Here is a 72,089-nt window from a genome sequence, read left to right as displayed (position 1 = left end):
CTGGCACCTCTTGACTTTGTTATAGACATCCTAGAACAACGTAGGCTAGTAAAATCCAGCCTTGAGGGTTTTGTGTGCCATGGTCTTCTAGTTGTAATGGCCTCCACAGACACTTTCATGAAACTCCCCAATCACCTTATGGATCTCTCCTTCCACCAAACATAGCAACAATACCCCCACACGTCCTTCCAGTAGAGTAAGCCATTGGATATGATATATTTTTGGGCTTGCAAAGTCAGGCTTCAATATTTGGAGGCATCCAACCCCAACGGGCACCTCAAGAATAAAAGGTAATGAATGATATTTTTGTACCACGGTGGTCCCTCGTACTTGGCATGGATTTTCTACTTAGATGTTTAAATACCACTCTGGTGATCCTTTGGTCTGTCTTCCTCTGTGGTCAGGTTTATCCCTAGTGCTTGGCAGTTGGATTCAGATAAAACCTTGGCCAGTCCTTGGCCTTTAATGAGCTTGGTAGGCTTTATTTCTAGCTCAAATTCCTATATTTTCGCTATCCACCTACCCCTCTTTCCGTCTCTGTCTCCTTGCACTAGAATGTCCTTCATTGCTGTTGTTGGGACAAACATTATGATCTTTGATTAAAACACATACACATGAAACAAATTTGGAGCCTTGATCAATGTGTAGGATTGTTTCTCCAATATGTTATATCTTATTTCAGCATTCCTTATTACTTGGCTGAAGAATGTGATGGGCTGCTCATTACTTGATTTATTTTTTTGTAGTAGTATTGCGAAAATGGTATGTGGAGCAGTGAAAGAAAAGATGTAGAAAGGTACTGCATAGTCGGGACTGGCTAACATTGGGGCTTCAACCAAAGCTTCTTTGATACTACTAAGAGAATCATGAGGGAAAGGGCTCCACTTGACTTCATTTCCCTTCTCGAGCATGTCCGTAATACCTCTGACAATCTCTGTGTAGTTGGGTATAAATCACCTCAAGAAATTTATTCTGCCCAAGAAGGCTTGGACTTATTTCTTATTCCTGGGCAAAGGAATGTGGCTGATGGATTCAACTCATTTGGGATCAATCTTTACAACCTCCTACAATACTATGTGTCTTAGCAACTTCCCCTCACTTATGGCGAATTGGGATTTCTTAGGATTCAAGGAGAGACCATAACTCATGCACTTCTCAAAGGTGAGTTCTAAGTGGAGGATGTGTTCCTCCTTAGTCTTGGAAAAGATTGTGATTACATCCAAGTATACCACCATGAATTTTTCTCACTCTCCCATGCAAGATATGTCAACAGCTCTCTGAAATGTGACCCCTCCATTTATCAACCCAAAAGGCATGCGAGCATACATAAATCTTCCCCACAAGGTGGTGAAAGTGGTCTTTTCCTGATCCTCAGGATGAAAAACCACTTGGCTATATCCAGAGAACCCGTCAACGATATACATTCTACCTAAACCAACCACCTTCTGAAATATACTATCCATCTTGGGCAACGGGTAGTTGTCTTTCAAAGATGCCCTGTTTAGGTTTCGGAAGTCTACACATAGCCTTATCTCTCCGTTCTTCTTACGAAACGGGACCAAATTCACTACCCAATAAGAGTATCTTAAAGGTACTATAATATTTACCTGTAGAAGCTTCCTTATCTCCCTTTCAATCGAGGGGAGTAAGAATGGATTTATTTGTTTGAGTTTCTACTTGCAGGGTTTCACTCTGCTTTTCGAAGGAATCTTATGCTGTATGATGTTAGTATCAAACATTTTCAAATCATCATAAGACCAAGGAAAAACATCTTAGTAGGCTTTGAAAATATCTAAATACCTTTGTTTATAGTGCAAGGGGATTCCTTTTGAAATCTTGATCATCTGAGGCTCCTCCTCTGATCCAATGTTGTAATATTATACTTGATCATCCATCTCAGGAGCTATTTGTTTAGTGACTATGTCGCATTTATTAAAAAGACTTTCTAGTGGGACTAGTCCATGAGGGATAATGTTCCCTTTTAGTTGCAAAATTTTGTTCCCAGCCACTGCATATTTCCATGAAGTGGCTTCTTGATCTGCTTCTTATTCTTCTTCTTCTTGATCGATGATGGAGTTAGAAAACTCCCCAACAACCTCTATGAATTGTTTCACTTGTTCATCATCTTCGAACACTTACTAGTGCTTGATGTTTTCAGGTACAGAGGGTCCGTACCTGACTTCCACCTCATATCTGAGGAGAGGATTTTGGGGGGCCTGAAAGTACTTGTAGCTACAACAAGAGAGTTCACCATCCTGTTTTCTTCCCTGGGCAGAAACTAGATGTTAAAAGCTAGGAAGAGATTATCAATAAAGTACCATACTTCATTTCGGTATGTCCTCAGTCTAGGGTTTTTGGCCTGGCATTGATTCTTGATTTTCCTTATGACCAACTTAGAGTCTCCATAAACTGTTAGACATTCAATATTCATATTTTTTGTAGTCTATAACCCAAGGAGCAACAATTCATATTCCACCACGTTGTTGGTTGCTTCGAACTCCAGTTTGAATGAGAGGGGTATCAGGTGGAATTCAGGAGATACCAACAATACTCCTAACCCATTTCCCACTATTTAGCTCCATCAAAATATAATTTCCATACTTTTCTTGCACTTGCATGTTGATGTTATGATGGCCATGTTAGGTGGACTGATGTTTCTTTTGTGATAGCCTCATCTTCTTCTAGAAATAGGCAAGATAGGTCACTTTCCTTTCCATAGATTGGGGAGTTCTTTGAGCCTTTAGCTGAGGTCATAGTTTTTACAAACTTGGATTCTCTATATAGCCTCCTTTTCTCTCCTCCAAAGGTGGGAATGGTGGTTTAAGTTAGATCCAGCTTGATAGATCCCTCTACTTGGAACCCCAAGATCTAGATAGCAACATGCAAAAATGAGGGGGTGTATTTTCCACTATTATGTCCATTACCATGCTTTTCATAGGGATCTGAGCCAAGTTCACCACCAGATCCTTTATCATTACCAAACATTTGACTCTCTTGGAGTCAAAGGAGTACATGTCCTTGTAGGGCCTAGTGATTTGCAACCCAAGTTGTTCCATTACTACCAAGGGCATGAGGTTGTGGGAGGCTCTGAAGTCCAACATGCAATTATGTAAAATAATATCATGAATTCCCAGGTTTACATAGAAAGGTGCAGTAGAAGGATCCATTTACTCCACATGCAGCCCAAAGACCAACATTGGCCTCTCTTCTTGAAGATTTAGAGAATCCTGGGTGGGTGATGAAACTGATGGGAGCATGAATTGAGATACCTGAGCTTAAATAGGTAGGCTTATTCAGAAGCTCAGTCAATGGAACCTAAATCTTTACCTTTTCAAGCTCCCTTTGAAGTTTGAATGTAGATTGGGTCTTCTCTACACTTCCTTGCTCAGCTTCCCCTTCACTACCATTGGTGTTTTTCTAGAAAACAAGTGTTTCCTTTGTTGTGTGCTCCTTTGAGTGATTTCTTTCCTTAGTCAAAGGGAATTTTATCCTAGTAGGGTGAGGATTCAACTTTCCTTTTCCTCTGTCCGGTACTGGAGGAGTAACTTAGGGAGCGATTTCCTCCTGTTGCTATAGTTCTCTTGACCTCTTATTTGAATATCTTAGATTATATTTATGTTGTGGTTGTGCCAGCATGAACTCTGAAAACTGTTTGCAATAATAATCCATATCTTTATTATCTGTTGCTTCTCCATCACGACTAACCTCCAGGTGAACCATATTCTCATTTTCTTCTTTAGATAAAGCATAATATAAGTCTCCTTGCATCTCTTGTGTACCTGACCATTGCTCATTAAGATCACCTTCTAAATATAGAATATGAGGGATCTAATCGGCTATTCCTTTCTTTCCCTTGGCAGTATCTGTAATGGAGGCCTTCTATATTGTGGGTTATATCCCCGATTGTTTCCTTGAGCATTTTCTTTGGAGGGACTTTTGTTCTGAATTTCGAGTTTTGCAAACTTATATGAGAAACTCCTGATGATTTGATCCAACTCCTCCAACTTTGGGTGTGGTGATTCTCTAGTTTGACCAGAGGAGGAAGCTTCTTCTTTACCTCTTCTATTCCCGGTAATTTCCTACTTTCCAGTTGACTTCCCTGTGGAGGAAAAATTTTCTTCTACTTCCAGAGCATCGACCTAAAGTTGATCTAAGTTAGGATATTTCCTTTCTCTTAAGGTGAAATCAAAGTCAACTTCAAAGGCTCCCAAGTAACCTACCCGAGCAACATCTGGAGGAGGTTTTATCTCAGCAGGCAAGTTGTTATACTGTTTATTGAATCTCTTATTAAAATCTGAGATATTCTCCTTTGGCTTCTTCCTAATGGCATTGAACTCTGTGAGGAGGCACTCATGATCTCTCTTCTCACCCCATTTTTGTTTGAAGGAGGTTTCCAATTCCTCCAGGTGGTGATGGAGACATCAAGGAGGGTTATAAACCATTTTCTATATTCTCCATCAAGGACTATACAAAATGTCTCAGGACCACATTCAGTTGTTCTACATTCTGGTTCTCAAAAAAAGCACAAAAGGCTTGAATGTGTCTTTGAGCAGGATTATCATCTTCCCCAATAAACCTAGGAAAAACCTTCAAGTAGTCCTGGGACATAGAACTTAAGGGCTAAGGTAAGTCAAGAGGCACATATTTTCTTAGTAAAAAGCCTGGAAGAGCCATCTGAATTGGTGGAGGAGGATTAAAATTCTGTTGAGGAACTGAGGTCAAGACCGTAGGGGTTGAGGGGGAAGGAGGGTATGTCAAGGTCTTAGGAGAAAGTCCTAAATTGTGAGCAACAGTGGGCTGAGAACTAGAGGAGGAAGTGGCAAAGGCCGGTGATATGGTAGCAGCGGCAGGGGGAGTTCTCTCTCTCTATACTTTTCTGAAAGTTAATGATTCAGGGTTAAGAACAAATGGGTCTTTCTTCTATGAGGTGTCTGAGCGAGTATGAGGCCTTCTAAAAGCTAGGGTGATGAATGATAATGAGGGGGGTGTGGAGTCACCAAGTTGATGTGAATACAATCAAAATAGACTTCGCTCACCGAGATGAAGGGTGCTCAAATTGTTGTATCCCTGGGGAAAAATACTTCAATACGTTCCACCAGCAATGGTGCCAAAAGATGTTGTTGCTCCCAGAGATAGCCTTGGATTGCTTACAAGACTAGTGCCTGGGTACATCTAAATCAGTGTGCCTCAAATGATTCTCAAGTAGGAGGAGACATCACCCATATATATCAGAGAGTTAGTTCTTTCATCCAAATATACAAGCCATATGTTTCAGTATTTCTACACACACATAGTTCCCAAAAATATAACAAAAATAGTGGAGGCCAAGCACTTCAAAGATTACAGTTTTAATTAGCTTTATAAGATAAATGAGAGAAGTAATAGAAAAGGACAACTCAGGAAATAGAGCTTGGAGTACCAAGAATTCTATATATAAAATATAGAGCCCAAAACCATGAGATTTACTATAACTACTGAGTGAAAGGAAGATGTAATGGACATAAAATAAATTAAGTGATATGCTTCATGCAATATAGATTGAAAATATGATTTCAACCCCTTACACAGGAATATGCATTAACATTTTAACACAGATGAATTTGTAGACAAGTTTGAAATATCAGTGTATATATTATTTCATAAATTCACAAAGAGGAAAACATACAAGATGAATGAAATAGGGAAATAACACATTGTAATACTTCAAAGGAGGAATCACCACCAAACCTAAAATATTTTGCAAGAGCTATGCGACTAAGTGATACAATTTTCACAAAAATAACATACATTATTTTCATATTTCAGTACCCTTTTTCAGTGTTGCGACCCCCTATTTATAAAAAGAGGGGGTGCTTTTAAGCATGGTTTAATACATAAAATCCTGGGCCAAGTTTTCAGCTGTCAAGTTAGCTTTCTCTCTCAGCTAGGGGAGGTTATGCATCCCAAAAACATTAAGAACAATAATAGTGGGCTCGCAGGTGAAGGCACATCACATAATCATAGAACAGGTGAGACATTAATGTAAAATCCCAATGCCCCATCCCTGTAATCACTTTTGTTTCATGGTTGCATTTGGTTCACAGAATATGCTCCTATTCTACTCAACTAAATCTCATCATTCCATTTTAAAAAACCTTTGGCGCCAACCTTGAGAATGGGTTACGAAGAGCCATTTCTAGGGGGAGCCCATACTTGGTTTTGAATTCTCCCTCTCTTGATTCACTGCTACAGTTGCCTCCAGGACCGACTCTATCATTTCCACCATAAAAATCATTTGAAGTTGATCGACGCCCTGATCTAGCCTTCGGAAAAGGAGAAAGGGCACCTTTGGGTTTCCCCCTTAGCTCTACTTTATTATGGCCCATTTTGTAGTGCTCCACATATCATCAAAGGCTGGGACAAAGGGCTTTGTGCTTCGGTGCTTAGGCTCTCAATAGTTGCACAGGGGGTCTTTTTATTTATATTGCATAAGCCCCTCATCGATGGATTTCCCAAACCCTAACTCTTTCTAAATCACAACTCATAACTTATCGCATCTAGGGGAGGAGTCCCGCATATCGCAATTGCGCTATACCAATGCCTTAAACTGTTTATTTCTCCATAGTGTGGGTCGATAATCTAGACGTGAGATCCTTATAGATCACGACGTAATACTTTATCATGTCTGGGGGTTTCCCACATATCGCAGTCACTGTCTCCATCAACTTTAGTCTTTCCCCTTAACTACTACAACTGTCGATCTGTAGGGTGACATCATCACTGCCACATGTTACCCTATGAGTGGTGACATGTGGCACTGAGAAATGGGCCCATGTCACCCCCGAAAACACTGAAACCAAGTGACACATGTCCTCTTCCATGTCATCAACCATACTGCCACGTCACTACTGATGTCAACTTCCCTGTCAGCTCTAAAGACCAACTGCATGCTGCCACATGGCCTCGAGGAGGAGAGAGAAAGTGGCCTGCTCAGCCCTGGTTTCATCAGCGTTTTCCTTTGTAAACTATTTTCTTCCCCCCCTAACAATGTTACAAAAAAATAACAAATCAATGATTTGTAGGTCTTTAAAGTCTTAGAACCTGCCAATATGCCGAATTGCAAGACTGTTGTGAAGTGAGGTCGCCGAGATGCAAGATTGCGCCACATGGAGGAGAGAGAAAAGAGGAGGCTCGACCCCTATTTTTCCATAATTTTCTTTGGTAACATTTTCTGACCCTTCCCTGACGGTGCAATAATAAATCACAATATCGCCCCCTACATGGTTTGGAGTATGTTGTAACTGATGGACTATTGGATTTGTGGGATACGATATGCGGTATCCGTGTTTGGAACTGTGATATGCCGATAACCTTATGTGTTCCCTGGGATCCTGCTGATGGCCTATTGCAATAAATCCTCTGCCCAGACCCGCCTACTGCCGATATGCAATATCGGCGATCGACGGATCACTGTTTCTCATTTCGTCAGTGCTCCATAGCAATCTGACCACTAATATGCAATATACAATGAGCCTCCCGGGTCCTGATTGCGATTTTTTCTCCATACTTAGCCATTTTCCTCAACCAACTAGATTTTTCAAGGGAAATCTTCTACAAGCTCTAACTTTTGATCCGAGAACCCTTTTTTGGACTTCTATATACCACTAGAAAGATGTTTATGAGAATTATACAATAGATAAGGTCTCATCTAACTCCGATAACTTCTGTGGCTTAGGAAATGTATTAAAATTCACTATTCTCATGCATCCTGGACCATTGATCATTGACAAAGCGGTGAGTGAGCAGTAAATGACAACAGAGGGATATATTGATTATGCTTTATGTGTCTCAATGATGATATATATGTGATACACACCAGTCTATGATTTGGTTATCTATGTGGTTGACTATATGATTTTGATTTCTTGGTATATGTGAAAATGTGATATGATTAAAACCAAGAGCTAACCTTTGTGCATGCTAATATTTCCATAAAAGGTAAGGGTCATGTACCCTAAAGGTTTTGTTCAGCTTCGATACAACAAGCTAGGAGTTAAGGAACACATGTAGGGTATTGATACCTATGTTGGAGGCATCGACCAAGAAGCTTATGATGACATCGTGTTCTTCTTGATTATTGGTGTTTGACTTGATGCAAAACCCATTTTGGTGGAAGGTGTCAGGTCAGTGGCGTATATGGCCCAGGCCACTACAATGAGATTTTGTGACCATCAAGAAGTGCCATCAGTGAATCTGTGATGATAGGTTGGTGAATGATCTATCTGCAACACATGCTGAGAGAATTCTTTTAGAGTACATACATGATGAGGTGATCATCGTAAAAAATAAGTCAAGGTTCATGTATTTACATCCTAGGGTTGAATTGAGTGTTATGGATATAATTTTTTGAGGTAGATCCCACTGATGGGATATTTGAGGAAAGTCCCATCAAGCTCTGCTAACATGTACGCTCCTTTCAGGAGACAATGTTTAACTATATATGAGAATTTTCATAAAGTTTCAAACTTCCCTAGTCCTAAATTTTATTTGGAAGCATCATAGCGAAGGGCTACATCCTCTTCCATGAATGATCAAAGGGTGATATTGTGATCAAAGGAGGCTTTTGTACTCTTTTACATTGCTATGATAGAGAGATTCCCGCTGAATTTCATTGACGTGTTCCAATTGTACTAGCCTTTACTTTAAAGGTGAGGCGTTTAAGAGGAGTTTGATGGATGAGTGTAAGGTAGGGATTTCACACTCAATGGGGAGGATGACCTCGACCCCATATACTAATTGGAAAGGTGTGAACCATGTGGACACCTTGAATGCAATGCTGTATGCCCATATGGATGAAAAAACCATTTGATGCCAATTGGTTTTGTGGTTGTTCACCATACATTGCAACATTGTTTTGAGGACTTTGTTGAAATCTTCTACCTGGCTATTAGACTAGGTGTAGTATGGGGAAACAAACTCATATGAAAAACCAAGGTGCTAGAATAGTTCTTGAAACATCTCATTCTAAACATTTTTTCAATGATCCGAGACCAAGTCCTTGATAACACCGAACCGTGCGATGACATGGTTAAAAAAAATCGGGTAGCGATTTCTGTGGTGTTATTATAAGTGGGCCTGGCCTCTGCCCATTTGGGAAAGTAGTCTACTATGACCACAATGTACTTATGTCTACCTTGAGATTGTGGGTTGCAAGTCATGAAGTCTATGCACCATTTGCAAAAAGGACCTACAACAATGACTAGGTGAAAGAGAGTTGGTGGAGCTCGTGCTTTGTGAGTGTATAGTTGGAAATGTTCACATAATTTTACTGATTGAATATAGTCACGAAACAAAGTGGGTCAAAAATAACTGATGTAGAGGATTTTTTGGGTATTTTCCATCCTAGATAGGTGGTCGCTACAAGCTCTGCTATGGCAGTCATTTAAGACATGTTCAACTTTCTCAAAGGTAAGGCATCGATGAAGAATGGCGTCAATGCCACAACGGTAGAACACATACCCCATAACGAGGGAAAGGGTGGCATGGTGTAAAATGCATCTTCAATTGTTGTGAGTGAGATGAGGGTTAAACTTTTGAGTTTGAAGAAAGAGAAGGATATTTCCATACCAAGGGTCATTGATAGATATGATGAAAGAATCATTGACAGGAGACCCTTAGGATTCTGTGGGGAGTTTTGTAAGGATAAGATAATTCTTGCATTTAGGGGAAGCAAAATGTAAGTTAAACTCTTACAAAATAACTACTGATCAAGCATACTTATGGTTCATCATATGCCGAGTGAGCAAGTATCTCATGGGTTTAATGTTTTCTATTATGATGGTGGTCCACAGGATGATGTAGTGTCGAAGCTTCTATACTGAGTGTATAAGGGCTAGGGATGTTTTTTCTAGTGAATCGCATGTTAAATCAGGATTAGAGGTTTTTTATGATGTAATAGATGATGATTCCTCTATTATATTTTCCTTCTTTAACTGATGCCCCTGTAATGGCTACTTCAGATGCTAATAAGTAGAGGTTATAATTGTTGGTATGGTCAAGAGGGCTTGTCAATGGTGTAGTATTGTTTTAATCAATCCTAATTGACCAGGACTGCAACATTTAATTGTTAACCCAGGGTAGGTTTTTTTGTTTCAATGGAGTTCACACTGTTTGTGTCGATACACTACAGGAAAGAATGAAAAATAGAAAAAACAATAAAATATGTCCCTGAATCAAATTGCTGAAATCAAATCATTCATGTAGAAATAAAAACACTCCACAGAATTGAAATCACACTTTGCAAATACAAAAGTAAGGGCATGCCACACCATGACTAATATATACTCCAACTGGTTACTACCATTCTGTTTGATTACTCAGTGTAACATCATAATATAAATTGGAACAATAACGAATGCAATTCATGATTTGTACAGCAACAATAGGAAACCATATGACAAATAAACAAAAAAATAATGTACACTACCTCTACCACTGCAGTCCCTACCAAAGAAGAGGGCCCTTCCTCCTTAGTAGGGGCACAAGAATAACACAAAATTAATTAACGAATCAGCTGAAGAGAGGTAACAACATCACCGTAGTGATTTAATATTAAAAATAATTCAGAGTTACAGAAGCAGGGTAACAATACTCTTCTATATGTCATCCTTGTACATAGGAAATCAAGTTTCTTTTATAGTTATTACATGCTTGAAATTAGAGACAAATCAATCATGAGAATCTCACGATTCTCATGCTGATAAAAAATAAAAGTAGTTACAACCTATTTCTAAATACAAGTATACATTAGTTAGGAGTACAATCACTTGGGTCCGTTGCTTCCAAAATAAACAATTCCTAATGCCGACTGCTGTTATGTGGAATAATACCCACACTTTCCAACTCCGGTGCAACAACATCCTGTGAATGAATAGCGGTTCGATATGTAACAACAATCACTGGCGATAACACCCTTGGTGTAACATTGGTCCTTTGTATCAGCACGTAGTGTAACAACATCTTGTAAAAGCATCTAATGTGTAACAACAACTTGTAACAACATACGTAACAATGAACTGCTTTATCTTGCTCTGTAATTGATCAGTGCTACCTATTTACTCCATAGCCTTGCTCCTATGAGCAACACTTGAAAAGGAGAAGAGATTGCAAAATACTCCTCCAATTCTCACCCCAGTTAGCCACAAAAAGGAATAAAGTATCGTATTATTAAGAAAAATACGACAAAAATAACATGACAGTGGAATAGGTTATAAAAGTGAGAAAAAGGGTGATTAATCATGTAAAGTTCATAGGCCTGGAGGATAAGAGGATCAAAACTAGGGAAAGAAGGTGCAGAAAATAGGTAAAACATCACACCCAACATCTCCCCTCAACTGAAGCGACTGCATGTCCCCATGTAGAATCTCAGCTTCTCCTGTTATACCCCCGATGCAAGTATGTAAAATTGTAAACACCAGCAATGTCTTCAGCCCAAGCTCTATACCCTTGAATGGCCATCAACTAATGTGGCCAGGATTCTTCTTCATAATAACATAGGTGGGAGTCCGATTGATACTCTTCTACTGGAAACCAAATCAAAGGAAATTTAAATCTGAGCACAATCCATAACGCCCTAAATGTCTGCACGCTCCAATCATACTCAGGCACCCATGTAACAGTAGCCACGAAATTTTTGTATTCAAAAGGATCCCCTTCTTGCAACTCAGTGCTACAGGCTTCGGTGCATTTAAGACACCCTGCAAACACTCGACTTTTCATATGGGCATGCAAATTAAGACAAATCCTCACAATCCTTTTCCTGTAGATGGATGACTATTCCCTGATCTCTGGAGTGCTAAGGAATAGCTTAAACTCATGCATGAGTTCATAAACCATCCTTGGTTCTATTCTGACCCATAATGTAGTCCTTTCTTCATTATTTTCTGTTGATTTCATGGCCAGATGCCACTCAATCTGGGTCCTCATAAACCAAAGAAAGGTTCGCAACTACAAATCTCCCATATAGGAGAAGACACTTGCTACCATTTTCGTGCTAACATACTCACACATGATATTATGCAAAAATAGCTCACAAAGAACCACACTGGTTGGTTCGAAACGCGTCGACAAAAGATTGATTATGTGATTTTGCCGAAGATTACTAAACAAAGCAAGCTTTGTTCGTCAAAATCATAGGAGTGAAAAATATCAAGAAAAGTTCGGGTTGAAGAACCCAAATAAGACCTATTCTCAAAAACTGCTTTTAGTTGAAATAAATAGTATCATTCCCAAAGGAACACTAGATACGATGGTGACATCCGCTTACATGCGAGCAGGTTAAAGGCAAGATCACAGAGCTTGGTCTTGTCATTCGTCAGGTCTGAGACCTGTCGCTGTAACTAATACATTTGCTCATCCTTCTTCTTCATGGCTTCCTTGTGCCTTTGTGCTTCCCATTCTTCCCTTAACCAGTTTTGCCTAAGGGAATCCATCATCCTTTAGTGTTCCTTGAGCATGATCACCCCCTCTTATAGAGAGAGCACATGCTACTTCCATTTCTGTAGCTTTGGTAACAACAACATCTTTTCAAAACACCATCCTTCATAAGGACCCAGTGTTCTCCCACATGCACTATCAATTAAGGGTGTAACAACCTCCCGAGGGTGAAACTACTCCACTTCGGCTGCTGGTTCTTGTGTAACAACAACTTCATCAATATATTTTGTTACAATTTCATTCTCTCCCTAATTAGCTTCCATTTCCATTGTTGGTTCTTGTATAACAACAATGTCATCCATAGAATTTTGTATATCAATTTTCCCTTGGTAGGCTTCTATCGCTATTGCTGGTTCTTGTGTAACAACAATGTCCTCAATGAGTTTTTGTGTGTCAGCCTCCGAGATTATAGTTTGTGTTTCCCTTGAGGTGGTGTCTACTACAAATACTCTAAACCCCGCTGTCACTAGCTTCTCAACACAAGCCGTCCATAGAGTACCTGGTACATCTCCCTTCCTGGCCCTGTCCATGGCCTCAGCCAAAGTGTATAACCCTGGGGCTTTTGCATCTGCCTTCCCCTCTACTAGTTGTTCCCTTAGCTCTCTATTTTATTTTTCTAATTTTTCAATTTTTAACATCAAGGATTGAGTTTTTCTTTTAACAGGTGAAGAAGGTTCCTCTGGCTGAGCCCGCTCCTCATCCTTCTCCTCTACTGCCTCTTTGTTCTTCTTTGACATGGATAGGGACTCTAGGTGCCTGGTAACCCTTATTCTCTTCTTTGGGTGCTTATCACCAATTGGTTTGTTGACTGGCATCTTACCAACCCTTACTGTCAAATGCTGGGGTTGCTCCCTTGTTGCCACTGGAGCTTCCTCAGACATCCCAGTTTGTCTCCTGTGGGTGATTTTGGCCTTCTTCCTCATGAAATCCTCCTAATTCCTGCCTTGGCATCTTAAGTCGTCCAACACAATGAGCTTGATGAGGCCATGATTGGTGACACATGTTTCTAGATGTGCATCTGTTTTCACAGTCATGACCATATTCTTAATGTTTCCCAGAAAGAAGTAGGGAAGATTTATCAGCTGTCAATGTCGAAGGTGATTTAGTAACGGAAAGTGGTAATTGAACATAATTGTTGCCCTTCCCTCATAGGTGATGTACTTGATGAGGTAAAGGGAAACATCAGCCTGTCTAGTCAATTTAATGTCTTAAATTGCTCTACATAAATTATCAATCCGGGTATCGTAAACTGATGAAGTGTGGTGCACCATATGTGCTTAGTTAACCTTTCTCTTACTTCGTTGTTTTATAGTTTATGTTGTTTTTGGGGTTTTGTTCTTGTTGGTTTTCTAAAGTGTTTAATGCAAATGGAAATCCTATTCTAAGGTCTTAAGAATACTTTTAAAGGACAAGTATGGATAAAGATTTCAAGACAAGGCCTATGTCCCTAATGGTAATTTCCAAAACTTAGCACTTCAAAAGAACTTAAAACATGTTATTGATGGAGTTAGTATTTGAACAAAAGTGTAAATATACAATTAGTTCAATCAAAATAAAATGCAATAACCAAATAATGAGCTAATGACTATGAGACCCAGTATCCATGCTGCTTCAGCAAAAGGACAAGATGATTCTATCACGTCATTAGTTCATTAAAAGGCTATGTGCATCACTAATCTACAATCAACTTGAAAGCAATTTATGTACAGCTAATATACATGAGAAAAATGTAAAACAACAGTAATCAAAAAGCTTTGTTATGTACAGCTAATATACATGGTGAAATAAAATGCAAAATTAAATGACAACTATACAAGGCAGGGGCCCTTTGCCACCTATTAAATCAAAGCAAAATTGAACACACTTGCATGAATGAAAAATCTAATCTATCAAACTTGAAAGCAATCAAATCAAATCAAAGCAATATTTACAAAATGAAATCTACTCTACCTTACATTCTAATATGCTCCATGACATCTACTTCACATCTCCTTCCATGTTGAGAACATCAAAGCTTTATTCAATTCTTCAAAAGCACAAAGTAAAACAAAGTTCTCCAAAGCTTTCAAAAGCCATCAAGGAAGAACTACAAACTTAAGAACTAGGGACTAAAGACTAACAAATAAAGGAGAGAGATCTCCTATTTATACAAAAAGATGAGAGCCATCTCATTAATGATAGTCCATGAATCTCTCCCTCTATCTCTAGAGTCCTAATCAAAATAGGAACTGATAAGACACATGTCTTTTTAGTGTTACAATACAATTAGGAGATGTGACACATATCCTCATGATCCCATGATTCTTTCCAACCAAATTCGAATTTGGCCTTAGAGTGCCACATAAGGGTCTTCTAGAAGCCTCCTTTCAACCTACACTTGTCAACAATCTCAACCCATTTGTTAGGTATAAGCATATGCACATTATTTTCTAATGTTTAACCACAAATTCACTTAAAAGGCTTAGAAATAATAAAGATTGGAAAAACATAAAGGTGGCCCAATGATAATGAAAGTGGGATGAATGTGGTGACATAGTAGTGAAATGGAAGTGATATAATGGACATAATAGTGAAAGTGTAATGGAAATGAATGACATTTTCAAGACTCAACACAGCCCATCGCTGGGGAAGTGACAACCTGTTAACCCCCCTCCCTTTCTTCACCAGCGACTCTCCCTCTTTGAGGAAATCCCCCTTTAGGGAGGGGTCATTAACCTTCCTGTTAAACCACCTCTTTCCTTCCACTGGTAATATTGTCAATCAGGCAACCACCTCTTCTGTAACCTCCAGCTTCAACCTCCTAACCTCTGTCTGATTTCCCTCTAGATTCTTCGCAAATTCCATGGCAACTCCCCCATCTAATCCCTCCAACCTTTGGAAGAACTCAAACTAGCCTACATCCTTGAAAATCTGGCATGCTTTGGGGCAATTCTCCAAGGTCTCTATTGAACTTGGATCATGCCAAATTCCTGCTCCACCCATTGCTACGAAAATTTAGTGCTATTTTCCTTCCTTTTCCTTTCCTTCAGAAGTTCTAGAGTAGTCAACACACTAATTAGCTATTTCAGCCTGATTTTTCCCACTTCTCTGAGCACTCTAAATGGGGATGTAATGCTCCAGCAGGGGTAAATGGTAGGGTGGTGCAGGTGAGAATTTCAAATTAAGATTTTTCAATCATGCTTCATACTACAAAGTATTATTGCCTTATTAATGTTGGGTTATGGGAGGTCTCGTCAAAGATACACTTCCCTTTTTTGGTATGATCGGGCATTAAGTAACAATGATTACCAGATCACCATGTTTTAATTATGGGTTTTTTAAATAATCATAGGTCATGCAAAGGTCATGTTGCAATGTGATTCGCCCCCGTGGCTTAAATGTGACAGCCGACCTCGACCGTCAAAAGGGATGTTGTGTTAAGTTGCCATAATTACCGAATAAAGCAAATAATGATATTACCTTTGTATGACGTACCTAGGTGACGTGGGAAGAAGTCATTGGTGGTTAGATGTGCAAAATTAGCTTTGGTGATGAGAACCACAATGATGCTTGTTGTTAATTGCAATAAATATCTTATTCCACTTATTTCTAGAAGTTGTCGGCTGTTACAGGTGTAACAGCCACGACGACTATTATATATTTTTAATTTTTATTGATCCGAGTGGCTCCAGAGACACAAATAGGACAAAGAGGACTCAGGAAAGCTTAAAAATCAAAATGTTTGGATTATGCTCAAACTAGGACCAGAGCGTAGATCTCGTTGTCCTGATCGTAGCAATGCAATCGGTTCATCAATACGAGTCCGGATGAGGAAATTAGAAGTAGTCAAAGTTGGGTTGACTTTTTGTTGACTAGGCAGGCATAAGGAGGCCACAATTTGGATAGAACTAAGCCACCGGATTCTGGCCAACTCCAGCCAGATTCTAGGTGAAATTGTGGCCTAGTTAAAAGGACTCCTACAACTTAAAAACGAAATTTCAAAAAATGCATGGTTTGTTTTAAATAACAAAAAAAAATATATAAAAAAAAGGGTGGCGAGCCACCAACCCCGCCACCCCAACAGAATCCACATAAAAAAATAGTTGTTAATGGAGGGGTGGGCCACGACCCTCGATGCCTCCCCACATCCCGCGGAACCCCTAAACAACCTAGGGGAACTAATGTGGGTCGTTGCCATGGAAGGTGGGCCGGCCCTTGGGGCGCGGGACCCAACCTCCAACCACAAAAAACCATCTGCTGATGAAAAGTGAATGCAGGCCGTTGGAGTGGAGGAAGGTATGGTGGGCAAGCCACCCAAGGCAAGCTCGACCCAACCATTAACTTAATTTTTAAAAATAATTCGTTGCAATGTATAAAAAAAGGAGGAGGCGAGGTTTGATCACCCGACCTACTCCATATTAATTGAGAGCCTTAACCAACTCCGCCAATGGAAAACTTGGGAAAATCCATCGGCCAAGTTTTACGTAAACGTAGTCTATCAGTGCACTGAGGGAGAACAAGGTAGGGCACATGATTTGAGGCAAGATTTTGCAATAGGGTCAAAATTTCACTTTGTCAAAATTTGACAAATTTTATATGGTTTCAGTGCTTCTCAACGATGCGAACGCAATGGCGCTATCTATTTCTCCATCATAGTTCTGCATTTTTCGTCCATTTTTCAGTATGTAGGGGGAACCATGACTGCTGCAAAAATAGGAAGCAGAACCATGATCCTTGTAATTTTCCTGAGGAGGTAATTAATATAGTCAAGTTTACAATCGTCTTTCATGGTTTTCTGTAGGGATCACAATGGTGAAGTTAGATTGGCCTTTGGAGTTGTAGATTTCCAATCCACCCATGGAGCAGATCTTTGAGGAATCTAGGGGGAATCTAAAAAATTCCTTAAGCCATAGATTCTCAACTTCTCAGAATTAAAAAATTGGACAGTCGATTTTGCACTATTCGACGTCACAAATCTGATGGTGAGTTCAAATTTCTCATTCTCTCATTCTATTCTTCAGCCACTTTTCTAAGTGGAATGCAGGTGTCAGCATTTATGTGTGAGTAGCCATTTCCATGTGATTGATGCCATGACATCTGCTTCTTCAAATGGCCCTTGGTTGTGAGGTATATGCAGTGTGTTCATGTACTTCTTTTGCTATGCATTGTGCTGCACAGATCCCTGTTTGATGCTTGATGTGGGATCTTGTTTCTAAATCGTTTTCATGATTCCTGCTTGATGTGATGCGGAATCATTTGTCGGATATACTTGTTGTCATGATTCGTTATGTTGTGTTTTGAGATCCCTTTGTTGTATGTTGATGGGATACTCATGTTGTCGTCATGCATGTTTGCATTGAGATCCCTTTTATGCCATGGTGGCAGGATGCTCATCATGCATGAGTTTGGTGTCATACTGATAGGAGTATTTTGACTGAGAGTTCTTGTAGCGGAACATCTCTTTGAGCCACTTCTACGTGAGGGAATTTTCCTTGTATGACAATGACATCACCTCTATGTACATCATCATTATTGATAGCACTTAATGCAGTGGCCTACACCATCTTAACACTGGGGCCCAGAGACGTAGTCCCTCCTAGACAAACTCCGTTATCGACAACTTATGTTTTCATGTGCTGATAATTGTCACGTTCCTCTTCTTTACAGCATGCAGATGTATTCATTTACGTTCTTTTAAAAAAATGCAATTTAACACGTCACGAAAGTAAAAGGTCTTGGAAGGGTCCTTTGTCACACCTGGACCTAGACAATTTACAAAAATAGAGAAGAAAATATCATGTAACAACACTATCATAAAGTATGCTCCGAAATAACAAATTCTGTTATAGAGTGTGTAATAGCCGCCACAAGGTGGTTTTCAACTGCTACAAAAATTGTGTGTTTGTGCTCGGAAAAGGTTTTCACAGGAAGATTGTTTTATTATGTTTTTTTTTGAAAAGTTTGAAGGTGTAACAATGGCCAACTGTGGTTGATTTTCAGTTGTTACACTTAATGGAAAAATTAGAATTTTTGCAGCATAGGGGGCTTTCCCCTGTTCCTGTAATCTGAAGATCCGAATTTGTGACAATGTTGATGAATGAATCCCTTGAAGCAGGTTTGTGATATAACCGAAGACGATGCCCATTTGCAAGCAATGGTGTCCTCGCATTGTCAATGGTCACCAAATTTACAGTCCCATTGTCAAAGACTGCATCTACCTCATAGGGACCTAGCCATCTGGTGCAGATATTACCCTTGAAGTCTTTGAATCTTGAGTCGTATAAGAGAACTCAATATCCTTTCTGGAACTTCTTCTCCTTGATGAATATATCATGCCACTTAGCTCTCTGCTGCTGGAAAATCTCTATTTTCTAGATAACAACTAACCATTTCTCCTCCAATTCATTGAGCTAGTTCAATCTCTACTTTTGTGCTGTAGCCAGATCCAAATTTACCTGTAATGTTGTTCTCAGTGTCTTGATTTTGAACTCAATAAGGAATAAGGGATTTTTTCCATACAAATGCTCACATGGTGAGAATCCCGTGGTATTCCTACATGTAGTCTTGTATGCCCAAAACACTTCTAGAAGTTTGTCAGCCCAATTCCTTCGATGACTGGCCACAATCTTGGTAAGGATCCCCTCAATGACTTAAGGTGTTGTGATTTTATGATGGATTTTATATTTTTCAACCAACTTTTGGATGATATGGGATGTAAACTGGGGCCCTCATTCTGTGACTATCTCCCTGGGTATGCTAAATCAGACAAAGATGTCTTCAAACAGAAAGTCTAAAACAACCTTCTCTGTGGCTCTGGTTAGTAGCTTTTCCTCAACCCATTTTGTGACATAGTTAGTGCAGATCAAGATGTAAGATTTATGTTTAGAGGAAGGATTAACTTGTCCCACGAAATCTAGGACCCATTTCTCAAAAGGTTCTAAGATGATTTGGGGTTGTAATGGCATCTCATTTGATTGCAGTGGTTGGCCCATCCTATGGCAACTATCACATCCATTCACAAACTTCTTGGCATCCTAAAATATTGTTGGCCAATAATACCCTATTGAAATGACTTTGTACCATGTTTGCTTGTTTGTGAAGTTCCCTCCATAAGGTTCCTCATGACAAGCTTTAAGGATGTCAAAGATCTCATCTTCTCTAACACAACGTCTGATCTGGAAATTTGGTATAGTGTGATAGAGATTCCCATCTATCCAGGTATAGGTAGCACTTTTCTGTATAATTTTTCTTTTCTCTTGGCAGACAAATATTATGGAAACTTCCCTGCAACAAGATAATTGGCTATATGTTGGCTTGATGGGCCCTGAACTAGGTTCAAGATTAAGCACCCAAGAAAATCCCTACACTATTGGTCCTTTCGACATCAATCCACAGAGTGCGGACTAAAGTCTCACCCGAAGCAGTATGGGGGGATGCAGGAACCAAGTTTCCGCACCCTGAGATGGTTGTGATGTCAATTATATGCCCTAACCCTTCCTTTGTGTAGACTGATAAGCCCTTTAGGGCTTATCAATGTATGTCTCTTATTCGTCCTTGAAGCCTCCACAAAAGTCTTCGATTGTCCTTCGTGAACCCTAAATAGATAGTTTAGGCACTTATGCACTTTTGTAATTACTATTAATTTTGTATTTTGGGCAGCGCCAGTTTTGTATCAAGGATGGTGCAACTCTTGGGCTACCAGCTTTACTTATCAACCCAGGGTCCGTACAAACTTGGAGGTGACAGTGCTGTATGCACAAGTAAAAGAAATGGTTCTTCCTGTTGTCATTGTTCAATTGGCGAGAGACCGCTTGGGTTCCAAGCTAGAATTCTATGGAGTCGGAATAAGCTTGATTATTTGATGGAAGGAAGGTAAATCTACTCTAAGAGAGATTTTCTCTACTGCAATAATGGAGAAGGTTGATGTGTAATGCTAAATCACACCATTTCCTAATTAAACATTTAAGAAGCTATGCTAGGCAGAAATGCTAAATAAACCTTAAACAAATGCTGCTATCTAAGTTGTAGAAGTAATAAGCGTCAAAAAACACTAATGTGCAAGTAAAGAGACTAAACTAAATCTTTTTTTGATCTTTTTTCTTTTTATGCAAAATCAAGTATGAAAACTAATTGTTCTTGTGGATGTGGCAGGTGAATTAAGGGTGTTTGAGGATGGATGGAAGGGTTATGAGATGGATGGATGGTGTAGAAGACCATTTGGAGGCTTTTGGTGACTTCCTAGAGGTTTTCCATCAATTCGGCCTCAAAACAGGCCGTTTTAGGAAAGCCTACAGGATGTGCTAGAAACCTATACGATGATCTTGTAGGAATTACAGGGAACCTACAAGATATAGCTGAGAGATAAATGCGAGGTGTTGGAGGTGATGGGAGGCCTAGAAAAGGTGTGTGATGGGTGGGAGAATGTCTAGGATCACTCATGAGTCAATATCCAAGATAACAGATGGCTAGAGTCGCTCAATGTGCTTGGAAGAATTTCTATGAAAAATGATGAAAAACTTGTGAAGGTGATGGTGAAAACAAGGGATAGATATGGTGGATGGAGTGGAAGGTGGCTACTGGCTATAAAGTCTTAGTCTCCTCCTGAAGCACCTACTTTGCATAAAACATGTGTGCCTTCCAAAAAGCTATGCAATAAGATACATTTTCATAAACTAGAAAAGCAGAATTAATGAATCAACTGCCTATACTATGCATGAAGAAAGTTGCTAAAAGGAATGAAAGCATGAATGAGATCTATTGTAGAAATGGAGATGAAAAATATGACAATGGAAATCTACCTTGCAAAACTAACCAAATACTAATTAAAGACAACAAACTCCAAAGCTCATAAAAGAACTAGAAATCTGTGTTTTTGGGGCTGCTTATGTGTCCCTTCCTGAAGTCATGATCCCAAAGGGAGGAAGTGAGGCTGAGACACCTGCTGAAAACCTTGTGGTGATCCTTTTTATCCCTGCTAACCTGCTACTTGAAATAAGGCACAAATGGAAGAAAACCATTAAACAACCAATCTAATCTACACTACTTGTAATGGAAATGCATCTAAAAAGCAAATGAATAATGAAGTTATGAAACTACACCAAACATACATGCACAATGAAGAGGAGCCTTGGCTACTAGGGTTGTGCCATAACGCAAGAGCTTTATCCCTCTAAGTTAACTCAGTGCTGGCTCAAAACACAACTCATTCTTATTACCAAAACAACAAATTACATCAATATAACATTCACAAGTCTTGCAACTCGAAAATAGATTAGAGTTTTATAATAAAAATATGAATCCTACTAAGGTCCTAGGCCTCTCTACTTATACATATGAAGTCCCCAACGAATTCCTTAAAATTAGGGAGGCTTGGCTCCCAAAATCAAGATAAATTGGTGCTTTATCTTTCACTTGCTTGGCTGCCTTCTAGTCCTCATGATTTGGCTGTTTGTACTCCGAGTTGATGTGATGAATGGAGGAATATTCGAATGGAGGAGTAGTAAATGAGAAGGATTTACCTCCTACAATCCCTCTCCCTTGTCCCATTCGAGTTTTGACCTTAGTCTTTGCCAAAATTCCTTGATTTTCTCCCTTAATCCTGCATTCAATGCATATTAGTCCACAAATCATAATATCCCACTCTAGCTCACCTCATAAACAAAATATAATAAAAAAACATGTAATAAGTTATGATAAAAGTTGGTTTGACCAAGCTAGGAGGTGAATTAAGGCCCATATAATTACCCAATGATGAGGCTCATCATAACCCACCTACTGAAAGTGTTGCTCATCCTTTGAGAAACTTAATCAATATCCATATCCTTCATGGCTCTAGTGGCCTCTTTGACATCCCATGCCTCTACTGTGGTCTCCTCTTCTTGTTCATAGAAGCCTGCTTTCTTTTCTACCTCCTCCCACTACCTCTTTTCTTCTTCTTCCTTTCTCCCTTCTAGCATCCCTAAGAGTAGTGGTGGACTGAGTTTTAGGCCAAGCCAATTGACCTTCATTATTTGCATAGATTGCTTATGCATAGGTGTCCTGTTGAGTGCCTCTCTCAACCTTTGAGGAGAGTGATACTCTCTTATCTTTAAGTTGTATGGCAGTGTGTTCCATCTCCTTAGGCAAGCATGTATGCTATCATCTCCTAGCAACCTAAACATGTCCTCAAAATGTGAAATTGCTTGCTCTTGGGCAGAAAGATATCTAGGTTCCAAATGAGGATCATTTGGAATAAAATTATGGGTACTGTTGAGGGCCATCGGATTTGATTGTTCAGATCTGATCACAAGAGGTTTAGTTTGCTCTCTTGCCAATATCCTTTTCATCTCTGCAGCCCTTGGCTCCTCATGGTTCATCCATGATGCTAAAGCCATTAATTTTAAATCTCCTAGCTTGGCATTAGGGTCCCATACATTCATTTCTGTTAGGGCCATGTTGTGTAAATAAAACTCAGCCATTTTGGCCCTATCTTCTAGTGTACTTTGATCACAAAGATCAATGAACTGCATGTAGTCCTGAAATGGCATGGTGCCTCTCTGTGCTAGGGTCTTAATATGAAATTGCAACCACTATTCTTTGAGGTATAGAGCATAGGGTTTAGCTGGCATCCTACACCGGATTGCTTCCAAAGAGAGACTGGACATATATGCCAATTGATTCTCTCTTTCCTATAGCTGTCCCCTCAACCATGCATTTTCTATCTCTAGTTGATTTCTCATTATGGCTTCTCTGTCCCTCAAGCCACTTAGCTCTCTACCCATCTCCTTGAGTTTCTCTTCCATGTGTCATATGTCTTCCACCCCATTTGATTTGGCGATCTGCATCCATCGGTGAGTTCTGGCCCTCTCCCTCTCAAATTTTTGAGGTATGACCCTGCCTCCTTAAATAAACCAGTAATAGGAGTCCATGTTAGGTTGGGGGCTGGGTTCTTTTGTCTCTGTGTCCTCTTCTTTAGTTTCTTGCTGCTCCCCTGCCTTCCTTTCCGATTTCTGTGCCTCTTGTAGGTTCAACAGTGTATCTTGTAGGACTGTTTTTGCTTCCTATAGATTTTGCTGTGTATTCTGTAGAATTGCCTTTCCCTTGGAGGAAGTTTATTTAGTAGTAAGCCTTCTCACATAGGTAATAGGGGAATTATGGGAAGGATTTTTCTCTTTTTGTGTAGGGGAGTCTTCAATCACAATAGGAATTTTGGTTGATGTTTGGGGTTTCCCCTATCTTATTCTTTTGCTTTTTCTTGTATTGAAATATAATGGGGTCTTTCTCTGCCTTTTTCCTTTTTTCTTGATGGGGGTGCTAAGAGGAGTGAGGGAAGCTGTTGCCTCTCTCTCAATGGCTTTTGGAGACACCCTAGGTGACTTCTCCTTGTTTTCTTTCCCCTCTTTTCCATTGCCTTCTTTCTCTATGTCCTTCCTATCTTCTTCTTCTTGTAGATCTTCATCGTCTCTATCAGTTTCCTCCTTAACATCCTCTGTTTCTTCATCATCCTCCTTCTCTTATCCCTCTTCTTCTTCATCTTCATCATTTTATTCTATGTCATCTCCTTCTTGATCCATCTTATCCTCATCTCCTTCTGTACCTTCCTCTTTCTGCTTTACTTCCTCTTCACTGATAGTAGGACTAACATCATATGTGAGAGCTTTGATGTCATCGTCTGCTGGCATGTCTCTGAAAACTGACCATGTTATAGGAGTTATGAGGTTTTGGAGGGAATCTCCTATAAGGATCCTAATTAACCCATGGTGAGATAACTGTTGGGAATTTCCCTTCTTCACTTTGATGCTTGAGTCTATTAGTGATTGAAGTAGGAAGTATGGTATGCTGAGCCTTTGGTGAGGGGGTGTTTCTGCTCCAAATCTAAATTCTTAAATGATCCTAAAATGATAACCATAGACCACATATACCTACCCTCACACGAAATGTATTTGATCAGTTGGTAGCTTACCTCATTCCATGGATATGGTAGACTTTCCCTCCTTCATTTTTGTCCTCAGTGGGTTCCTCGCCTTTTAGAAAGAATTTCCTTTTGGCAACCTGGATATCTCCTTTGTATTCTTTCCTCCATGGCATTCCTAGGGGAAGTTTGGTGACTCTACTGATGAGCTCAGGGATGATTTCTATAGAGAGACCCCTTATTACAACAGTGGCATGGATTCTGGTGAGTGGTGTGAGGGAGAGAGCAAATTCTTGAGCCACCTCATCATCATACCCTCTGATTTTTCAAAAAGCCCATCCAATTATGTCTTATGAATATTTCAAGCTCTTGGGGGAGTTATTGGATTCTCATAGTGTTGGTGGGATCCCTCCTATTAAACCCCCTCTGTCATATTGTTGGTGAAGTTTGAGGAGATGAGAGGGTTGAGACAATTTCAAATTCAGAACCAAAACGGAGATGACTGTGTATGTAATATCCTTACATAGTTGCTAAATTTGCTCAAACTTAGAGGATTTTTGGTTGAATTACTTGTAAAGAGGGATGTAATTACGGAGCCTACCTCTTTAGATTGTTTGTGGTGGCCAACTCTCATGTTATCCCTTCTAAACTCTTCTCTGCCAATCCTGTAAACAGTCTTTGTGTATCCTGTAGGAATTCTTGTACATGATCCTATAGGAATTCCTGTGCAATCCTGTAGGAATTCCTGTGCAGTAAAACGATGGAGTTTTTCTTCCGATGGGTTGCTTGGGTATGAGAGCGACCTGAGAGAGTGAGTTTCGAGGAGGTGAAATGCATGAATGCATGGGAATGATGTTTTATTTCCTCTTATGGTGACTCGGGGTGAGGTGGTGTGCTAGAAGAAAAGGTATGTTTCCATTTTTGGACCGTTGGTCCCCACTAACACCTCATCATTCCCCACTCCTTGTAATTAGCTCTCACCTCATGCATCCGTAGTTTAACCGCTTTTGTGCTACTCCCTCTCTATCTTTGAGTTGACTACTGCCACATGTGAGAGAACACCCTGTTGTGTATATGTTTACTGAACGAAGGTGGCCAAGTTAACTGGCCACCTTTTTTCTTATAAACCAACTATCTCGCAACCCTTAACTTTTTTTGACTACATGATGCATATGAGGGAGCAAGTAGGATACTTACCTATGGTTCCAATGCTATGCTACAGCTGTTGAAGACCAGGGGTGCTGCTGTGTGTATTTGCTGCATGCTATTATTCTTCCTTTTCTTGTTGTCTGCTAATGGCTTCTTTGTTTGTGTAGGTACCTGTGGTTGAAGATATGATGCTACTACTTTGGAGCTCTTGGATCATCATGCTGGAGACTTGTTGCTGGTATGATTGGTATTCTATGAGATAGGCTACTACATGATTTCCAACAGGATGTCTTGTAGTTGCTTCTCCCTCAGAACTCTTGATCATTATTTTTGTTGGGGTTGTGAGGATGGTGACATGGATGGAGAGAAAGAATGGGAGTGTGGAGAGCAAGGAATATTCAGGTGATGCTCTTTATTCCTCCCTGTTTTCCTTTTTTCAAAGACTGGAAAGAAAATACTCTTGAAACTGATTTTTTCTTTTAAATGGTGAATGCATGGGTGATGATGGTGGACAAGGTGTGGTGATTGATGATGAAGAGGGTGAATTTTATTGGCCTAGAAAGTCATTTACTTTCCCTAGGACTACTTCCTGTAGGCTTTCTGGGTCACTATAATTCCTACAAGATCATCTTGTAGGTTTTCAGGAGATCTTGTAGGAATACATGGGTTCCTATAGAAAACACAGTCCCTTTGTAAACTGAATCAATTGAGTGGAAAAAATGACATAAATGATGGAGGAATGAATGGTAATGAGTGAAAAAATAAGACAGGGGTCTGTTGGTGATCCTCCTTTGCTCCTTGACCATCCTTCTTGCTGATATGCAAATGGAAGTTTCATGATTTAAATTTCAAATTTTTTTTTTATTTTTTATTTTTTTTGAAAAACAACTTGGATGCCACTGAGAGGTTTTCACCCTAGCTGTTTGCCCTGGGTGCCTTAAGAGAGGTTTTCACCTAAGGATCTTTCTTATTCTCTCTCTTTTTTTGTTTTGACACCATTGAGCCGCCTCAAGAGGTTTTCAACTCAATGATGGGACTCAAGTGCCTTGTGGAGGTTTTCACCTGAGTCCTTATTCTTTTTTTTTCTCAGTGATTTGATGAGGGAGGCGCTGGAACTTGCTCCACTATCATCACTATTTTATTGATATCATCAATGAAATCTTGTTTTGATAAAGGTCTCTTGTAAATTTTCAATCGGTGTCCATTAACAAGCAAAGGAATGGCCTCTTCATCTATGGTTCTGATTTGCACTGAACCATTATCATGGCATATTTCCACAACATAAGGTCCTAGCCATCTTGTCCTTAACTTTCCCTTGAAGTCTTTATACCTAGAATCATATAGCAATGCCCAATCACCTTCCTGAAATTGCTTCTCCTTGATATTTTTATCATGCTAGATCTTCGTCTGAAGTTGAACTACTTCTCTATGTAGGAGGGCCTGCATTCTAAATTCATCCAAACTATTCAACTGGAACAATCTCTCTTTCAGTGCACTACCGAGATCCAGCTCTAGTTGGGCTGCCATCCTTAATGGGTTACACTCAAATTCAATGGACATCAAGGCCTTTTTCCCATAGACCATCTCATAGGGTGTGAATCCAGTGGTGGTCTTCCATGCAATATTATAGGCCCAGGTGGCCTCAACTAGTCTATCTACCCAATCCTTCGTATTGCTACTTACCAATTTGGTCAAGATGCCCTCTAGTGATCTGTTGGTCACCTCCACTTGCCCATTAGATTTTGGATGATAGGGAGTGGAGGTCCTATTCTTGATCTTGTGATGGCTGAGCAGGTCTTCAATCATGTTGGAGGTAAACTGGCTACCTTGGTATATGACTAGCTCTCTAGGGTACCCAAATTTGTAGAATACATTCTCCCTTAGGAACTCAGCACCTTCTCCTCTATTGCTGCCTTAATTGCCTTGGTTTTATCCCACTTAGTCAAATAATCAGTGCACACAACAATATGCTATTTTTTCTTGGAAGGAGGGTCAATAGGCCCAGTGAAGTCCATGCCCCACTTGTCAAATGGCTCGAAAGTCACTTGAGGCTCCAGAGGCATTTCATCTCTTGGAGTAGGCCTTCCCATCCTTTGGCACCGATCATACTGACTAGTATATTTTCTCACATCCTGATAAAGAGTGGTCCAGTAATAGCCTACTTGTAACACTTTGAATGTTTTCCTCTTTGCTTCAAAGTGACCTCCACAAGGCCCATCATGATAGGTTAGAAGGATGTCAAAGACTTCCTCCTCCTTGACACACCTTCTCAAGATTTGATCTAGGCCAAGTTTGAAGAGATTGCCCCCAATCCAAGTGAAGGGGGAACTCTTCCTTACTATCTTGCTCTTTTCTTTGGAGGACAAGTTTGGTGGGAACTGTGTTGATACAAAATAGTTTCCTATATTAGAAAACCATGGAGAGAGAGGTGAAATAGAAAATAAGTGCTTGCTTGGTAACTGGTCATCAGATGTTCCTTCTTCACCTGTAGGCAAATTTACCCTAGACAAAAAGTCTGCAACAACATTTTCCTTACCAGGCTTATCAACAATGGTTAAATCAAACTGCTATAATAAATGTAACCATCTTATAATTCGAGCATTCACATCTGGTTTGTTCATTAAATATTTGATTACAGCATGGTCAGTATGAACAAATGTTTGATAACCTATAATATAATGCCTAAATTTGTTCAATGAATGCACAACAGCAAGGAGTTCCTTTTCGGTCATTGTATAATTTAGTTTAGCCTTTGATAAATTCTTACTGTTAAAATAGATAACATAAGGCAATTTTTCATCTATCTAACCTAGCAATGCTCCTATGGCTTTGTGTGAGGCATCAGCATCAATATGAAAGGGGAGGGCCCAATTTGGGCCTCAGAGAATTGGTGCAGTGGTTAACTTATCCTTTAGGATGTCTAAGGCCTCTTGGCAGCTTTTGACCATACAAACTTAGAGTCTTTGGCCAACAGACCAAATAAAGGAGAGGCCAACTTGCTGAAGTCCTTTATGAACCTTCAGTAGTATCCAGCTAGCCCTAGGAAGCTTCTGACATCCCTCTGCTTTTGAGGATGTGGGACCCTTTGGATGATAGCTATTTTGTTTGGGTCCACCTGTAGTCCTTGCTTAGATATTGAATGACCTAGCACGGTCCCTGCAGTCATTAAGAATTCACATTTTTAAGGACTGAGAGACAGGTTCATTTTAATGCATTTGTGCAGCACTTTGCTTGGGTTAGAATGGGTTTCTTGAAAATCACACCCATAAGGTGTAAAATCATCCATGTAAATCTCCAACACATCATGGACTAATTTAGTGAAAATACTCAACATTGCTCTCTAGAAAGTGGCAGGAGCATTGCATAGGCCAAAAGGAAGGACCCTATAGGCAAAAGTACCCCAAGGACAAGTGAATCTGGTTTTATCCTAGTCTTCTGGGTAGATCTGGATTTGGTTGTACCCACTAAATCCATCTAGGAAAGAGAAAAACATTTTCCCTGCCAGGCCATCTAGCACTTGGTCAATGAAGGGTAGAGGAAAATGATCCTTCTTTGTGGCTTTGTTCAACACCCTATAATTGACACAAATTCTCCACTTACCATTTTTCTTAGGAACTAACACCAAAGGAGATACCCAATCACTATTGGAGATAGGGTAAATGAATCTTGCATCTAGCAATTTTTGTAGTTCTTCTTTGACTATATCTTTAAGAGCTAGATTCATCCTCCTTTGTGGTTGCCGGACTGGCTTGCAACCTTCTTTGATGTATATGTGGCGAGTACACACTGAGGGGTGTACTCCCTTCATTTCTTTGTGACTCCAAGTAAAGACTTCTAGATTTTCCTTTAGCATGTTGGAGAGAAAAAAGAGATGGATTGATTTTCAAGGTCCTATCTGGGCTGAATTCTATGGTTTTGACACAGAGTGGGTTGGAATCGGCCAAGCATAAGTCAGTTGGATGATTGTTCTGGGTTTCCTTTACTGCTTCTTCTAGGGAAAATGAATTTGGACTTTGGAGTAGGTGTTCAATCAAGTCATCCTGATCCTGCTATCCTCCTCCCATGGTTTCTTCTAAAGTATAAAGTTGGGTGCAATAAACTTCATCTTCTTCCTCCTCCAACCATAAAGGTAAGTCATGCTCTAGAGAAGGTTGAGCAGGAGGGTATAGGACTAACTTCTTGGACATATGCCCATTCTTGATGGTCATATTCCTAGCTCTGCAGCTAATGTAAGCATCGACAATGGCCAACTATGGCCTCCCAAGGATGAGAGAGTAACCAGTAAGCTTAGCCTTAGGATGGAGAACTAGGAAATCTATAGGGTACTCCCAAGAGTCAATGGAGACCATCACATCCTCGACAATCCCCTTAGGGGTTACTCTGGAATGGTCTACAAGTTGTAGAACTGTTGTGGTCTTCCTCAATGAACCTTAGAGGTTGAGCTTGACCATTTTTTCCTTGGAAATCACATTAATGGCAGCCCCAATATCGATCAGAGTGTGTGGGACAATGGTGCCATTAGTGTGCACATCCACTATAGGGCTTCCAGGGTCCAAATATTTTGGACAGATTACTTGCCCCATCATTAAGTTAGACAACTGCCCAATGACATTAATGATAGGGGCATCCATTTTTCGCCTCCCTAGATGCTTGAAGAACTTATCCTTAATCAAATTATTGTAAATAGGAACACCTTTTATTGCTTGGAGAAGTTGAATCTTTACACATATATTTTTCAATTCTCCCAGAAGTTCAGTCTCTTCTGGGGTAGGCTGGAATGGTTGGGCTAATCTCTTAGGAAAGGGTGGATTTACTTTTTGATTGCTTTCCTCTATTTCTTCCTCAACCTCCCTAGGTGGAGGTGGAGGTTGGTTATCCAGGGGAACTCTCCCAGATCTCAGATTAATCTCCTGGATTTTCACATCATAAGCTGGATATGATGTGTCTCCAATGTATACTTGCTGAGCTTGTCTATTGTTCGGGTTCATATTTGGCTAGGCAAGCATCTGCAGTTGCTTCGGTGGAGCAGAGTGTAGGAGTTGTGGTTGGGTAGGTGGTGGAGGCAATAGAGCTAGAGCATTGTTGTATTAGGGCCTCCACCCCTGGGGCGATGCATTCCACTTAGGTTGTGGTGGAGCATAAGGTTGAAATGACTGGTTGGCTGGCTGGGAGTGATACTGAGATGCAAAGGACCAAGGAGGGGGTGTAGACCAGGAAGGATGAGTAGGTGGTCCCCAAGAAGGTATGGCTATGGTTTGGTTGGGGTTGTAATATGCATGGAATGACCCTTGCATGTCGTGATGGTATGGTCTAGGGCCACGAGGTCTACTTTGGTTAATGTAGCAGAGCTACTCAGTGACCCCTTCAACTCCTTGATATACAACGTTGAGTTCGAGCAAAGAAGGGAACTTGTCTGTGGAGTGGTTTTCTTCACAGTCTGAGCAAATTTCAATAGAGTTCAATGGGCATTCATTCCTAGGATGCCTCCTGGTGCATCTAGGAGAAAAATGGCCAAGGCTCTCTTTGCTTCCTTCTGCTTCCTCTTAATGTGCATGGTGTCCATTTGCAAGGCAAGGGTTTGTAACATCTCACTTTTGAAATCTTCCAGCATGTTTACAATTTCACCCTTGAAGGATGAGTTGGAAGCTGATGTACTGACCATAGGTTGACTAACCCTACCCTTTTTCATAGTTGCCCTAGAATGGTTTCTAACGACAGTCTTGATATCCTCATAGGATAATTGGTAGATATCTCCTCCTACTAACAAATGTAATGTATCCAGAAGATCTACCCTTACTCCCCTAAGCAGGACCAACTTTACTGACTCAGGGTCAAGTGTGCACCTGGCCCTTTTGTATCTAAGCTAGAATCTTTCTTCGTAATCCTCTAGGGATTCATTATTGCCTATGGTCATCCTAAAAATTTCTTCTTTAGTATCCTTTTACTTACAGTGGTCTTGATATTTGTTGTTAAAGGCCTACTGCATCTGAGCCTAATTTGTGATGATATCTCTAGGTAAACCCATGAACCAGCGCAATGCTACATCCTTGAGGGTAGATGGAAATAGTTTTAACTTTTTCTCATCATTTGTATAGTCATAGGTTCAACATATAACAACGAACTCAAATAGAAGAGTGTCAGGGTCCTCTATGGCTAGGCCATGGAAATGCGATAGGGAAGAGGGGTTTATAGTTTTCATCTTAGTGTCCCCATTGGTTTCCTTGATGGGGAAGGCACCCTTAACTCTCTCTATATTACCTTTTTCATTTTTGTTTTCAGGCATTAGTTCAGTGGGAATGGATTCTTCTTTTTCTTCTTCCTCTGTAGGTTCTTCAAATATGTCTAGTTGCTCACCTAAGATTTCCTCCAATTCACAACCACTGAAGATGAGGGAAGGTTGGTTGTTTGATGCAGTGGGGGTATTTGGCAAAAATTTCCCTAAGTTGTCCCTATTCCTATGAGGCATGAAAGGAAATATTTTTGGTTTGGTTTTGTATTTTTTTCAAACTTGTAAAGTACTTACAGAATTTAAATTGTTGATTGAATGAAAATTACTAATAGAATGAAAAATCTCCTTGCTGAATTGAAATCTTGCTTATGAAATGGAAAGGAAAGTAGAAAATGCAAAATGGAAGAAAGGAAACAACTAGGTTACTTTTGCAGAAAAAAACTAATGGCAGAATATTGAAGACAAGAAATAGAAGAAAAGAAAGCAGTAATAAAATTATACTCAGACACCTGCATGGCAACGACACCAAAAAGTGATGAGCACCAGTATTGCAGCTAGGATGCTGCAACTCCTAGGCTACCAACTTTACTTATCAACCCGGGGTTCGTACAAACATGGAGGTGACAGTGTTGTATGCACAAGTAAAAGTGATGGTTTCGCCTGTTGTCATTGTTTAACTGGTGAGAGACCACTGGGGTTCCAAGCCAGACTTCTATGGAGTCAGAAGAAGCTTGATTCTTTGATGGAATAAAGGTAAATCTACTCTAAGAGAGAGTTACTCTACTACAATAATGGAAAAGATTGACATGTAATGCTAAATCACACCATTTCCTAATTAACCATTTAAGAAGCTATGTGTTATGCTCTTAACCTGCAAGACGATACCAGAATACAGAATATGCAAAGAAATATACCCAGAACATAGAATAGTGGAAACAACAGTAAGTATTTTATTATTCAGAAAGAAATGTTCACTTGCCTCTTTGAGGGGACAACCTCCAATAGAGCAGAGCTTGATTACAAAATAAGACACGATGCTCCTCGCAGGGAGTCTCTATCCTTTATATATGACTCATACATGCAATTCCATGGTTCTTATTAATACCATCTATCTAATACCATGGCCCATTTGCAACTAACTATGGCCCCGTCATTAAATGCAGGTTAACCATTTACAATTATTAATATGGGATTTATTGACTCTTTACTTAACTATAACTATGACTCGATCCTACTACATAAATAAGGGGGTTAGGGTGGGACCCTAACATGCCCTCCCTCTTAAGCATAGCCTTGTCCTCAAGGCTGAAGCTATGGAAACTACTGAAGAATAGTGGTTGGTTCCTAGGTTGCATCTTCTGGAGAGGTGTCTTTCCACTTGACGAGGACTTCCTTGATCATGCGGCCACGCAGGTGCCGTTCTCGTGTTTCTAGGACCTGGTCAGGTTGGAGCCAGATTGAACCTTCTTCATCCAATTCAAGTAGACTGGTTTGAATTCTGCAATTGTTCCCAATCGCTTTCTTGAGGCATGAGACATGGAAAACTGGATGGATTTTTGCTGTGGGTGGAAAAGCTAGCTTTTAGGCCACTTCTCCATTGTGCTGAAGCACTTGATACGGTCCATAGAATTTTGGAGATAGTTTCTGACAACCCTCGTCTTTGAGTGATGTTTGCCTATATGGTTGCAGCCTCAAAAATACCTAATCCCCTTCTTGAAATTGGCGCTCTAAACGATGCTGATCTACCTATTTCTTCATGCAGTTTTGAGCTTGATGAAGATTCTCTATAAGATGGGCGAGCATGGTTGTGCAGCTTTCTAGGAGTTGATCCACTGCTTGTACCTTTGAGCACCCCTTGATATAAGAAGTAGGGGAAGGAGGGAGTTGACCATAAACTGCTTCATAGGGAGTCACTTTGGTGGTGGCATGATAGTTGGTGTTATACCACCATTCAGCTAGAGGTAACCACTGTACCCAAAGATGTTGCTTTTCTAAAGTGAAACACCTAAGGTAGGTTTCCAGACATTTGTTGACTGCTTTCGTTTGTCCATCCGTTTGTGGATGATAGGAAGTACTGAGTTTTAGTTGGGTACCTTGTAGCTTGAAGAGTTCCTCCCAAAAATTATTGGCGAAGATCGGGTCACGATTAGACACAATAGAAGTGGGCATGCCATGAAATTTGAAGATCTGATCCATGAAAGATTGAGCGACCAAAGTCGGCGTAAAAGGGTGGGGTAGGGGACAAAAATTAGCATACTTAGAAAGTCGGTCCACAACCACCATGATGACTGACTTGTTTCCTGACTTTGGAAGACCTGTAATGAAATCCATAGAAACCTCCATATGGTTGTAATGTGCCTGGTGCTTTGACTGTCTCCCCTTTGTGGCATTGACAGACATCGCATTCCACTACAAAAGTAAGGATGTCCTTTTTCATGCCTATCCAAAAAAATGGTCTTCTAGTGCGAGCATACGTCTTCTGAAAGCATGAATGTCCTACAGTGGGGGATGAGTGCAATTCCTCCAAAATGTGGCTTTTTAGGGTGGATGCTGGTGATATTATGACTCTATCCTTGTAGCGAAGAATCTCCTCCTACCACGAGTAGCCCTTGGTGGAATTTGGATCCGCCTGCAAGTGAGTAATCAGTTGGGAGAGCCAAGGATGTGAAAACCATTCCCTACGAGCCTCTTCAATCCATTCTGGAATGGGAAGGGAAATTGCAAGTAGGGTACTTTCCTCCTCAAATTGGCGAGATAATGCATCTGCTACAATATTTTCACGCCCTTTCTTGTAAATGATCTCATAATCATATCCCAGCATTTTGGCAAGCCATTTATTTTGTTGTGGGGAGGATAGGCATTGCTCCAAAAAATATTTGAGACTGTGATGGTCTGTGTGGATTTGGAAACGTCGCCCCAATAAGTAAGGTCACCAGGTATCTACTGCATGTAAGATGGCCATCATTTCCTTCTCATAGGTAGATTGTCCCAGATTCTTCCCACTTAGTTGTTGGCTTGTGAATGCCAAGGGTCGACCTTCCTGCATTAAGACCGCCCCAATACCCGTACCCAAAGTATCACATTCAATGACAAAAGATTTGGTGAAGTCATGTAGTGCTAAGATTGGAGTGGAACACATGGCATTTTTGAGAGCTGTAAATGCCTATTGTGCTTCATCATTCCAGAAGAATGAATTTTTCTTGAGGAGTTGAGTGAGGGGCTTCGCAATGCGACCATAATTGTAGACAAATTTGCGATAGTAGCTTGTGAGACCCAAAAATCCTCTCAGGCTCTTCAAGGTCTTAGGTTGAGGCCAATCCTGCATTGCCTGGATCTGTTTGGGGTCCACCTTAACACCTTCACGCCCCACAATGTGGCCCAAATACTCAACTTCTTCCATGCCAAAAGAACACTTGGACATCTTAACAAATAATTTATGCTTGCGAAGCAGTTGCAAGAGCAGATCTACATGCTGAAGATGTGCAACCCAAGTGCAGCTGTAGATGAGGATGTCATTGAAGAAAAGAAAGACAAATTTCCTGAGATATGGTTTGAGAAGGTGGTTCATAAGGTTCTAAAAAGTATATGGGGCATTACAAAGACCGAATGGCATGACCAGGAACTCATAATGGCCTTCATGAGTTCTGAAAGCAGTGTTTGGAATGTCGACTTCCTTCATGCGAATTTGGTGGTAGCCTGAGCGAAGATCCAGCTTAGTGAAGAATTGAGCCCCATTGAGTTCATCCAGCAAATCATCAACAGCTGGGATGGGAAATTTATATTTGACTGTCAACTTATCGAGAGCCCTGAATTTTGGACACATATGCCATTCCCCATCTTTCTTGAGCACCATGACCACCGGTGATGAATAAGGACTAATGCTAGGACGAATGACGCCTGCTTCCAAAAGTTCCTTGATTATTTTTTCTATTTCATTCTTTTGGGTGAACGGATATCTGTATGTGTGCACATTTGGTGGTTGGGCCCCTGGGACCAAGGTGATGCTATGATCATGTTCCCCTCTCGAGGGTGGAAGCTCATGAGGCTTGTCAAAGACTGGCAGATGGTTATTTAAAATCTGTTGCATATCAGGATGAATCGGCAGAGAATTGGGTTCGACGGCCTAGATGGCATTAAATTGAGCTATAACTCCATGATGGCCCTTTTTTAACAATTTTTTCCATCCTATGTGAGCTAATGATAGAGGGAGCTCTTGCCTGGAGTCCGCGGAGGGTATGTGTGGAGTTGTTCTGCTTAAAGCTCATATATAACACCTGAAAATCCATTATGATTGGCCCAAGTGTGCGAATCCATTCAACACCGAGGATAATGTCGCACCCTCCCATGTGTATGGAAAACATGTGGGTCTTCAACTGATAATACCCCATTTGACGTTTGACATTTTCATAGCGGCCTTCACATTTCATTGTTTCCCCATCCGCAATTTGGACTTGGAAGTTAGACACTGCTCATACAAAACAATGCACTGCTTCCACGACTCTTTGATGGATAAAATTATGTGTACTTCCACTATCAATCAAGACTACTACTGGGCGATGCTTAAAAAAACCTTTGATCTTGAGAATTTGAGGTGAAGAAATCCATGCCAAAGCATGCAGGGAAATAACTAGTTCGTCAGGGACATTGTCCTTCTGGTTGTCCTCTTCTGCCTCCTTAGGTTCCTCAAGTGGTAGGGCTTCCTCCGATGAGCTGTAATCAGTGGCATCAATTTGAAAGAATTTGGGCTCCTTGCATTTATGACCTGGGGAGTATTTTTCATCACAGTAGTAACATAATCCCTGCTTTCTTCTTTCTTCCATTTCTGCAAGTGACACCTTTTGAACCTTAAGTGTTTGAGTCATGCTGTGAGTCTGTGGGGGGCGACCCTTGGCGGTGAAATTTGGGTGAGTGGACTGGGCCGCTAACGCACATTCCACGTTACAAGCTACCTTGCAAGCCTCTAACCATGTGGTAGGGTGGTGTAGTCAGACATGGGATTGTATGGCCTCTTTAAGACCACTGATAAAACTTTCTGTATAGAACGCATCTTGGAGACCCCTAGTGCGGAAAGCTAAGGCTTCAAAGGCTGTAATATATTCATGCATTGTGCCAGTTTGTCAGAGCTTAGTGAGACGACCCAAAAAAGCAGAGTCATGGTCAAAGAACTCTATAAGAGATTTTTTGAAGGCGTCCCAAGTCAAAAAACTTCCATTGCAACGTTGATGCCATTGCCACCATTGCCATCTTTCATTGTCCAAGTACATGCTCCCCACCATAAGCTGAGTCTCATTATCTAAGATGTAATTCATATTGAAATACTGCTCCATTTGTGCTATCCATGTTGTGGGGTGAGAACAATCAAATTTATGCATATCCAGCTTGGGAGGTCGCAGACGGTGTTGTTGGTGGGTGCCCTAGAGGTGAAGAGAGTGGCTAGACTCACCCTCACTGTGTTCATTGCCAATATACGCCTCCTCGTGGGCTTCCGCCTTGCCCTTAGAGAGTGCATTAGTTAGTGCCGTCAGCTGCTCTTGAAGTTCTTTGAAGGATTGTTCAAGTTTGTCGATCTTCTCATTGGCCATAGCTTGAGCTCTAGTTTCTACCACGCACCGATCCGATGTACTTGAAATTTGGGACCGTCTGAATTCTTTTTGGCACTAACACTTGAATGGTACCACCTTGCTTAGCTCGTCGTCTTGATTCTTATGGGCTAGATCACCAATAAGCACCCCGGGAGGTGTCAGACTTTTTTTTTTTTTTCGAAAACTCCTAACAGAGTTTTACTCCTTTCTTAGGAATACTGCAGTAGCCGAATCACCAAAATGTCATTGCTGCCAAAAGTCTTGCGAAAATCACGCCCCGGTATAGGAACCCCACACCACTACTTAGATCTGGTGGATCTAAGGGATCTGAATGGCTGATCGGATAGCTCTGAGTGGTGGAACATATTGCTGCTACGGATCTGATGGATCTAATAGATCTGAATGGCTATTCTGTTAACTCGAAACTGCGGGACTGATGTCTGCTGCTGCTGCTGCAAACCCCACTTGCGAGATCTGATTTGGCAGAGATTATGCATGATCCAGAGATAGAAAAGGAAACTATGGTCTTGAGGAGTGTCAGGTGCTACAGATCGCAATATACATAAGGGTCTGACAATAGTACTTGGCCTAATGTTTCAGGGCTCTAACTAAGGAGGATCAACCGTACCCTTAGCTGTACAACCTGACTACCCTATCGTACGGGTGAGTAATCTCTCTGAGTGCTGTTCTCAGTGTACTGTAGCAACAAGACGGTCGACGGTTTATCTATGGTGAGGTTTCAAAGGAGCTAGGGGGCTTCCGATATACCCAGAGTGTACTTGGAAGACAGTCCATTCGCGGTTCTGTCTAATGCGTTACTACTCGAAGGGGTACCCACAGGGGTTACAAGGGAGTCCAACAAGCCTGACCACCTCTTGTATTTCCTGTGTGCATGCTTCCCCAAATCCATAGGTTTATGAGCTCAACGATAGATCCCGTGGTTTAAAGACGTCGGAACACGTCTCTAGCCAATTTTTCTTTTTTGCTAAGAAATGGAGATCCCACCAGCGCTGGAAAGTGCTCTGATACCACTTGTTATGCTCTTAACCTGCAAGATGATACCGGAATACCGAATATGCGAAGAAATATACCCATAACATAGAATAGTGGAAACAACAACAAGTATTTTATTATTAAGAAAGCAATGTTCACTTGCCTCTTCGAGGGGGCAACCTCCAATAGAGCAGAGCTCGATTACAAAATAAGACACGATGCTCCTCGCAGGGAGTCTCTATCCTTTATGTATGACTCATACATGTAATACCATGGAGCAATACCATGGTTCTTATTAATACCATCTATCTAATACCATGGCCCATTTGCAACTAACTGTGGTCTCATCATCAAATGCGGGTTAACCACTTACAATTATTAATATGGGCTTTATTGACTCTTTACTTAACTATAACTATGATTCGATCCTACTACATAAATAAGGGGGTTAGGGTGGGACCCTAACACTATGCTAGTTAGAAACGTTAAATCAACATAAAAAAAATGCTTCTATCTAAGTTGTAGAAGTAAGAAGCATCAAACAACACTAATGTGCAAGTAAAGAGACTAAACTAAATCTATTTTCTATTTTTTGTCTTTTTATGCAAAATCAAGTATGCAAACTAATTGTTCTTGTGGATGTGGCAGGTGAATTAAGGGTGTTTGAGGATGGCTGGAAGGGTTATCAGATGGATGGATGGTGTAGAAGACCATTGGGAGGCTTATGGGAAATTCCTAGAGGTTTTCCATCAATTCAGCCTCAAAAGAAGTTGTTTTAGGAAAACCTATAGGATGTACTAGAAACCTACAGGATGATCCTGTAGGAATTACAGGGAACCTACATGATACATCCCAGAGCTAAATGCGAGGTGTTGGGGGTGATGGGAGGCCTAGGAAAGGTGTGGATGGGTGGAATGGACTGGGAGAAGGTCTAGGATCACTCAAGAGTCAATATCCAAGACAATAGATGGATAGATTCGCTCAATGTGCTTGGAAGAATTTCTATGAAAAATGATGAAAAACTAGTGAAGGTGATGGTGAAAACAAGGGATAGATAAGGTGGATGGAGTGGAAGGTGGCTACTGGCTATAAAGTCTTAGTCTCCTCCTAAAGCACCTACCCTGCATAAAACATGTGTGCCTTCCAAAAAGCTATGCAACAAGATACATTTTCATAAACTAGAAAAGCATAATTAATGAATCAACTGCCTATACTATGCATGAAGAAAGTTGCTAAAAGGAATGAAAGCATGAATGAGATCTATTGTAAAAGTGGAGATGAAAAAGATGACAATGGAAATCTACCTTGAAAAACTAACTGAATACTAATTAAAGACAAAAAAAACTCTAAAGCTCATAAAATAACTAGAAAGCTGTGTCTTTGGGGCTGCTTAAGGGTCCCTTCCTCAAGTCATGATCCCAGAGGTAGGAAGTGAGGCTGAGACACATGCTGACAGCCTTGTGGTGATCCTTTTTATCCCTGCTAACTTTCTACTTGATATAAGGCACAAGTGGAAGCAAACTATTAAACAACCAATCTAATGTACACTACTTGTAATGGAAATGCATCTAAAAAGAAAATGAACAATGAAGCTATGAAACTACACCAAACATACATGTACAATAAAAAGGAGCCTTGTCTACTAGGGTTGGGCCCTAACCCAAGAGCTTTAGCCCTCTGAGTTAACTCAGTGCTGGCTCAAAACACAACTCATTCTTATTACCAGAACATCAAATTACATCAATATAACTTTCACAAGTCTTGCAGCTCGAAAATAGATTAGAGTTTTACAATAAAAATCTGAATGCTACAAAGGTCCTAGGCCTCTCTACTTATACATCTGAAGTCCCCAAATACTTCCTTAAAATGAGGGAGGCTCGGCTCCCAAACTCGAGATAAACTGGTTCTTTGTCTCTCAATTGCTCGGTTGCCTTCTAGTCCTCATGATTTGGCTGTTTGCACTCCAAACTAATGTGATGAATGGATGAATATTTGAATGGAGGAGTAGTAAATGAGGAGGATTTACCTCCTACAATCCCTCTCCCTTGTCCCATTCGAGTTTTGACCTTAACCTTTGCCAAAATTCCTTGATTTTCTCCTTTAATCCGATATTCAATGCATATTAGCCCACAAAGCATAATATCAAACTCTAACTCACCTCATAAACAAAATATAATAAAAAACATGTAATAAGTTATGAGAAAAGTTTTTTTGACTAAGCTAGGAGGTGAATTAAGGCCCATATAATTACCCAATTATGAGGCTCATCATATTTACTCAGATTCTCTTAGTTTCGTACTATCTTAACAAGTAATTATAACTATCATGTGTAAACAGATATTATTAACTGCGTTTATATAACAAAGAGAAACATATATATTCATGCATCAAAGTAGTATTAAAACATAAACCCAGTGTTCAACATAACACAATCACATGCAATTAACAGAAGTAAAATACACAGATAGTTCTAGAATACTGCTCTTTATTGATAATCCAGATTTCTAGTACAAACTTTGACCACCCTGCACACACCACTGCAGGGGTCCACGAACTCAACTGCAGACTTCTACCCTAGGCCTCTATGTACTCAGCTACAGAGCCTCTTCCTATGCTAGGAATCTTCACTCTTAGTTCTCACAGACCCATCAACTTACTCAGAACTCTAACAAAAACTTATGAACTGACTTAGACTCTTTAAGGCTCCCTTTTTATACAGTCCCATGGTCTGCGAACCAAGGGAGGATCTCATCAAGCTGACACAAACTATCTAAACTAATGCGGAAACCCTTTTTGACTAGTTACATCTTCACACTCCACGGCCAAAAAATGCGTGGAATTTACATTCTTTACACACAACTTGGGCCTTTAGCCCCAAAACTTGGGCTTTTAACCCCAAAATTGACCCCAAGGGACCCGTTCCCAAGGGGCCCCCAACACAAATCTGGTGACTCACCCTCAAGTCACTTTGTTGGCATGGAGATCTTGTCATGAAGACCTCCTAGCTCCACCTGTACCACTGCGAATTCAGCGATGCATTGTGTTTCCACCTGCTTCACCTGGTCGACCAACAACTTTGTCACTGGCTCTACACTATCTACCTGTATTTTCTGTTATGTCTCCTGCAGACTGACCACTGTCCCTTTAATGGAGGCAGTGAGTACATAGGCCTCCTCTAGCCAGGACCCTAATCTTGCCTTGAGTACTGTCTCCATGCACTGAGCTGCATCCAACTTTTATTTCAATGCCTTGGCTTCATTAAGCTTCGCTAACCTTTGTGTAATGGCAACGGTGCGTGCCGTTTCTTTAACCTCATCATATTTCTGCTACAGCTCCCGCACCTCTATTGCCAGGCTCTTTACGTTGGGATCCTCTTGTAGGCTGGTGACTACTTCGAGTGACTGCTCGAAGAGTGCAATGCACTCCCCCATGGCGGCATCTACAGTTGCTATTGCATCTTTGACAACGGCCATGTGTTTCTCTTTAACCTCTGGTGGAGTTGAAGGCTAGGCCCTCAACTCAAGCTCTATAGTTTTAAGGTTCAGTTCAAACTGAACCTTATCCAACTCTATTCTTGCTTCGTGCACTTTGACAGCGAGCTCCCGAATTCTCACATCCACTGGTGCATCTTCAAGAATATCCAGCTCTGAAACAGTCCTGCATGCCTTAGCCACCACCTTGGTCATGTGCTCATTATTTTCCATGGTGGACTTAAGAAGATCAATGGAAGAATTCTTCTTTGCATCCAACTGAGCATTGTTCACCTTCTGCTCACTGATAACGTTCAGGGTGCACTGCTCTCAAGCCTAAAGTTCTGCAATCACACCATCTTGCAAGGTGTGAAGGGATTCACTTGGAAGCGTGGCCAAATTTAGCCCAACCATCTTGAGGGCACTGATAGTGGCCCTGTCATCTTCAGCTTTTGCAGTCAGTGCTCCATCTGGCAACACTATGGCCCGAGGATCTAGTGTGCACACCATTTCCGCTACCTCCAACGTTCTAGGCGCCAAACTAGTTGACGTCGCGCTACTTCACCCCACACTGGTCTGTACCTGTGACATCTAGATTTGCAGCTCGCGTAGAACCATTTGAATGACACCCAAGGCCTTTTTTTGTTGCTGCTCAAACTGCTACAGTAGTTGTGCGGTTGCATCCCTCACCGCATCGCCAATATCGTTCAAATCACGTTTTTGACTCCTGTCAGAGTCACACTCCTCCTCTTCTTCCTACCCTTCTTTCTGCTTTTTGGCAGCATGCTCCACTTTGGCTTTTTCCTCAACCTCTTTCTTCCTTTTCTCAGCCAGTTGTTCCATCTTTAGCCTGGCCTCTTACTTCTTATGCTTTGTTGTAGACTTTCTACGCCCAGCTGTCAAGTATGAGGATGTGCGTCAGTATGCTAGCTAGCAGTTGAGGACCACCACAGTCACGTCCTTTGTGGCGAGGTTTGGAAGGTCATACTACTTTTGCTCAGGTTCCTTCTGTGCTCACATGGAGACACAGTGGAAGTACAACTTGAACTCCACATACTCTTCCAACTGGTCGAAGTTTGTCGGTGACAACCGCGATTTGCAGTTGATGGCCATGTTGATACTCATCTCCATCAAGATCCAAAATATCTTGCTATCCTTGACCCTTTTGGGGTCCTTGGTGGCGCAGAGGAAACTGACTATCCTTCAGTAACTCCCATGCAACCAGTACTATGGATAACAACAACCATGCATAGTGAAAGGTTTTGCTATGGTCCTGCACCTCTCTACAGTACGTGAGGAACTCACTGCAGAGGTAGCAGGCCTAGTTTAATTATATGCCCTCTGCACACTGGGACACTAATGATACACCAAGTGCTGAAACTTCATCTGTGTGACACTTCCTCATAATTTTCCTAGATCCTACTTTGATTGCGGGGTTTGTTATACTGGAAATGGAGTAGCTACACGGCTTCTGGACGAGCTTAAATTTGTCCTTCATTTGGTCGGCGAGGTCACTCTCACCTGTCTTTCTTCCAAATGCCATGGCTAGATTTATCCCTAAATGCGACAGCCAAGTGATCCTATGGATCAGCATGTGAGTGATCGACGTTGGCTCTTCCAACCACAGGAACCCATCATGCACCAATCATAGTATGTGTTTGATCACTATCATGGTTATGGGCGCGTAGTTGTAATGCAACACCCATAACATGTTTAGCAGTCCTACCTTGTCCACCCCTTTTATCCATTCCCTTGGCTCCAATGTGGTCAGACCAGTGTCCTTATAGAAGACACAACGCATGAACTGATCAGTTGCTAAGTGGGGAAAGCACTCCGTATCGGCCAAATCCCAATCCTCTAGCATTAAAAGGGGGACGCGCGCCAGGAATGGTATGTGAAATGTGATCTTGTCTGGTAGCAACGGTCTATGCAGCATGACTTTGCTCTCGTCAATGTCCTTGGGGAAATTTGCCTTGCCTCAACATGGAGGAATGTATTCAGGTAGTTTAGAGATAGGATTGGACCCTTCAATGTCAACGTCCTTAGCCCCCATGTCAATGTCATCCCCACCCATATTAATTTCTTCATTGTCTTCTTTAGGTTCCAAGACAACTACCTTGCCCTTCTCTTGCGCAGTGGGATTTTCCTTCTGCGGGTGTTTTCTGGGTGACACTCACACCGGTGTTGTCGCTTTCTATTTATCTTTCTTTATTTTTAGACCCTCTTTGGTTGGCCTAGGCCTTGGCTTGGGTGATCTTGGCAATTTGGGTACCTCTGTAGGTACTTCAACACTTTTCATCTCTGGGGTAGTTCCCTCAGTTACCATTGCTTCTCCAACATTCATGGTTTCTGTGGGCACAGACATGATACTAGACAACAACTCTTGCGTTTCCTTTGGCAATTTCTCAAATACTCAACTCACTATCAAAGCTTCAAAGTACTCATAGTTCATACACGCCTGAGAGCTCAACACCTCAATTCTCAAAATGGCAAGTGTTTTTCGTTGGGCAGCCACCTATAATTTATAGGCATTTTTGAATTCAAATCCGACTGTTCCCCCCAAAATTCGTTCATAAATGCTAGATTGGCGGCAAATTTTCAAAGATCTTGCCCTTAAATTCTGACTTAAATTCTGCCCCCCACTCCATTTAGCTATTTTCCCACGGTCAAGTCATGAATAGTGACCATAACAGTCACTTTCCAGCTTCCCTGCGCGTTCCCTTCTTTGATAGTGCAACTCTCCACACGTTTCTGCTGACATTGTGACATTCCTTCATTCCACGCAGTTGCCCAATCACACAGCTCCACAACTCGGGTAGTGTAGTTTATAGTCTTGCACCTCCTTTCAACTGCCTGGAGTGCTAATACTGTGCTTCCATCATCTAGTCATCCAGCTAGATCGTGGGTATATGGCTTCAATTGGCTGCCATTCACCCTCCCTAGGAATGGCTCTCCATTCAACTTTACCAACTAAACTTCTCCACCATCAATAATCTCCTTGATGACATATGGCCCTAACCAATTCATCTTGAATTCTCTTATAATTTTCTCAAACTTTCTGTCATATAATAAAACTAAATCATTTACCTTGAAGGTGTGCAATTTGATGTGCTGATCGTGCCATGCCTTTTCGCACTCCTTTTGAACTTGTTGAAGGAACCTAGCTAGAAATCTATCCTCTTCAAGCTCTGTTAGCTATGCAAGCCTCACCTCCAAGGCTTCGTGATCTGCCATTCCTATGAATGCCGCTATGTGTAGACTAGGTATAATCTACTCAATCAGTATCACAACTTCTACACCATAAACCAGTCTGAACGATGTTTGTCTAGTCAACTTCTTGCAAGTCATTCTATAAGCCCATAGCACTGTGGGCACGAGCACATCCCAATCATTTCTTTGAGCATTGAAAACCTTTGTTAGCATGCTCTCCAACATTTTATTGAATGCTTCCAGCATCCCATTAGCATGCAGATGATATGGCGTGCTCTTCTGATGGTAAACCTGAAATTCCTCCGTCATCGGGCTGATCGTCTCATTAAGAAAATGTGTACTGCGATCACTCATTAAAATTTTTGGACAGCCAAACCTTGTCAACATGTACTAAAAGATGATTTTTGCTGCTATCACACTTGTACAGACCCTCACAGGCTACATCTCCACCCATTTGGTTGAGTACTTAGTTGCGGTGATGATGTACTATACACCCGTCTTCCTTCCTGGAAGCTGAATTGGTCCCACAAAGTCAATCATCCACTTCTCAAAGGGTTGTAACGATATCTGCAGATTCAGTAGTAGCTCATCCCTTCACAAGGGTCTGCCAGTCCTTTGGCATGCATCGCATACCCTACAATACACCCTTGAATCTTTATGCAGTGTTGGCCACCACAACCCAACATGTAGAATCTTCTACGCTATTGCCTTGCCTGCAAAATGTCCTCGCATGGCTCTGCCATGAGCCTCAGTGAGGATGGTGTTTTGTTCAAACCTTAGCACATAACGTCATAATATTTCATCTGATCCCATTTTGTACAAGTGCCCTGCAATGACAGAAAAGTCTATTGTGTGCACCACCTGTTCCTTCTTCTGTTGACTTGTATATCCTTCCGAAGCCATTCCTATCATCAGAAAGTGTATAATATCTTGAAAGTGGTTGTTCATTATGCACACTATAAAGAGCTGCACATCAAGCAGTCCTTCCTCCAAATTAGTAGGCTCTTCTCCAGTTTCAATGCGCGACAGATGATTCGATCTTGCATTCGGTCATCCTGGTTTCATAATGACTTCAAAATCACATTCCTGGAACAACAACATCCACCTGCATATCTTCTCCCCCAAGACAGGCTTGTTGACCAGGTATTTCAATGCAGAATGGTCTATATACATCTTAACATTTCTGCCCAACAGATAATGCTTGAACTTCTAGAGCGTGTACACCATAGCTAATCCTTCACGCTCTATCGTGGAATAATTTTTCTCAGCTTTGGACAACTTGCTACTTGCAAACGCTATAGGGTGATCCAAGTCCCCTTCACTGGCCTATGTCAGTACTACTCCCAGTGCAATACATGACTTGTCCATAAGCACATGAAATTCCTTCTTCCAATCCGGGAAGACTAGGATTGGCACGATGATCATTTTCTCCTTTAGCACATATACGCTTTTCTGGCATTCTTCATTCCAACAAAACCTAACATCCTTCTTTAATAGTTTTTCCATCGATGCGGTGATTTGGGCATAGCTCTTGATGAACTTTCTATAGTATCCCGTATGCCCCAAAGTTGCACGCAGCTGTTTCACAGTCCTTGGTGCTTCCAAATTGATTATGATCACGATCTTTGTAGGTTCTACCATCAAGCCTTGTCTGCATGCCATATGACCTAGAAATATCCCAAAAGGGACATAAAACAAACATTTATTCAAATTGAGTGTGATCTGGTACCTCCAGCATGTATCTAGCATCAAGCTTAGACTTGCCACATGGTGCTTTACCAATCCAAACATTGTCCACTCATCAAAGTATACCTCTAGAAATTTATGAATGAAAACCTTGAATGTCACGATGACTATGCGCGAAAAGATCTCCGGTGCGTTCTTCAGCCCGAAAGGCATCACCGTATATTGGCAGCATCCCCATTCAGTCGTGAAGGTTGTCTTACTTCTATCCTCCAACATGATATTGATCTCATGGTACCCAGAGAACCCATCAGTGAACAAATATGATTCTTGGTCGCCAACATTATCTATGACTTCATCGGTGAACAGAGTTGGGAAGGGATCATGCACGCAGACATCATTCAACTTTCTGAGATCTATGTATATCCTTATTTCTTCCTTCTGCTTCTTTTCCTGAACTACTATTGGGCTCACCCAATCAAATTTTTTCACTGGTTTAATAATACTTGCCGTGAGCATCTTATCCAACTCTAAGTGGACCCTTTCTTTATACTTAGGATTGAGGCGGTAAGGTCTTTTCTTCACAGGTTTTGCATCCATTTTTAGGGTGATCTTCATGACACCCAGGTCCCCTATTATCACTTTCAGATTTGACAACTTCATGGGGAACAGATCCTGATATTCCCAGAGTAGTTCGCTGACCTTATCGACTATCGCATCGTCCCAGTAGTCCCCAATCTTTGCAAACTTCAGCTCAGCCTTCATGCCAATGTTCACCTATCTAGTTTTGAGTGGCTCAATTATGTCGGGGTTCTCTAGTTGCGGTCCTTCAACTTTGCGGTGACCTTTAGTCTCTGGAAAATTAATCTTCCTTAGGTCTTCATCTTCTCCTTCCGCTATTACCTTGTAGCATTCTAGCACATGGCTCAGCTGGGTAGTCCAATCAGGTTGAATCAAATATAGAGGATCCTACAGTATCCTGAAAATTGCTACCTTAACCTCCTACGACGCTTCGTCAATACTTTGAAAGCCATCCTCAAAGCTGAACGCCATAAAATCCTTGGTGCAAAACATCCCATTCTTCAGTGCCATAGCGAAGTTTCATCTCCAAGTACCAATTCATTGGTATAACATCCAAGGTATGAAAAAATAGATGTACCCACTCTGGCTGAGGCTTCACTCCATACGCTTCAGTCCATTTGGCTAAATGGTCACATGGATCACTTCTTCCATCATACTTTTTTATTAGCCGTACTTGTTGGTGACCAAACCACACTCTCATCATATTTTTGTATACAAGTGAATCATCAAAACTGTCCTTATGTGTGCCCCTACATCTCGCAGGTGTAGCGCGTAGCGCCCAGTCAATGGCCTAGAAACGACGCTTCTCTGGAACTTCTCTCTCAAATGCATCCAAAAAGTGATCAACATTAGTTAAATCATCATAGTAAGTCAAATTTCTTACCTCTGATGATACACAGTGCAATGACTTGGTCGTATTACAACACAGTGTAGATACTTAATGCAATCAATTTTGCTAGTGCTCTAGTTCTTTGTCTAAATCTGATGTGCAGGAACTTTCGTGGTCCCATGCAATACATCCATCTTTTGTCAGATTCACCCAACCTTGATCTCGCACCATTATCTTGTAAATCTGGTCCATATTGTCATCACTTTCATAATCGTGGATCGGTTCAGTATCGCGTAGTACTTCTGCAGGGTCCAGTGGCACCACTACGCATAGCAATTTCTTCTTAAATATCATCTTTCACTTCTTCAGATTGATTACCCCATTCATGTCAATGGGCCAATCGATCCCAAGGAGTGCGGGGTAGGGATTGTTGTCATCCACAATCTCTATCATTTCAAAATCAGCTAGTGCGCTCACGCCTTCAATATCAACTGTTACCCCCTACAACCTCCCCATTGGGATGATTTTCTACTGATTTCCCATCCTTAACTGAATCGGAGACCACTGTAGCATAGGTTTCCCCATTCTCTTCCATGTCTGTTACGGAAAAATTTTCGCGTCCGACCCCAAATCTAAAATAACTTGATCCATCTCATATTCTCCTATCTACACAGTGAGTCTCATCTGACATCTAGTTCTTGCCTTATGCTTACCAAGATTTCTAACTATGCACGGTCTGTCAGTAGCATTTTCTTTGCCAACACACCTATTGATTAACTCCTGCAGTCCATGCACAACGTTGCTATCTTGTATCAGTTTCATGTAGCTCTCTAAGAACATGGTAGTCATGGACGGGTCCATTTCTTCAGCCGGCCTCTGTTAAATTCCTAAGGTAGAGGCCTCAGTAAAACTGTTCTTTGCTTCCATAAATGTTTCTTTTGCGCATTCTAGATTAAACTTGGTCTCCTTTTCTGGTGCTTTTTGGACCCACTCACCTTCTTCAGGCTGCTTCCCCTTATCCTCACCAGTCGTCATTCTATTCCACAACACAATATTTCCCTTAGTGTCTTCCTCATGAGGCTCAGCCCTCATCATCTTCAGGTTCTAAGTTTGTTGCTGAGGTTGCGCCCCCTTCTCATGTATCTTAGCTGAAAATATAGGGAAATTCTCTGTCATGGTCAAACTGAGTACAATGGCGGCATGACAGACGTGTCGGGTTCAGTAAATGTCGTGTGTAGTGTCCTGGTCCTCCACAATTGTAACAAATAACCTACCCTCGACCTCTACTAGGTCCTCCTCCACCTCGACCTCGTCTGCGCCCCTGAAACTCGCCTCGTGCTCTTCTAGTGCCTTGGTCTGGAGGCTCCGTTTCTGCCTGCACCCTGTATGTAGGTGTCCTGTCCATCATTAATTCGTAACTATGGCAATTGCACTCATCATGTCCCACTAATTGACAGAAGTTGCAGAAGAGCTGTTGCAGTGTTTGTACGAATTTATGTTGCAAGTGCCAATTGTTTGTCGAATGTTTCCCAACTACCTGACAGATAGAACACCATAGCATGGGCCCTGTACTTGGCCTTGCCGTAGTTTCTAGCCTTAGAGGCATTGGTCCCCCTACAGTAACATAATTTGCGAAAACTGGACAGTGATCTTTGTCATGCCCCTAGCTTTTTCACTTTAGGCACCACACTTCTTCACACGCCTCTGGCCGAGATATTCTGACTTTTTTCAGATTCTGCATTTCGAGGAAAAGGTTATGAAATTGCACATGAATCTACTGAACCCCTAGATTATCATCCTGCATTGGTGTCTCGTGCAATATTATCCTAATTTCTAGAGCTTCCGCCTACGTCCCAATCTTCTGTTGTGATAACGCAACCCTTAGATGAGGCAGGAGTGAAGCCACAAACCATTCGCGGTGTTGCCTATCAGTCAGATTCATGTTAGTCTTAGGATCGTACACTTTAATCTCTAATCCAAATTTAATTGCATCTCACCACGCTTCATCATGATTTCTTTGAATCCCACAATTGATTGTGCCTCAGACTTAGGTCTACTGAATTCCTTATTCAACGCGGTTTGGATATCTACCAACATGGACATGGGATTATTAGTGTAGTACTTAATGTACCACGTTAGTGCGTGTTCCTGCAAAACACTAACCAACATCACTTTCTTTATTTGATCATCTGTGATACCCTGAGCTTCCCATACAACCTTCGCAACGAACCAAAACTGGTATGGATCTTCATTTCCCATGCCCTTGAAGATAGGTAGCTTTACAAAGTTCACCATATTGAACGGTGGTGGAGGTGGTGGTTGTGTGGGTGAGGGTGTAAGTGGTGGAGGTGAATATGGAGGCGGTGTGGGTGGATGAGGTATTCATTGAATTCGTTGCTTTATCAATTAAATAATGCTTTGCCGAGAAGCTTATGATACTCCCTCATCGTCACTCAAAGGAGTTTCAATTAATAGGCTATATTTAGGGCCCTTTCTTCCTCCATCCCTGAAAATCCTTCCACTTCATGTAGCCCCAAAAATCAAGGTAACTGCATAACATACTTTTCACACAATAGCATCTTAATCCAAGTATTTAAAGACCTTAAATAATTACCTCGCGGTCCTTTGAAGAAGCAATTCTCTGCTTCGCTGTAACTAACTGAAGTATTGACCACAAACTCTGTCACAAATCCTCCTATGATACGACCGAGGCAATGATTGACAGTGCACACAATCTTGTCTTTAGAGGGTTCCAATCTCCACACTAATTCCAGGGTCTAGACAATCGGACTGTCAAGGTTCTATCTCCTTGGCCATTTGCCAACTTTGCGATCCACTCGTATAATTCAACCAGGAAGGAATAGAAGAAGATTTCGTTTATCTCTGTGTACATATATTTATCCAAAAAATGTTCTTTCATCAATCGCGGATTCTAGTTTTCTTGCACTGTGAATTCATAGATATTTCTATCCAACCATTTTTCAATCTCCTTCTTAGTTCGATTCCAATGATGTGACATCACACATCTCGTTATGCAGATCCTAGTCCTGACAATCGACCATTTGTTGGCTTGATGGACCCTGACCCAGGCTCAGTGTTAAGTAGCTAAGCAAATCCTTACACCACTGGCCCTTTCGGCATCAATCCATGGAGCGCAGATTGAAGTCTCACCCGAAGCAGTAGGGGGGATGCAGGAACCAAGTTTCTACACCCTGAGATGGTTTTGATGTCGGTGTTGGGCAATTTAATTGCTTAAATTGCTTTCATTAAATTATCAATCAGGGAAACTCGTAAGCTTGTGATGATGCCAGCAAAATATATGTGGGAGTAGGCAACTAACTATGTCTAACTAAATTATTTACGATTCAATATAATATGCAAGGGAAGAGGCTCCTAATTAAGGAGGTCCTGGTTGTCCTTCCCTACAATATCATAGATTGAAAAGAAATCATTGATTACATAAAACCAGAAACTTGAAATAAAGACAAGAGAATGAACTTTAATTGTTGTTCAGATTCAAATAGAGAGAAAGACTAACTTAGTCCCTTGATTGTTCCCTCAGATACTAATCCAAACTAAACTAAGATTCATTCATAAGCATAAGAAGTGAAATACTTGAAACATAAAAGCAAAAGAATGAATTTCAATTATCATGCAAATCAAATGGAGAGAGAGCCTAACTTAGACCCTTGGTTATCCCCTCATATGATACTTGAAACATAAAAGCAAAAGAATGAATTTCAATTATCATGTAGACCAAATGGAGAGAAAGCCTAACTTAGACCCTTGGTTATCCCCTCATATGCTGATAAGATTTAAAACTCATTCATCAATCACAAACAAATCCTCAAACATCTAAGTAATGAAATAAGATCTATTATGAAATAAAATGTTCCTTTGATCCTTTTAGAGTGAGCTCAATTCTCCTAAGAACAAAGTGACAAGTTATTCCATAAATTCATATACTACATTAACACAATTTATATCTAAAACTATATAATGGAAATTTCTGTAAAATGAAGCTTTATTCTATTCCATCATAAGTTGGATACATGCTCCAAGAGTCCTCCATTTGGAATGGAGGAGGTACTCCTATTTATACAATGGGATGAGATAACAAACTCATAATGATGATCCACTAATCTCTCTTCAGTTCCATACATTTCTCAACCATCTAGAAACATAACCCCCTTTTGTCCTTGATCTTCTCCATGAGATCATGATCTTTTCCATGAGGCTTATCTTATCAAATTCGAATTTGATCATTCAAGGCCACATAAAGATGCCCTGGAAGCTTCCTTTGTACCTACACATGTCAACAAACTCATTCTAATTGTTAGGTATAAGTATAAGCATATTATTTTCTAAAGTTTAACCATAAATCCACTTTAAAATGTTAAGAATTAATAAACTTTGGAAAATCATAGTTATAACCCAATAATGAGGTAAATGTAATGATGTGGAGGTGGAATGGAGGTGACATGAAGGTAAAATGTGAAGGTATTGGTGAATAATGGAGTGAAAGTAAGGACTATTTTGAGGCCCAACATACCCCCAAACTGAAGGTATTGCATGTCCTCATGCAATCTATTACATTACTTTTTGATATTTGAGATTTGGCTTAAACTCTGCATGATATCATTTACTTAACTTTTGCAAAGCGTTTTTTGATGAACTGCAACTTGGTTGGTTCTTGTGTTTCAACCATATTTTGTTTGTTGCATTCAATGTATTATCTTTGCATATTGATAATGTGATTTTTATTGCAGAGTATTTTTGTTGGGATGCATCATGGTTGGTTCTTGTGTAACAACCATGATTGTGTTGGCATCCAATTAACTTTTAAATACTTTTGACAAAGCCATTTGTATGCTCATGTAATAGTGAATATATTTTGAATGTAAGTGGGGTTTAGAATGTGATATATGAATGTGGATGTTATATGAATGTGATAAAGTATGTATGTAAATGTATCCTTCCCCTTAAACGGATGGTTTGGGTAGTTATGTGAAATGGGGAAAGGAAGTGAAGTTTTTCCAAAAATTATTATTCTAACTTTTCAAGGAATTTAATGGTTAAAAGTTAGAAAAGATCATACCTTAACTTACCCTTCCAAAAATGGATGAGAGTTGTGCACGTGTGGCTGCAAAAACTATTGTTCATAGTCTTCTTTACTTGGTTGTGAAAATGGTGGATGAAATCGAAAAAGTGAATCTTTTATTGTTGTTGCATCTGCTCTTGAATCTGTTGTTGGATCTTCTGCTGAATGTTCAGAATCTGCTGCTAAATGCGGTTGAAAGTGTATAAGGCTTGGAAGGTATACAAAATATAGAAGTTACCTTTCCCCCCAGCCTTATTTATTGACTTGTCCTCAAGTGATGACAAACTGAAAAACAATGAAAGGAAATTGGCTTCATCTGCTACAAAATATGGTTCTTCAAGTCTTCAACGCTCGATGGCACAAATCTTACTATTTGATTAAATGTGTTGATGTCGAACATAGCAAGAAGTTGTTGACTTAGTGGCCGTTAATGAATGCCCCTAGCCAACACAAGAGCTCCCACCATTGATTCCAATGGGAGTCAGGATGCCTAACACATCTTTGTAGGTACGAATAAATTTGTCGTGGTCGAGTCACCTACAAGATCCAACGAACAAGGGATATTAATGTACTCCCATTTTTCATTGGCAAGAGTACTTGCCATTAAGGCATGCAAGCCTCTAGGTGTTTTTTCAATGATACTTAGACTCTAGGACTTTGACTCAAGCAGGGTTTTATTGGCGGAAATGAAGGGGAATGGTAATGACAAGGAAAATGGCAATAAGCTTGTAAGGAATGGATGTAAGGAAATGCATGGTGTATGAATAAGAACTCTTGCTGTGAAAAATGGATATGGAAATGTCACGCTTTATGGATGTACAATTGGTGGAATTCAAAATCTTTTTGAAAAAGGGAAGTGCAAGGTAGTGGTTGTGGACATGGATTTGTCTTCAGAATTTTCATGAATTTAGTCTTTGGAAGACTAATTGTCGTCACAATGAAATCTCCTTAATGATCACTTTGTTATCCTGTAACCTGTAAAAAAAACTTGGCAGAAAGAAAACATAAGTTTGTTCAAGAAGAATTGCGCATTTCCTTCATGATTCTTATGCAAAAATTTCATACCAAATAAAACAGATTTAAGAAAAATCAAAGTGTTGAAAGTAACTCAATTCATGATATCAATTTCAATCCATTCTTAAATATAACCATGAAAAGTAATACTCCCTGTTTGTGTCAGATAACTCATGAAATGTGCTTGGCAAAAAGATTGACATTAGAAATATCTGTTGTGTTCTGCATATTAGTATGTCACATAAAAGCATTTAACAGAAAGATGTGATGAGTTAATGCCAACTTGAAGCTATTGAAACAAGAATCCTCCAATGTTTGTTAAATCGATTTTTAAAATTTGTTTCCAAGTATTCCATTTTTTTATTTTCAAATCTGTGTGAATTTTGTGATTTTTTTTTAGACAACAAATTTAAAAAGAAAATATCAAAAGTAATGAAAACATAATTTTTTATTTTCTTTTTATGTTGATTTTATTTATTTATTTAGATTTTTTTTTTTTAAACAACAAATTAAAAAAACATATTTTTTTTTAATTTATTATTTAAGTTGAGATTTTTTTTAAAATTGTAAAATCAACAAAATTTTATTTATTAAAACCTAATAAAGAAAAATTCTAAAAATAAACTATCACTAAAATGAAGTTAGTTTTTTTTTTTTTTTGTTATTAAAAATAAAATAAAAATAAGAAAATCACAAGAAAATTGTTTTGTGTTGTTTTGATTTTTTTTATTATCCGAAATATTAAATAAATTAAAAGGAAATGTTTACTTTTATTTTTTTATTTTTTTTTAATTTTTATTTTTATTTTAATCAACACACAAAATATTTTTTTAAAATAACAAATTAAAAACAATTGTTTTTAATTTATTATTTATGTTGATTTTTTAATATATTTTTTTGTTGTAAAAAAAAACTAATTACAAATCCACAATCCGTAAGCAAGGTTATTTTTTATTTTTATCAACACACAAAATATTCGTTATTTTTATTTAAATAACAAATTAAAAACAATTTTTTTGAATTTCTCCAAAGCCTTGCTGACGTTAAAGAGCTCAGCTGATTGGGTTGGTTTCTCTCAACAAAGTTCAGAACCAGTGTATTGTTTCTGAGTAGAGATGGCCATCACCAACCCCATTCATGCTGCACGCTCATCCTCCTATATAATTGCCCTCTTCATCATATTAATGGCGATTACCGTCCATAGAGTACAGAGCGCCATTGTCATGTGCGAGGAGCTTCCCGTGGAACTCTGCGCCTTCTCTGTCTCATCGTCTGGTAATAGATGTGTGCTCGTGAAGGATGTAATGAATGACGGAACCTTGCAATATCAATGCCAGTCATCGGTTGTGATGGTGGATAAAATGGTGGGATGGATCGAAAGCGAAGAGTGCATAAGTGCGTGCGGCTTGGAACGGATGGCTGTGGGAATTTCCACCGATTCTCTACACGAACCGGAATTTAGTACCAAGTTTTGTTCTTCCAAGTGCCGCGGCAATTGCCCCAACATCGTCAATCTATATGTCAATCTTGCTGCAGGAGAAGGAATATCTCTATCGAGTATATGCGAATCTGAAGAAAGAAAATCTCGCAATCTGACCAAGAAAACGGAGTCAAGTTTGTCAAAATCAAAGTCAGGCACCCATTCCAAATCGTCTAGATCCCTGGATCCAAAGGCAACCGCAAAACTGAGTCAGAAGTTGCTGTAATTGCAGTCTCATCCTTAGGTAGACTAGCACTAATGTCTTTTGCAGTAGATTGAGCAGTTGTAGTTTCTTCAAATCCTGGCTCAAACAGCTCTGTTGTCATATTCTTCCATTTTCCCTTTCACCATTTTCAATTGTTCTCTCCACAACTGTTTGACACGTCCTGGGGTATGTTCCCAATTTTGCCACCTGTTCTCTGTAGTGATTGTAAAGCTCTCCTAGAATTCTGGATCCATGGGTGCATCAATAGATTTTTTTTTTTTTTAATATCTGGTCTTAATTTTGCATCCTGCAAAGTAAAATACACAAACCTACGGAAGCACTGATGCCGAAAATCCGTTATATCCGGCGACAAATGCTCAGGTATGGGACGATGCTCATCTTGCACAATCCGGAAGAGAGCAGGCATAGGTGCAAGATCATAATATGGAGGAGCACATGTGAGCAGCTCTATCACTGTGCAACCTACACTCCAGATATCTGATGCAGCACTACCTCAGGTGCCATCCAATAAATTTCTACCAAATTTCTACACCGCAGGCTATCATTGCAAGTTTTTATTCAAACACATCATTTTGTTATAGTTTAAAATTCGTATTTGCTTGAGAAAAACAGCTCTCAGGCATCCAAGAAGCTGAAGGCCGGTAATAACAGGGTTTTAGTGGGATCAAGTAAGAGGAAATGTGCAGAGGACGGTTTTGTGAAGCCCTCTCAGCGAGCAGCTAAGAAGAACAGAAGAAAAAAAAATGAAATTGAACCTATCTCTAAAAACAAATGGTTAGTTTTAAAAAGAATTTTTTTTTTTTTTTTTTAATAATAATATATATATGATATATATTATTATTATGTGGGAATTTTTTTTTATTTAAACCAAAATTAAAACTAAATTTTATTTAAACTTTTTAAGATGATTTTTTTTTGGGTTCATTCACAAAATTTTTATTGTCATATCAGGGATCAATTTTCCAGCAAGAGTATTTTATTTGAACTAAATCAATGGATTTTCTGATCTTCCTGATCGCACGAAGTGCAGGAAGAGAGCATACTAATCGCTTGATTTTTTTTTATTTATGCAGGGGGGTTTTAAAAAAACTGAATTTAAAAGTAACTAAATACTAAAACATCAGAAAACTCAAACTTGAACTCCTTTGTGAAGATCCTGTTTTCACCAGGTTTCACAAGTTAGTTTTTTTTCTAAAGAAAAATACTAGAACTGAATTAAATTCCTAATGCCTGATCCCTTAGCACCATCCCCGGCAACGGTGCCAAAATGTTGGGCAATTTAATTGCTTAAATTGCTTTCATTAAATTATCAACCAGGGAAACTCGTAAGCTTGTGATGATGCCAACAAAATATATGTGGGATTAGGCAACTAACTCTATGTCTAACTAAATTATTTACGATTCAATATAATATGCAAGGGAAGAGGCTCCTAATTAAGGAGGTCCTGGTTGTCCTTCCCTACAGTATCATAGATTGAAAAGAAATCATTGATTACATAAAACCAGAAACTTGAAATAAAGACAAGAGAATGAACTTTAATTGTTGTTCAGATACAAATAGAGAGAAAGACTAACTTAGTCCCTTGATTGTTCCCTCAGATACTAATCCAAACTAAACTAAGATTCATTCATAAGCATAAGAAATGAAATACTTGAAACATAAAAGCAAAAAAATGAATTTCAATTATCATGCAAAATCAAATGGAGAGAGAGCCTAACTTAGACCCTTGGTTATCCCCTCATATGATACTTGAAACATAAAAGCAAAAGAATGAATTTCAATTATCATGCAGATCAAATGGAGAGAGAGCCTAACTTAGACCCTTGGTTATCCCCTCATATGCTGATAAGATTTAAAACTCATTCATCAATCACAAACAAATCCTCAAACAGCTAAGTAATGAAATAAGATCTATTATGAAATAAAATGTTCCTTTGATCCTTTTAGAGTGAGCTCAATTCTCCTAAGAACAAAGTGACAAGTTATTCCATAAATTCATATACTACATTAACACAATTTATATCTAAAACTATATAATGGAAATTTATGTAAAATGAAGCTTTATTCTATTCCATCATAAGTTGGATACATGCTCCAAGAGTCCTCCCTTTGGAATGGAGGAGGTACTCCTATTTATACAATGGGATGAGATAACAAACTCATAATGATGATCCACTAATCTCTCTTTAGTTCCATACATTTCTCAACCATCTAGACACATAACCCCCTTTTGTCCTTGATCTTCTCCATGAGATCATGATCTTTTCCATGAGGCTTATCTTATCAAATTCGAATTTGATCATTCAAGGCCACATAAAGATGCCCTGGAAGCTTCCTTTGTACCTACACATGTCAACAAACTTATTCTAATTGTTAGGTATAAGTATAAGCATATTATTTTCTAAAGTTTAACCATAAATCCACTTTAAAATGTTAAGAATTAATAACCTTTGGAAAATCATAGTTATAACCCAATAATGAGGTAAATGTAATGATGTGGAGGTGGAATGGAGGTGACATGAAGGTAAAATGTGAAGGTATTGGTGAATAATGGAGTGAAAATAAGGACTATTTTGAGGCCCAACAGTCGGTTATATTCCCTAGCCCTTCCTTCGTGCAGACCGATAAGCCCTTTAGGGCTTATCAAAGTATTTCTCTTATTCGTCCTTGAAGCCTCCACAAAAGTCTCCGATCATCCTTCGTAGAACCTAGTAGCCAAGCAAATCCTTACACTACTTGCCCTTTCAGCATCAATCCACGGAGCACAGACTGAAGTCTCACCCGAAGCAGTATGGGGGGATGCAGGAACCAAGTTTCTACACCCTGAGATGGTTTTGATGTCGGTTATATTCCCTAACCCTTCCTTCGTGTAAACCGATAAGCCCTTTAGGTCTTATCAAAGTATTTCTCTTATTCGTCCTTGAAGCCTCCATGAAAGTCTCCGATCATCCTTCGTAGAACCTAAATAGATAGTTCAGGCCTCTGTAATTACTCTTACTTCTGCATTTACTTAGATTCTCTTAGTTTCATACCGTCTTAACAGGTAATTATAATTATCGTGCATAAACAAATATTCCTACTTGTGTTTATATAGCAAAGAGAAACATATAGATTCACGCATCAGATTAGCATTAAAACATAAACCCATTGTTAAAGATAACATAATCGCATGCAATTAACAGAAGTAAAATACATGGGTAATTCCAGAATACTTCTCTTTATTGATAATCCATATTTCCATTCCAGACTCTGACTACCCTATGCACACAACTATAGGGGTCCACACACTTAGCTGCGGACTTCTACCCTAGGCCTCTGTGCACTCTGCTACAGAGCCTATTCCTACACTAAGACTCTTCACTCTTAGTTCTCATAGACCCATCAACTTACTCAAAACTCTACCAAAAAATTATGAACTGCCTTAGACTTTTCTAAGACTCCCTTTTTATACAATCCCATGGTCTGTGAACCAAGGGCGGATCTCATCAAGCTGACACAAACTATCTAAACTAAGGGCAGAAACCTTTTTTTACTGCTTACATCTTCACGCTCTACGGCCACAAAATGCAGAGAATTTACATTCTTTACACATAACTTGGGCCTTTAGCCCCAAAACTTGCGCTTTTAACCCCAAAATTGACCCAGGGGACCTGTTCCCAACACTATATCTGCATACCATGCTGAGTAAGTAGAAATAAAAAAGAGATATTCATCAAGGAAAGAATCCTCAATAGGAATGCAACTGTCATCAATAGTTAACTTAGAAATGAAATCAGCTACTACATTATCTTTTCCAGGTTTATCAACAATTGTGATATCAAATTCTTGTAACTACAATAGCCAACGTGTAATTCTACCATTGGTAACTGGCTTATTCATTAAAAAACAAATGGTAGAGTGGTCAGTGTGTTCAAATAATTGATACTCGGTGATATAATGTCAGAATTTATTGATGGCTTTCACAACTGCTAAGAGCTCCTTCTCGGTCACTGTGTAGTTGAGCTCAGTCGAGGTTAGATTTTTGCTTATGTAGTAAATAGCATAAGGTTTCTTATCCTCTAGTTGGCCCAAAACAACACCTATAGAAATATCAGATGCATATGTAGCTATGTGAAATGACAGTTCCCAATTAGGTCCTTGCAAGATTGGAGCTGCTGATACACAACATTTCAGCTTTAAAAAGGCCTGATCACTCTTTCCTATCCACAAAAAGTCGATATCCTTCATGAGCAAAGAAAATAATGGCGATGCAATTTTTGAAATTTTTTCTATAAATCTCTTGTAATAACCTGCATGCCCCAAGAAAATAAATACCTCTTTTTGCATCTTGGGGGTTGGAATTTTTAGAATTACCTCTATTTTTGTAGGGTCTACCTTGATCCTATCAGTGGAAATGTAGTGTCCAAGCATGATCCCTTCAGTCATCATCATGTGACATTTTTCAGTGCTCAAAGCAACATTAGTCTATTCACATCATTCCAACACATTTTTAAGATTAGCTAATGTTGTTTCAAAATCATCTCCATAAGGTGTAAAATCGTCCATGAATATTTCAAGGCTATCACTCAACAAATCTGAAAAAATTCCAAGTATTCCTCTCTGAAAGGTTGCTGGCACATTGCAGAGTCCAAAAGGAAGTACTATGTATGCTAAAGTTCCCCAAGGGAAAGTAAAGTTTGTTTTATCTTGATCCTTTGGGGCAATCCGTATCTGATTGTAGCCACTAAAATAGGCTAGGAATGAAAATAATTTTTTTTCCGGAAAGGGTACCAAGGACCAGATCTATAAATGGTAAAGGAAAATGATCCTTTTGAGTGGCCTCATTGAGTTCTTTGTAAATCCACATAGACTCTCCACTTTCCATTCTTCTTAGGAACTATGACAAGCGGAGACACCGACTAACTATCAGATATCAGATAAATAAAATCAACATTTAGGAGTTTTTGTAATTCTTTCTTCACCACCTCCTTCAGTGCAAGGTTCATGCGACATTGTGTTTGTCTGACTGGTTTGCAGCCATACTTCAAATAAATACGGTGAGTGCATAGGTTAGGGTGCATCCCTTTCATATTCGTATAGTCCCATGCAAATGCCTTTTTGTATTTCTATAACAGTTGTAACAACAGTTGGTTTTGCTCAGCAGTCAGATTGGGGTTAATATTCAAAAACTTTCTTGGTTCTATTTGAATTGGACTACTCCCAGTGTTCAGAGTGTCTCTCATTTGTTCAAAATCTATATCTTCCACCTCTTCTTCATCATTCACAATTTTAATAGAAGCGATAGAAAGTGAGTTACTAATAAAACCATTAATAATGTCATCTTCATCTCATCCTTGAAGTACTGGGCTTTCCCAAAGTGAGGAGTGGTAGGGAAATATCTGATTCATGCTAAAACTCATCCCACCAAGGGTTATATAAATCTAAATTTGGTTTTGGGGGGTAAATATTAAGGTTCTTTATCGCCTGGACATCTAATATCACCATAGATCAAGATATGGAGCCTATAAATGCATCTATGGCGGCCAGTGAAGGTCTCCCTAATATCAAAGGATGTCCCCCCAAATTAGATTTAGGCTGTAAGATAAGAAAGTCAGTTGGATATCTCCAGGAAGCTATTGTAATCACAATATCCTCTAACACCCCCTCGGGTTTAACATGGGACTTGTCTACTAATTCAAGTATAGTAGGAGTATGTCTAAGCCCCTATAGCCCGAGGGTGGTAAATAGGTCCTTTTTCATTACATTAATGGTAGCCCCAAGATCGATCAACGTGTTAGGTATGGGATGATCATTAATATAGACAATAATTGTAGGATTTCCTAGATCATTATACTTAGTTAGAAGAGGTTGAGCAGACATTAATTCGGATAATTTCCCCATCACATGTATCGTAGCAGGGTCTTTCGGCTTCCTCCCAAGTTTCATGATGCAAAAATCTTGCATTGTTTTAGCATATATAGGTACTTCTTTAGGGGCTTGTAGCAGAGGAATTCATACATGCAGATTTTGCAACTCCCTAAGAAAATCAAATTCAGGTTGTGAAGTCATTCTAGGTTCAGCCAATCTCCAAGGATACAGAGGGTCCTGAGTTACAATAGTCAAGTCGGCTATGATAGGTGTATCAACCTTTTTTGAGTTAGCTATTACAGGCGTAACAACTTCCTTTGTACTGGTTGTTATAGGCACAACAGCCATCTCAGAGCCTATGGTATCTCTTTTGGAAGGTTCACATTCCTCCTCTATAATGATAGGGGAGTGACTTGGTTTAATTACTTTACCCAATCACAATTGAATTTCATTGAGCCCCACGAGGGTAATAAGGTAGGTCTGGAAGGTTTTCAGAGCCTCTATGCCCTGAGATGCTTTATTGTTTGGGTTTGGGTTAGGTTGCACAGGTAGTTGGGGTCGCACAAGCAGTGTAGGAGCAGGAGTTTGGAAGGGAGGTAACTGCAGCTATTGCTGCATTGGTAATCTAGGTAAAGTTGTATTCTGGGCATTTCCTCTCCAATTTTGGTTCCAAGGGTATGGCTGAGATTGAGGATATTCGACAGAAGGAGATGGAGACCACTGGTTCCAGGGTGAAGGAAAATGTGATGAAGAAGGAGCAGGATATTGCCATGGATATTGTTGAGTATTATATGCATTGTTCCACTAATTGAAAGAGGAAAAATCCTGACACATACCCGGAGGTTGTGGTTTCCATGGCCACCTTGGTGTGATGAAATAAGAGGAATGCACCTCCTTGCTTGACTCTCTAAGTACTGTCTTTAGTCTAGGAAGATCCAGACAGTGACCTATCAAATGTTCTAGCTTGCAAATATTACACAATCTGATGTTGTTCAATTCACATTCCCTCAAAGGATGCTTCTTCTGACATTTCAGACAGAACACAACCAAAGGTGTATCAACTTCTTCTTTTGTCTTCTTGATCTACGCTGTCATTATCTGGGCAGAGAGAGTGCTGAGGATATCAGTCTTGAAATTTTCGAACAAATTCCCAATCTCTTCTCTGGTTACTCCTCCTCCTGCAGATTTTTGTATTTGGGCAGAGGCATCTCGAATTGTGCTCCTCCCCTTAGACGATCCTCTAGAGCATCTTAGACAGAGCTTTACAATTTCAGCGAATGGTTCCTATGATATATCCCCCTTCCCTAGTAGGTTTAGGGTGTCAAGGCAATCGTATCTCATTCCTTTGATAAATATGGCCTTCAAAATTTCATGGTCTAAATCGCTATGTTTAGACCTCTGCAGATTGTAGTGGAATTGCTCTGCATAGTATTCCAAACTTTCATCCTCCTTCTATGTCATTTTGAATACCTCCTCCCTTAAGTCCCTGGTTTTGCAATAGTTTTGGTACTTTGATAAGAACACCTCCTTCATGTTGTTCCATGTTCGAATAGAAGTGGAGCCCAATCCCATGAACCATATCAAGGCCACCCCTTTTAAAGTAGAAGGATATAAGTTTTGTTTCAGAGCATCTCATATATAGTCATAACTCCTGCATAAGACATCAAATTCAAATAAAAAATTGTCTGGATCTTCCACTGTCACCCCTTGGAAGTGTGGTAAGGATGATAGAGGAATATTGTTCATAGGAGATTCACCTCTGATATCCCCGATTGGGAACTCAAAGGTGGTAATAGTAACATCTGTCTTAGCATTGTTGTCATTTTTATCCCCCATGACTAATCCCTCTGACCTCTGCTATAATAGATGTTCTTCAAACTATTCTTGTGATGGTCTTGTAGGTGTGATTGATGGCTCAGGTATCCTCAAGGTTGGCTATTTCACCACACCACCTGAACCTGGATATTGATAAACCAACTGGTGCTCTCCTGTCTTAGGTGTTTGATGTTCCCCCTCCATCTCCCCTTGTCCCTCAGTCCTTAAGTTCTGGCTACTAGCTTCCCTCTGCTGCTCCTGAATTAGATTCTTGATCTTGGGAGTGCAGGTGCTAGCTTTAGAATGATATGGCCCTGAGATAGAGGAACATGACGTTTCCACCCTTGTTATGGGAGTGATAGCTTTTTGTGGCCCTATTTTCCTTGCATCCTTTGAAAGATTGATTGTTCTTTTCTGCCTTAGAGATTAGTTCCTAGATAATTATTTTCCTTCCCAAATCTACACTCGTCCTTTCCTTTTTATGACTAGTTTTTCCCATGACTAATTAGAATGGGGGTAGCTTTTGTATTTCTATAGTTCCTACAATTACACACATGGACCCTATGTGTTTTAATTCACACCCTAAGTGTCTCAGTCTCGACAGTGGTGAGCCCTCAGGTATGTTAGAGCAATGCACAGGTTCTTACCTCTTGTCTTACTGCTGAGTGTCTGAAGAGATGAAGAAACACTAAAAAAAACACCAAAATGGCATACCCTAAGTTCCCTAGTGATCACAATGGGGAGCCCACCCAATTATGTTTGAGCGATGCATAAGTTCTTACCTCTTGTCTTACCACCCAAAGATTGTGGACTAGGAGTACTCTATAATCAAGCAAACAACTTGGCTAATTGTATCGTCAACTACCATCACCGGCAACAGAACCAAAATGTAGTGCTATTTTAATCAATCCTAATTAACCAAGACTGCAACATTTAAGTTTCAACCCAGGGCAGGTCTTGTTGTTTCAATGGAGTTCACACTGTTTTTGCTAATACATTAAAACCAAGAATGAAAATAGAAGGAACAATAAAAGATGTTACTGAATCAAATTGATGAAATCAAATCATTCATGTAGAAATAAAAACACTCCATAGATTTGAAATCACACTTCACAAATACCAAAGAATGGGTGCGCCACACAGTGACTAATATCTACTCCAGCTGGTTACTACCATTCTGTTTGATTACTCAGTGTAACATCATAATATAAATTGGAACAATAGTGAATGTAATTCACAATTTGTATAGAAACAGCAGGAAAGCATATGAAAAATAGCCAAAACAAGAATGTACACTATCTCTGCCACTACAGACCCTTCCAAAGAGGAGGGCCCTTCCTCCTTAGCAGGGGTGGAGGAATAACACGAAATTAATTAACGAATCATCTGAAGAGCAGTAACAACATCACCATAGTGATTTAATATTAAAAATAATTCAGAGTTACAGAAGCAGAGCAACAATACTCTTCTATATGCCATTCTTGTACATAGTAAATCGAGTTTCTTTTATATTTATTACAAGCCCGAAATTAGAAATAGATCAGTCATGAGAATCTCACGATTCTTATGCTGATAAAAAATAAAAGTAGTTACAACCTATTTCTAAATATAGGTATACGTTAGTTAGGATTGCAATAACTTGGGTCCGTTGCTTCCAAAATAAACAATTCCTAATACTGATAGTTGTTATGTGGAATAGTACCCACACTTGCTAGCTTCGGTGCAACAGTTTCCTGTGAGTAAATAGAAGTTGGGGATGTAATAGTAATGACTGGAGACAAAACCCTTGGTGTAACATCGGTCCTTTGTATTAGCGTGTAGTGTAAGAACATCCTGTAATAGCATCCAATGTGTAACAATAACCTATAATAGTATACAGGGTGTAACAATGAACTGCTCTATCTTGCTATGTAATTGATCAATGTTGCCTGTTTACTCCATAGCCTTGTTCCCACGAGCAACACTTGAAAAGGAGAAGAGCTTCCAAAATACTCCTCTAATGATCACCCCAATTAGCCACAAAAGGAATAAAGTATCATATTATTCAACAAAATATGGCAAAATAACATGATAGTGGAATAGGTTAAAAAAGTGAGAAAAAGGGTGATTAATCATGTAAAGTTGATAGCCTGGAGGATAAGAGGATCAAAACTGGGGAAAGAAGGTGCAAAAAATAGGTAAAAATTCACACCCAACAAATGATGCCTATGATAATGTATCTTTAGAGGCCTCAAATGATTTTTGGTCTTCTTCATCGAAGTGGAAGGAAATTTCTTGATGAAGAAGGCACAAGAAACCATGTGCAAATGTGTTATAATCGGGGACAAAGCATCATAAGAAGTTGGTGTTACCTCATAGGATTTGTAATTACTTGAAAGTTTTCAGAGGTGGGATTTATCGGATGGCTTGGACCTTCAGAGGGTCAACTCTAATTGCTTGTTGGGAAATAATGAACTCCATTGACACAAAATACACAATTGAGAGGGTTGCGAAGGTTATATTTCTAACATGTTTGAAAAACTAGGCAGAGATCTTCCAAGTGGTCTAAGTGATTTTTAGATCGTGCTATAAGGGCATCCAAATAGGCTAGTATTAGATGAGAAAAATCATGGAAGATGTAGTTCATGATCTATTTAAAGGTGGCACCAACGTTTTTAAGGTCGAAGGGCATTGCACAATAGGTGAATGTGCCCCATAGGGTTGTAAAGGTTATTTTGTACTGATTGGTATATCATATATAAATATGGTTATACCCTAAGAAGCCATCTATGAAGGATAAGGCTTCATGTCCATAACAATCATTGACTACTTGATCATTGAAGGGTGTAGAATAATTGTCTTTGGAACAAGCCTTTTTCAGATCTGTAAAGTTAGTACAAACTCAAATGGTGCCCAATTTCTTCATGATAGGTACAAGGTTAGAAATGAAAGATGTGTAAGCGATATGGTAGATGAAACTAACCTTATTAAGCTTGTTTATTTCTTGTTTAAGCACTTCTAATTTAGAGGGGCAAAGCTAATGCAGCTTTCACCTAATAGGGTAGCCATTAAGCCATGTGTCGATGTCGTGCTCCATGATTACAAGAATAATTCTTGGCATCTCCAACTAAGAACATGAAAATACGTCCCTGTATTCTTAAAAGAGAGTGTTCTATGAGGCCACTTTGTCTGGGGAGAATGCTACCCCTAGTGAGATTTTTTCGATTATGTCGGGCTTGGTGGAAATTTCTACCTTGACTGTAGGCAAGATATTTGACATGTTCCCTTCATCAAATTTTTTTGGTGTAGGAATGGGATTTTTGAACCAATATACCTATTCTGGTGGTAGGAAGTCCTTTATTTCTGTTGTGCAAATATTGTTTCTTGTTGTATCAATAGTTGAGAATGATTTCTCAGGTAAAACAAAAGAGCGGTGATGCATGGAATCCCAGGGACACTCTAGTTCCATCATGGCCTCTAGAATATCTTCATCTAAGTGAAAAATATTGTCTAATGGTGATAGAGGTTGTGCGAGGTTGTGAGGATGGGATTGCGACCTAATTGTGTTGGTTGAAAAATAAGAGAATGATTAGATGGTCGTTGTTGCAGAACCCAACGATGTTGACAATGTGCAGATTACATGGATCTACACAATTAGGGATGGTACTACCTTTGGGGTGGGCGTAGTAGTCTCGACACCAAAACTTATGAGCAGAGGACATGAATCAGGGTTCCTACAGTCGAGGAAATGAATCGTATGTGGTGTTGTGTGTCGTCAACACCATCTGGTTCATGATGCTGATGCATGGTTGATGTCATGAGGTGGGGAATTTAAGGGTGTGGGCCACCTATGGATCTTAGTATCAATGATAGGAGGAGGATTTGTAATCTTGATGTTAGTTTGATGCAAGGCTGCTCTTGCTGCTCAAAATCATGGGAGGTATTGATAGTTATACGTATGATCAAATTTGGAACAAATGCGCAATGATTTCGCGCACGACTAGACTAGTTTGAGCATGTAGGTCAAGGAATGTGGACCAACAAGAGAAAAACATCTATAGTTTTTCTCAATTATCGACATTGATTAATTAAATGGCTTGGTTTGTCATAGGGCGCATGAGTGAGAAGGTTGTGGCAATAATGTCTTAGGAATATTTTCCATCATTCTAGATATTGACCACGGGCGAGAGGTAGAATGAAAATGGGTGCAAGGACAAACTGGGTGTGAAGCTTCTTCCTCAAAGACACAATAAATGGTTTTGGACCCATCATCTTCCAATAGCATAGCAGGAGGTCATGGTGTCACAGTATTGGCTTGAGCGAGGGCTCCTAATGCATCTTGATAATGAGGAATTTTGGGACAATTATGCATGTATTTTTCATACTCTATGCATATAGCGCATGCATGGCTGGTGTGTAATTTCTTATCACATGTTTGTGTGGCCTTTTGTCATGAAGGTGGAGGTGGGGCTACTAGTGTTTTTGGGGCATGAGGAAGAGCTTTTAGCTCCTCTAATTCCAGGTACAAGTTGGTAAGGTGTATTGATACTTCACATAATGCACATAGTGGTGGTACCCTATATGAGTAAGTGGTTGAGGCTTCCACCTTCTTTCCTTTCTTCTTGTACCTTTTCTTTGCACTTGCTAGTGGTAGAAAAGTACAATAGAAGTGAAAAAGACACTTGAAGAGAATTGTTTGAGAAATGGTGCTAAAAAACTCTCAACAAGGATTTCTCTTTCTCAAATATCCTTGCAAGCTCTCTCTCTATCTCTCTCTCTCTCTCTCTCTCACACACACACACACAAATAAGTATAGAAGACACTTTCAATGATGGAATAATATTCTAAATGGTGTGCTTTATTGCTAGGGAGAGATTTTGGAAGCATAACAATGCTCTACTTCATCTTGTTTCTTGGCTCTACATGAACTTGTATTTATAGAGTTTTTTGGACACTCCTTCCCTCCTTGGCTCATCAATGTGGTTTTTCACCTCATAAATGAGATGAGAGATACCATATCCTTAACTTTAAGGCTTCTTGGGGCTCAAGGCATGCATTTTTCAGCCCATCATGTCAAGAGTTTGAGTGTTCTTCAAGCAAGTTTGCAGCCTGAGGTGCTGATTAGGATTTTTGCAAGTGCATAACTATCAAAGAAATAATTGCGCCACTATTAATTTCTGGTAATGGTGTGCCCGCACGGTTCAATTTTTTAACTTGAACCTTCAAAAATATTTTAACTTTTGGTCTTCATGAATCTTTTAGTTGAAAATGTAACCTATGTATGTGTTGAGCACTGACTTTGAGTGTCTTATAGTGTGTACAAATGAGTGTACGATTTTCACATGATAACACCAACTACCTCATCTATTGTTCCAAGTGGTACTTCACTTGCAGAGTTAAGAAATAAAGGCAAGAAAATTTCATGCTCAAGGCCACAGTTAAAGATTTGAAGGTTTTGGATTTCTATATCAAGAACAAGAACTCTGTCCTCAAGATTAAAAATGCTCAACAATAGGAAGAAATTGATAGGTTGGAAGTGAAAAGTGAGGAAATGTACAAATTAGTGAGGAAATGGTGATAAAGGAACCACTACCTGGTCATTCATAATATACAATTGGAGAAGAAATTAAAGGAAACAAGAAAGAGGAGTTGGGCCAATTTGAACATTTTCATTGGAACCCACTGAATCAACACATTAAACATTTTGATGATCAATTTTATGCTTTTATCATGTATAACTGAATATGCTCAATATTCTATCAAGTTAGCATTTTATATTTTATTATATGAGGAAACAAAAATAATTTGGTGTGGGGGAGATATGAGGACTTGAAATTTACATGGTTTTACTACCATTCTTCCCCATTTTTAACCACATATAATGCCCATTTCGACTAATAATATCATCCTTTCATACCTATAGGTATAAAATGTCACTAAAAGAGGTATACAAGGTAATTTGTCTATATTATATATTTATTCCAATGTTGTAACATGATTAGGAGGCATAATTAGGGATTTATGCTACTAATGAGGGTTTTTGAGTAGATCTAGTAACCTTCATGGGATCTTGTAGCAAACCTCCAATTTTGAAAGGTTTCCATCGTTCTTGCATAAAAATGACAACATGGATTTTCTTGTACATATTATAATTATGATCTCATGTTCATCTGAGTAGGTCAAGAGTCGATGTGCAAGGGGTCGAGGGTTAATGTGCAAGGTGTTGGCCTCCAGTGAAACTGATGTTGACCAACTCTCCAAGTTTGGAATGAAGCATAGTTGAAGGGACTATAACTGATCAATTTTCCAAAAATCACACATGATACTAGTTTGCAGTTGGACAAGGTTCGTTTGTTGTCTAGAATTGGCTACAATATCCACTCATATCTCATGTTCTTGGTTTATGTTGAGATAAACTTGTAATTATTGAGTGAGACAATGGTTCCCTTGGATCCATTTGTTCACTTCTCTTCTTCATGTATTTGTATAAACCCAAACCCTCTCTGCATCAAATGGGGGTAAGGTGGAGGCTACAACATAGATCAATTAGATTTGTATTTCTTAATCATAAGTTCGACCCACTATCAAGGTTCACTTATGCTAATTGAAATGTAATTTAATTGGGATTGAATCAATATGATGCGATGTGTTAGTGTTTCACATCAAATATATCTACATTCTTTATGCCTAGTTTAGGTAGCTAATGCAAGTGGCATAGTTGGTTTGGAGGGCCCACCAATCTAGCCATGTATGCCTTGCAACTCTTCTATACATTATCTATTAAATGTGTGTGGTAATGTTCTATATTGTATACTTTGTCTTCATTTGATTTGTGAAGTATTTCATTGTTGTGTATCACCCCCACATTTCTGGTTGTGTATTGTTATGATTGTTGTGTAACTTATTCATTGTATTAGCTATGTTATATACAACATTGTATTAATGTTTTTGTATTCATATAATTTTTACATGAAGTGAATATTGATTTTATACGAGTTGTAGGTATACCACAAAAAACCCTTTCACTTTCCCAAAATAGAGTACTATCTATATGACCAGTCTGTGTATGAGCCCATGAATTAAAACTTGGCTAGGCTTTTATTTCCATGTAGACGTAGATATGTTTAGTTTCCTTGAGGAGTTTGGTTTTTTTCCACATAATTTATTGATTTTGAAGATGCACATTTGAATTGCAATGTAAGAGAGAATATTGAGGGAAATTTCAAGCTTTTCTTCCCTACTGGTTGTACAATAACCATTTGGTCTAGTCAACATGATAAACAAGATCTTTTCAATTAGGGACATGGTAGGAAAAGCTAGTTGCCTTAGTAGACTTAGAATTCTTCACATTTCCCTTCATTTTCTGATGGCTATTACATTTGAAGTAAATCTAAATATGAGACTTAGTTTAAGGTGGCTTGAACGAGATATTAATGCAACAACTGTCCCATGTAATAATATTGTCTCATGAAATCCCTATAACCATATTTCTCAAGTCTATTGTCTTGACAACAAGTTACCTATGAGTTTGATTTTAGTTGGTTTTGTTTTCCATGTCATTTCCTTTCATAGTTATATGATAGAAGTTCATCAATAATTTGACCTATGCACATTAAGTGTAGTATCTTGAAGTTTAGGTACATCCTGGTTGATAATTTAATGTCAAATCCTTTAAGTAATTAAACTAATCGACACATCCCATATGAAGGTAAATATTTCTTCAATAATCACATAAAACAGGTAAATATTTCTTCAATAATCACATACAACCCTTCATGATATTATTATAATTGACAATAAAACTACACAAGAAATTAACCTTCCTTTGTAAACGTTGAAGTTGACTAAGAGTATGTGGAGGAAGCATATTTATGATCTCCTCAACCTTCGAAGGACCAACTTTGATCTCTTCATTGGACACAATGAATCCTACTAACCTCTTGGACATCATATAAAAGACATAGTTGTGTGGGATAAAATGAATTTTGTAGTACTGAAACATAAAAATATCTCCCTAATATGTGAATCCTCACATTATTGGGATCGAGTAGTAAGGTCATCCAAATAGGATTCAAATATGTGTTTAATGTCTTGAAAAACATAGGACATGGCCTACTCAAAACTTGCACAAGCATTTTTAAGACCAAAAGGAACTTTTGATAAGAGAAAATACCCGATAGAAAGATAAAGGAAATATTTTACATATCTTTTGGTTTGATTTGTGTTTGATTATAGCAAAAAAAAATCCATCCATAAAGGAGAAGATAACAGTTAGAGCACGAGAATTGAGAATTTGATTGATGAAAGGGGTTGGATAATTATCCATTGGGAAATATATAATATCACTATAATCAACCTATACCCTAATCATCTTTTGTTTCTTAGAAATCAAAACAATATTATAAACCCACTCCCTCAAGGGTAGCATATAGACTAGACCAATGTTTAACATTTTTTGGACCTCCACTTTAATATCAAATACTTTCCAAGGGTTCATTGACTTGAGAATTTTCCTCTAATTGGCTTGGCTCTATCACATGTCTTAATTTCATGTAT

General features: G+C 39.6%; 1 protein-coding gene across 1 annotated transcript; it reads left to right on the top strand.

Annotated features, from left to right (window-relative positions):
- The first annotated feature begins 55,237 nt into the window (after nucleotides 1–55,237).
- On the top strand, nucleotides 55,238–55,891 carry LOC149259676 (uncharacterized). The gene has a single exon (XM_089376693.1). It carries the CDS (start codon nucleotides 55,301–55,303, stop codon nucleotides 55,889–55,891), a length of 591 nt encoding a protein of 196 aa, XP_089232819.1. The 5' UTR covers nucleotides 55,238–55,300.
- Nucleotides 55,892–72,089: the final 16,198 nt, after the last annotated feature.

This window comes from Pinus tabuliformis, chromosome 6 (assembly GCF_031772625.1).
Source record: "Pinus tabuliformis cultivar Carrire ecotype Pingquan chromosome 6, CPIR1, whole genome shotgun sequence".
Lineage (NCBI taxonomy): Eukaryota > Viridiplantae > Streptophyta > Pinopsida > Pinales > Pinaceae > Pinus > Pinus tabuliformis.
This window is presented reverse-complemented; position numbering and strand designations above follow the sequence as displayed.

Excerpts from the sequence above, each read along its gene's own strand:
- LOC149259676 (XM_089376693.1), top strand. The coding sequence starts at position 55,301 with ATGGCCATCACCAACCCCATTCATGCTGCACGCTCATCCTCCTATATA.